This window comes from Pan troglodytes, chromosome 10 (assembly GCF_028858775.2).
Source record: "Pan troglodytes isolate AG18354 chromosome 10, NHGRI_mPanTro3-v2.0_pri, whole genome shotgun sequence".
NCBI lineage: Eukaryota > Metazoa > Chordata > Mammalia > Primates > Hominidae > Pan > Pan troglodytes.
The window spans coordinates 47,499,137-47,571,225 of NC_072408.2; the positions used below are offsets into that span (position 1 = coordinate 47,499,137).

The window sequence follows — 72,089 nt, forward strand, 5'->3', positions numbered from 1 at the left end:
TCCAGAATCTACAACGAACTCAAACAAATTTACAAGAAAAAAACAAACAACTCCATCAAAAAGTGGGCGAAGGACATGAACAGACACTTCTCAAAAGAAGACATTTATGCAGCCAAAAAACACATGAAGAAATGCTCACCATCACCAGCCATCAGAGAAATGCAAATCGAAACCACAATGAGATACCATCTCACACCAGTTAGAATGGGAATCATTAAAAAGTCAGGAAACAACAGGTCCTGGAGAGGATGTGGAGAAATAGGAACACTTTTACACTGTTGGTGGGACTGTAAACTAGTTCAACCCTTGCGGAAGTCAGGGTGGCGATTCCTCAGGGATCTAGAACTAGAAATACCATTTGACCCAGCCATCCCATTACTGGGTATATACCCAAAGGACTATAAATCATGCTGCTATAAAGACACATGCACACGTATGTTTATTGCGACATTATTCACAATAGCAAAGACTTGGAACCAACCCAAATGTCCAACAATGATAGACTGGATTAAGAAAATGTGGCACATATACACCATGGAATACTATGCAGCCACAAAAAATGATGAGTTCATGTTCTTTGTAGGGACATGCATGAAATTGGAAATCATCATTCTCAGTAAACTATCGCAAGAACAAAAAACCAAACACCACATATTCTCACTCATAGGTGGGAACTGAACAATGAGAACACATGGACACAGGAAGGGGAACATCACACGCTGGGGACTGTTGTGGGGTGGGGGGAGGGGGGAGGGATAGCTGTAGGAGACATACCTAATGCTAAATGATGAGTTAATGGGTGCAGCACACCAGCATGGCACATGTATACATATGTAAGTAACCTGCACATTGTGCACATGTACCCTAAAACTTAAAGTATAATAATAATAAAATAAAAAAAAATTACTACCACAGCTATATAGTAAGAAAATAATCCTAAACGGATGTGGAAAACAACTTTGAGACTATCATTCCAACCGTTATATGCAATAAGTATTTATAATCTCATAATTTTAACCCAGCTTCTAACTCTTTCTGCCACTGGGTCCTAGATGGTGCCAGGTATTTGTCTACAATGATTCAACAATATGGCCTACTTAAAATATTTTTAAGTCATAGATGACAGAATTAAAGAGTACCTTTTCTGCAGCACACTAAAATGTAGTGTTCAACAAAATGCTTACATGAAAATATAAGATGAAGCAAATAAGTTTGCTTAGAGCAAGTTTTTGTGCTATTTAAAAAAATGACAGTTTGAAATTACACCACTTAGAAGCTGTCCTAGTATAATATATTTCACAAGTGCTGTCTTGACCCAGTCTTGATGTCATGAACTCTCAGTTACTCTTGAGAACAGTGTAGCAAGCTCCTAGCCCAACTACTTCCCTTATCAGGCTCTAACACTCCTAAGTTAAAATATACAATACCCATCTGCCAGAGGTCCCCAGATCCTTAACACCCAAGGCCAGCCCCCTCTTTCTTTAGGCCACAGAATTATTCAAAATACCCAATCCCTAGGAAACCCAAGAAACCTTGCTAATGCCATCCTGTTTGCCATACATAAGCCTCCTGCAGCTCCAGCATGCCATTTCTTTGTCCTTGGGTGCAACCCTCTATATGGCCCTGCATGGCAACCTTCTCTGCTCTGGAGCTATAAATAACAAAGAGATCTGCCTTTAATCTATCCAAGTGTCTTTGTGTGGTGTCCCACCATCAAAAGAATCTTTAAATCTTATAAAACATCTAGTCTTATCCTGACTGCAATATCACCTGTCACTGACAGCTGCCTAGGGTTCACTATCTACACTGACTACAAATTATTTCTACCAAGTAATGCCCATTGCCAACATCTTACATTTGAATTGGGCTTTATAAACTCATATCATGTGCCTATACTTTTTCTTTTTTCTTTTTTTTTTTGAGACAGAGTCTTGCTCTGTCACCCAGGCTGGAGTGCAGTGGCACCATCTCGGCTCACTGTAACATCTCACCTCCCAGGTTTAAGTGATTCTCCTGCCTCAGCTTCCAAGTAGCTGGGATTACAGGCACCTGCCACCAAGCCCAGATAATTTTTGTATTTTTAGCAGAGACGGGGTTTCGCCATGTTGGCCAGGCTGGTCTTGAACTCCTGACCTCAGGTGATCCGCCTGTCCCGGCCTCCCAAAGTGCTGGGATCATAGGTGTGAGCCACCATACCCGGCCTATTTTTTCTTAATTTAGTCATCATAACAGCTTTTAAGGAAAAGAAGAATGACATATTTATTTGATAGATGAGGTTAAGGATCTAATCTGTCACCCAGAGACATAGCCAAGACCAAAAAACAAAGCCTTTGGTTATTAACTTAGTGCTATTTCTTTTCTTTTTTTTTCTTTTCTTTTTCTTTTTTTTTTTTTTTTGAGACATTGTTTTGCTCTTGTTGCCCAGGCTGGCGTACAGTGGCACAATCTCGGCTCACCACAACCTCTGCCTCCCAGGTTCAAGCGATTCTTCTGCCTCAGCCTCCCAAGTAACTGGGATTACAGGCATGCACCACCATGCCCGGCTAATTTTGTATTTTCAGTAGAGACGGAGTTTCTCCACGTTGGTCAGGCTGGTCTCAAACTCCTGAACTTTCTACCACACCTCCTGCCTACTTCTTTAGTGCTGTTTTAATTAAAATTTTCCTACATAAAGAGTCCACAAGAAACTGTTACCCTCTGGTAAGGCCACTCATTCCCTCTCCCTCACTATCAAGAACAGTAGCAATTAAAAGGGTAGGCCACAGAACTTCTTAAGCCTTGATACCACTACCACTACCAACCCCATTGCCAAGTATGATGTAAGGTACCCTCAGAGCTCTGGTACTTCTGGAAATATACCCCTCCTGTAGCATTAACCTGTCCACAACAGGACTGAAAGAGGGCCGACAGAGCTCAGCACACTTGTAGTGACACCTTTATTCTATGACCCATACAACTTCTACTCAGCCCAATCAGCCATTGCACCTCACCTCACCACTGATTAGCTGACTGAGATACCGGTCCCCAAAAGCAGTCTATAATTAGAACTGATTATCCACCTCACTAGATGACTACTAATCCCATCATGCCCTAGATCCTTGCTTCCCATACTCACACAAGAAGCCTTGCCCTCCAGATCATTCCTCATCATAGAAATTCTTGCCCTATTAGAGTCACCCACATTGCCTAACTTGAATCAGGCTCCAACCCCAGCACAACCCCTAACTCCTTCCACTGTAACCTATGTAATTCAGGGTCTGTCATCAATAAAATCCCCTATATCCTTCAACTTCTATGATGGATGTTTCTTTTACCCCCTTTAACTGAAACCTGGCTCTCTCATGGAAATAGCATGCTTCCCTTGCAGCCCTGGAAAAAGGTGGCAATTTTAAAATTCTACAATCTACATACAAAGGCTTTTCAAACGGTGGATTGCAACCCACTAGTGAGTTGTGAAATCAGTTTAGTGGATAGTTAACAGAAAACTTTAAATAAAGTAACAATATAAAACTTCAGCACATACTGTATGTAGTTAAACATTGTTTTATGAAAATTTTGCTTCAATTAAATAAATGATGGGTGTGCTGGATCATAATCTAAATGTATTTCTTGGCTGGGCGCGGTGGCTCACACCTGTAATCCCAGCATTTTGGGAGGCTGAGGAGGGTGGATCATCTGAGGTCAGGAGTTTCAGAACAGCTCGACCAACATTGTGAACCCTGTCTCTACTAAAAATACAAAATTAGCTGGGCATGGTAGCACGTGCTTGTAATCCCAGCTACTTGGGAGGCTGAGGCAGGAGAATCACTTGAACCTGGGAGGCGGAGGTTAGTGAGCCAAGACGGCACCACTGCACTCCAGTCCAGCCTGGGCAACAAGAGTGAAACTCTGTCTTAAAAAAATAAAAATAAAAATAAATGTATTTCTTGCCATATATCACAATATATATTTCAAACACACATATATATATACACATATATTTGCGGGTTTTAAAAATTATTTATTTTTAGACACGAGGTCTTGCTCAGCTGCTCAGGCTGGAATGCAATGGTGCGATCATAGCTCATTATAGTCTTGAATTCCTGAGCTCAAGTGATCCTCCCACCTCAGCTGCCCAAGCAACTAGGACTGCAGGTGCACACCACTAAGTCCAGCTAATTTGCTTTAGAGGTGGAGTCTCGCTATGTTGCTCAGGCTGGTCTCAAGCTCCTAGCCCCAAGCTATCCTCCTGCCTCAGCCTTCCAAATAAGTAGGATTTCAGGCATGAACCACTGCACCCAGCTATATACATATATTTGAAAGCCATAGCTTTATATCACTGAGAGTTACAAGTAGAGTAAATGTTCTCTTTTCTCCTCATTGCTGCTTCAAGTACCATTTTCATCCTTCCTCTCTAAATAATGTCCAGCTGCATTGAAGCACATGTCATCCAACTATTCCACACACACTCCTCCTTGTTATTATTACCTACCACACTCCTGGTCACTCACCTTTCATTTAAGACTCCATCAACTGGCTTACTATCCCTCTCTCCATAATGCCTTCATTATTCCTAGTGACTTCAACATCCATGAGGACAATGCATCTCATGCATATGAATATGTGCAAGTATAATTGTATTCCTTGCTAAAATACTGAAATATTTTTATAGCCACTGTCAATCCTCTTCAATGTCATGCCTCAATGCTCTAGCCCCTCATCAGGATTCAACAGATCTCTTCACGATTCAGAAACAAAAAGTAATCATCTAACACAACAAGGTGCCTGCAGGACCCTGCACCAGCGTTATGGGCTACATCTATTTTGACGGGTCCATGCCATGCCAGCAGTAGTAGTTAAATATTTTGAACCCTATCCCTGCTAGCACTCTAGTCTCTCAGTTCCTTGGCTTTATTTTACCTTAAATGATTGTGTTCACCACTGCAGCCACTCATTCTCACAGTTCATACCCTGTATCTACTTATGACCAACAGCAGCAGGAAGAATGCTGCTATGTCCCAAGGAACTCTGTATTCCACACATTAGAATCCACCTGTGTGCCCAACTCATCCCAGTTACCAGAATTCCATCAACAGAGCAGCCCAGGACCACCAAGTCTCCTTACAATGATATAATTGGCACCATCAGGTGTATCACTTCCTTTTAAACACAAATATAATGACTCCCTATCACCTGATATAGCAAATAAAAAATTCTTCATCCACTACCTTCATCCACTATTCTATCAATTTCCCTGTTTCTTCTCTACTCTAGACTGACACCCCCACATATGTGTGTTCTTCATTCCACAACATGCCACAGCATGTCCATTTCTGCCTTCTGATTCTATATGGGATGCCCTTCCTACATTTCACCTTCAAAGCTGATCTTGAAACTCCTCCATCAGAAAGTCTGAAAAAGATGGAATCATCTGCCTGGTACTCAATGCATAGTTAATTAATCCCTGCTGTAACATTGCATAGGAGTTTGTACTTGTCCATTGTAAAAGGTAAAGTACCACTCTGGTTAAAGGTGCACCCAGTGAGAAGTCAGACCAGGGCTCAATTCCTGATTGTGCCTCTTGGCTCACTTAATGTCCCTGAACCCATGCAGATCTACACCTTGCAGGGTTTGTTAACTGATAACTAAAGAGATGGCACACCAAAGCATAATATAAAGACATTTTGCATTTATTCCTTGTGATGTTTAAGACAAGGTTCTGTACAAGTACGGACGACCAAAGCAAAAATGGACAAACGGGGTCACATCAAGTTAAAAAGCTTCTGCACAGCAAAAGAAGCAATCAACAAATTGAAGAGACAACACACAGAATGGGAGAAAATATTTGCAAACTACTTATCTGATAAGAGATTAATAACCAGAATATATAAGGATCTCAAGCAACTCTACAGGAAAAAATCTAATACTCTGGTTAAAAAATAGGCAAAAGATTTGAATAGACATTTCTCAAAAGAATACATACAAATGGCAAACAGACATATGAGAAGGTGCTCAATATTACTGATCATCAGAGAAATGCAAATCAAAACTCCAATGAGATATCATCTCACTCCTGTTAAATGGCTTATATTCAAAAAGCAGGCAATAACAAATGCTGGTAAGGATGTAGAGAAAGGGGAACCCTCATACACTGCTAGTGGGAATGTAAATTAGTATAACTACTAGGGAGAACAGTTTGGAGGTTCCTCAAAAAAACTAAAAATTGAGCTCCTATATGATCCAGCAATCCCACTGCTGGGTATAAACCTAAAAGAAAGGAAATCAGTTTATCAAAGAGATATCTGCATTCCCATGTTTGTTGCAGCTCTATTCACCATAGCCAAGATTTGGAAGCAATCTAAGTGTCCATTAACAGATGAATGAATAAAGAACAAATGGTACTTACACACAATGGAGCACTATTCAGCCATAAAAAAAGAATGAGATTTAGTCATTTGCAACAACATGGATGGAACTGGAAGTCATTATGTTAAGCGAAATAAGCCAGACACAGAAAGACAAACATCACATGTTCTCACTTATTTGGAGGATCTAAAAATCAAAACAATTCAACCCATGGAGATAAGAGAGTAGAAGGATGGTTACCAGAGGCTGGGAAGGGTAATGGGGGAATGGGGACAGTGAGGATGGTTAATGGGTACAAAAAATAGTTTGAATGCATGAATAAGACCTAGTATTTAATAGAACAACCTAGTATTTAATAGACCGAGTATTTAATAGTTATTATAGTCAATAATAACTGTACATTTTAAAGTAACTAAAAGAGTATAATTGGATTGTTTGTAACACAAAGGATAAATGCTTGAGGGGATGGATACCTGATTCCCATGATGTGATTATCATGCATTGCATACCTGCATCAAAATATCTCATGTACCCCATAAAGATATTCACCTATTATGTAACTACACAAATGTAAAATTATAAAAGTTATTTTTAAAAAGAAAAGGTTCTGGTATAAAGAAGATGATACCATTCAGCCTCTTTTTTTTTTTTTTTTGAGACGAAGTCTCATTCTGTTGCCCAAGCTGGAGTATTAGTGGCACGATCTCTGCTCACTGCAACTTCCACCTCCTGGTTTCAAGCGATTCTCCTGCCTCAGCCTCCCAAGTAGCTGGGACTACAGGCACGCACCACCATGCCCAGCTAGAGACAGGGTTTCACTATGTTGGCCAGGCTGGTTTTGAACTCCTGACCTTGTGATCCGCCCGCCTCTACCTCCCAAAGTGCTGGGATTACAGGCGTGAGACACTGCGCCTGGCTTTTTTTATTTTTTGGAAACAATCTCACACTGATTTGTTTCCCAAAACAGTCGAGGAGAGTTTGGGCTATTATAATATCTATCAGTTCTTTCCAAACATTCTTTTCAGGTAAAGTCAGGTTTACGTACTTGGTTATGTTCAATTTAACTCTGTGTGACGAGGCAATGCTGTGTCCAGCAGCCCCCATTTCCTTTTCCATGAGGCACACATTCTTTACTTCCCAGCCACCCTTCTGGGTGGGGCCATGTGACCATGCGCATGAATTCTGGTTAAGGGAATGGGGTGAAAATGATACACACCACTTCCAGGACTGGCCCCTAATATCTCTGACAAGTTAACCACGGCCAGCCTCCCTTATCTGAGGGCCACAGATTTGACTACATTACCAAGGCCTCAGCATGGGAGAACCACCAAATGCAGGAAGCCTGGTCCTTCAATGAATTCAAGAAGTACAGACCCCACCCTCTGGCCCCAACCAACTTGTTACCACACTGTGACTTGTATGAACATAAGCCTTTATGGAGTTAAGCCCCGAGATACTGGTTTTGCTAGCCTACTCCAATTAACGCACCTTATATTTACCACCAGTGGTAGCATAAGTGAAAAGAACCCCTGGACTTAGTTCCACGACCCGGGATAAAAATTCTGGCTCTACTACTACCCCGACATATCCCATGATCTGCTCCTAGAATATGCTCTATACTCTTCCCAACTGCGTGTCTACTGCATTTTCCTCTTTCATTAGACAGCCCTCCCGACTCTTCTCTGCCGCACGATTTCTATCAGAGTGGGGGGCCTTCTCTGACCTCCGTCCCATACGTGGTCACTTCTCTTTGCTTCAAGTGCAGCGTACATTCCTCTGTTTTAGAATCTACGTTTTTATTGCAAATATTTGTTGACATGTGCTTCCCCAGACTGTGAATCCTTTAACCCAGCATTTAGTTACAGTGTCTGGCACACGTAGAAAATAAATATGCATTAAACGAATGATTGTCACATATGACCTTAAGTGAGTCAATTATTTTTTAAGTCTACTAAATAAAATTTTTGAAAATTGTTGTAATGATGAAATAAGGAATGTGAATGTGACTTGTAGGTTATAAACAGATTCTAACAGCAATGGGTTTACTCACTGTTTGTAGGCCCTTCTCATCTTTTCCAGTCAAATCCATCTTAATGCTGCAAGGTAGCACTATCCAATAGAAATATAATGCAAGCCATATTTGTAATTTTAAAACTATTTGTAGCCACATTTAAAAAGTTAAAACCAGGTGAAATTAATTTTAATATATTTAACCCAATATACCCAAAATATCACTTTTTAAATTAAATCTTCTAAATCTTAGAACACATCTCTATTCAGACCAGCCACATTTCGAGAGCTCAGGTGTCACCTGCGGCTACGGCTCCCTCAAATGGGACAGCAGCCGCAAGGCCTACTTCAGATAGCAACCTGACTTCCCCTCAGGCAGAATGAGTGACTCCTCCTCAGTGCTCTCTCAAGCCCTTTATCCTATCGTGAAAACTAGAGGGTACGCTCCTTGAGGAATTCCAGACTGTTGTCTGGAGAAATCGCTCTCGGCCTCGGTCTGGCCTGTAACGGGCGGTTACGCAATTCCAGGTCATTGATGAACCCTGAGGACAGAACTCCGTGGGAGGCCCAGTAGCCAGAGCGGAAAATGGTCAGTCAGGCAAGAGTGCGGGCAAGTGGCCAGAGCAGGCTGCGATTCCGGCGCCCGCCGCCCTCCAAGCGTCTCGGGCCGCACCCTCCCCACGGCGGCGGGCGCGGAGGTCCCGGGTTCGCGTTTGGGGGCGCCTGAGCCGCAGCCCCGCCCCCTCCCGTCCCTCCCTCCCACTCCTCTCCCTCCCACTCCTCTCCCTCCCACTCCCCGCGCCTCCGCCGCCGCCGAGCCCCGGAAGCGGGCGGGGATTTCCTGTGCCCGCCCCGCCCCGCCCCGCCCGCGCCCGCCGGGCCGCCGTCTCCGCCTGTCGCTGGCTCCGCCGGCCGCCGGCTCCCAGACGCAAGCGGAGGGCGGAGGGGAGGGGCAGGCGGCGCCCGGGAGGGAGGCACCGGGCCGCGGGCCAAGCCGACCAGGGGTGAGTGGAGCCGGGCCGGAGGGAGCTGCGGCTGGAGGGAGGGACGCCTGGCTTCCCGGGGCGGCTGGTGGGGGCTCGGTCACCCATAGGGGCTGGGAGCAGGATCGGCGCGTCTTCCGGGTTGCTGCCTTTCCCGGGGGTCTGCCCCGCTGACATTCTGTGCCCGCCTCTCGCCCTGTCTCCCCGTGCCCATCGCAACTGTCAGGCCCTGCGGGCTCCCGCCGCTGTCACTCGCGCACAGGTTACCCCGTGGCTCCCTTTCTCTTCACTTGCTCATGCCCCAGCTCATGGGAAACCTGTTTTCTGACCTCACTTCCCCTGCTCCAGTTCTGCCTTGCTCGGATTCTCTGAAATCTGACCCTTTCCAGGGGCACTGTGACAAGAAGAAGGGAAGAAGCAACCTTACCCCTGAGCAGGCTCCCGTCCCGCCCATGCCCTACCCGTGGCAGGGGCCAGGGTTCTCTGATGGACGGAGCCAACTCGTCCGTGTGCCCTTGGGCTACTCATTTTTATAACATGGCCCCTTTTCTGTTCATCAGCACTGGCTGCAAAAACTTCCTTTTGCAGGTCCCTTGCTACCCATATGTGTGAAGAAAAGGGGGAAATGAAAGCCCTAGAACCCACACTGCAGTGGGCATGGGATCATCCTGGAACCAGGAGAAACGAGGTTAGGGCTACCACCTTAACCGCCCAGGTGCTGGCTCTGCGTGAATATCTTAGGAAATGCAAGCTGAGGACAGGTACCCATCCCATCCTTTGCTGAGATTTTTGCTAGCACTTCCACGGATTTCTATCAGTGGTATAGAAAAACTTACAGCTGGCCCAATGGGCTCTGCACAAAGAGGCTTCCCATTAAGAGACTCTGCTACCTGGGGGAGATGGAGAAAGGGTTTGAGACAAGTGTCCAGATATGTAGCTAGAGGTAAAGCCTTCAGGGAGGATTTGCACAGGAGCTAGAGAACCAGAAAGATGGGACGAAGAGGGAGAATTAGTGCCCTGTGTGTTAAAAGTGGATACAGAGCTGGAATTCAGAGAAGAGGGCTAAAATGGAAGTTTCCCTTTATTGCTTTAGCAAGAATTTTCCTTTCTCATGAAAAGTCTCTGAAAAGGAAACCTCCTAGGCTGGGAATCAGTCCAGGGTGCTCCCATGAGGCCCTGAGCCATCTTTGGACTTCTGAGATAAAAGGGGAATTTGTTTTTCCTGTGCATTGGGCTTAGGGTTCCCACCTACCTCTTTTGTCAAAGACAAATAGGCAAGAAAATAGACGACTTGACATCTGTGATTACCTACCCTGGCCTTCAAGGTTCTTGCAAGTGTTATTGAAAGGATGTAAGTAAGCCAGGATAGTTACCAAGTTTCTGACTGCTCTTGGAAGCCTTTCACTGACTCTGACTGTTTGGATATTGAATAAGAATACCCAAAATATGTTGCCAAACAGAAAGAGATTCTGAGTCTCAGATTATTTCTCTGCCATAAAGCCCTATCACAACAGAAGTGTGACCCATCCTGCTCTTAAGTTGTCTAAAGAAAAAGAAGAGCCCACTATCTGGTATTGTACACTGCAGGATTATTAAGAATTTAAAAAAAATAACCTAAATCTCTTCTCTTGCAATCAAGACCCATTTTTTTCTGTTTGACCTATATAGAGATAGAAGGGACCTCTGTTTTTATTCATTAGTAGCATCATTCATCAGCCTTCTTCTCCAGACAGAGAAAACTACATCTGACATTTTTAACTTTCCCAGTGGCTGTATTTCCCATCCCTTTCTTGACTTTGATGTTTTCTGATGAACACACACTGGCTTCACCATACGCTTCTTTCAAACTGAATATATTTTTCTAATGAGATCTGACTGGTGCCTGACAAATAAACAGGTTTGTTCTTCTGGGTCATGTTAGCAGCAGTTCTTCCCCCCTTTTCCAGCTCTGGTTCAAACTCTTTCTGTTCCTTTTTACTTTTCCTGATTAAACTTCAGCTCCTCACAGACCAACAATTTCTCTTACCTCTTAGGATTACTTTGGAGTCTTAACACCTGCTTTCCAAGTTATCAGTTTTTCTACCATCTTTACTACCAGTTCTCATTGGATGGTAGACCAAGTGCCTTTTTATTGAGGCTTGTCCCAAGTGAGGTACCTTTTGGCCCAGCCTCATGATACAAATACGCCCCTTGGTTGGGACTTTTACCTATAGTAATCATTTCATTCTAAACTGATGAGACTGTGATTTGTGGCAGAAAATCTTCTGTGTGATTACATCCATCTTGTTGAGTGCAAGTCTATGTGTATTTCTTCCTGTATGTTTCCAAATTGCTTACTTTCCTGTACTTCATGTGCTTGAAATTAAATGGATAGCCTTTGAATTTCCAGGACAGTTCTTTTTTTTAAATGAACTTCTTCTAACCTTCAGGTATATTCTGTTTCTATAATGAGGTCCACAAAATACCAGTTAGTGGCTTTGCTACGTAGCACCTGCCAATTTCTTAGTTCCTCCAAGAAGCTTGGTGCAGGCTCAGTTGATCGGAACACATCAAGCTTTTAAAGTTCATCTTCCAGCAAGCTCCTCCTATCTAGTTTCGTCTATTATCCCTGGGCCTGTTCTTCATAACTCCCTTAGAAATATCACTCCTTTCCCATTTTCATGGGCATTGCTGATATGAATTTGTTCCAGGTCACAATTTGGGTCTGCAGCAGAAATGCTTTCAGAACAGACAGCAGCTCTGGGGACAGGATGGGAATCAATGAATGTACAGCTGGATGGAGCAGAGCCCCAGGTGGAAAGGGGAAGCCAGGAAGAGCGGCCATGGAGAACAGTACCAGGACCTCTGGAGCACCTGTGCTGTGACCTTGAAGAGGAGCCACAGTCCCTTCAGGAGAAGGGTGAGAACTCACAGAGTGTGTGGGAAGCACAGTGCATAGTCTCCTAATATTTGTTCTAAAAGTAGGGTTAAAAATCTCCAAATTGCCATGGACTAAATAGCATAACCTGTACCAGGACCAGCCCATTCTTTCTGAGCCCTGGTCACAGGTACAGAATAGGCTCCTGAATTCAGCAAACCATGCAACTGGGCTTCTCTTGTTTCTTCATAATTACTCCCTCCACATGCAAATGCATAATTAGTGATACTGAATGAGGGAGATGAAGGAAGTGACAGCAACCTGATTACTGTTGGATAACCCACTCAGTAAGATGTAATTTACTAGATGAAAATTACATTCAAGTACTGTAAATTCAAACTATAGCTAGTCTAACTAAAAGCCATCTGATACGCTTTCAGAACATTTTGAGTGATGGCCTTCTCATCTACATTTATGCATTTGAGTTTTACCAATGGGCATAGATACAGAAGATGTGACCCTTAAGCCTCTCTAAAATGGGGCCCGGGCCCCATTGAGAAAGGGTAGATCGTTATTCTCTAATGTTTCTTCTCTCTCCTTATCAGCTCAGTCTGCTCCCTGGGTTCCTGCAATTCCCCAGGAGGGGAACACTGGAGACTGGGAGATGGCAGCTGCACTTCTTGCGGCGGGATCACAGGTGAGCTCTGCTTCCCTTGGCGTCTCCTGTGGTCCCATCACTGCTGCCTTTGTATTGCTTTCGCATCAGCCCATTGATGAGTTGGCTCACATGATCATCAATGGTATGTTCATCTTCTAACTGAATAGATTCTATCCCTTTCCAAGGGGTCATAAGACCCTTGGAAAATTAAATGGACCCACAAGAAAGGGAATTCCTTGAGGTTAGGGTTTTTTGGGGTTTTGTTTTGTTTTTTGTTTTTGAGACAGAATCTCACTGTGTTGCCCTGGCTGGAGTGCAGTGGTACGATCTTGGCTCCCTGCAACCTCCACCTTCTGGGTTCAAGCGATTCTCGTGCTTCAGCCTCCCAAGTAGCTGGGACTACTGGCACACGCCACCACACCTGGCTAATTTTTGTGTTTTTAGTAGAGACAAGGTTTTGCCACGTTGGCCAGGCTGGTCTTGAACTGCTGACCTCAGGTGATCTGCCCACCTCAGCCTCCCAAAGTGCTGGGATCACAGGTATGAGCCACCGTGCCTGGCCAAGGTTAGGGTTTTTAATGGATGGCTGTGTTTGTTATCCACAGGAGGATTTTAAGAATAATTAATTACCTTCCTTTAAGAAATAAATCTGGAAAGATTAGGAAAAGAGGACCTGAAGAAAGCTTAGAAGAACCTAAAGTGGAAGGATTGGGTAGATGAGGGAGCATTTATGGAAAAGAAGAGGAAGAAGGTTATAAAGAGGGGCAGAGCTAGAAAGGAAATTAGGTTTAGATTCAGAAGGCAATAGGAGAGCTGTGGAAAGCTAATACTAATAGTGTTAGTACTAATAGAGTACACCCCCAGAGTGCTTATCATGTATGCCATTTTCTGGGTGCTTTATGTATATTAACTCATTTAATTCTGAGAACAACTCAGTTATCCAATTTTACAGATGAGGAAATGGGGCAGGGAGAGATTAAGGCACTTGTGTAGGTCATGCTGCGAGAAAGTGGCAAAGCTGAGTCACTTGGCTCCAGATTCTGAGCTCCTAACCACCATACTGTGCTGCCTAAAAATAGAAAGATATGGCCAGGCACGGTGGCTCATGCCTGTAATCCCAGCACTTTGGGAGGCCAAGGTGGGCAAATCACAAGGTGAGGAGTTCGAGACCAGCCTGGCCAACATGGTGAAACCCCGTCTCTACTAACAACACAAAAAAATAGCTGGGTGTAGTGGTGGGTGCCTGTAATTCCAGCTACTTGGGAGGCTGAGACAGGAGAATCGCTTGAACCTGGGAGGTGGAGGTTGCAGTGAGCCAAGATTGTGCTACTGCACTCCAGCCTGGGCGACAGTGAGACTCCGTCTCAAAAAAAAAAAAAAAATGCTGTGGCAAGGGAGGCAAGAAAGAATGTTTTATCTGTAGCATTTTGTGCTGATAGAAAAGGCAAGGTCCAGTGGAAGAAGGAGGAAATGGTACATAATTTCTTCATAAAAAGAGTAAGGCCAGGGAGAAGTGACTGAGTAGACACCTGTAGCTAAACAGAGGTGGTGATGAGTTTATGGTGCCTCCAGCTTCTCATGGCCCCACTTGGGAAATTCCTCCAGTAACATTACACTCACTCACTCCTTGACCATCTACCTTTACTCCTCTCCTCATTTCCCTGTTACCAAAACTATGTGCCCTACCCAGGGACTTCTGGGCAGCTCTTTTCTCAGATCATTTCTCACCCTCTCTCCTCTACTAACTTAGCCTTTCATACTGAATCACATTTTCCTTAAAAAACAGCTGCTGACAGAAGATGCTACATTTTGTTTCAGGGCCTGGTAACCATCAAGGATGTGTCACTGTGCTTCTCTCAGGAGGAGTGGCGGAGCCTGGACCCCTCTCAGACAGACTTTTATGGAGAATATGTCATGCAGGAAAACTGTGGGATAGTAGTCTCTCTGAGTAAGCATGACCTTCTCCAGCCACTAGAAGATTGTACTCTGGGAGGACGGAGCCATCTGCTTCAGGGCTATTGGATAGTGTCTGTCTAGGACTCTTTATGTGGCAGGGAATCTGTCTATGCTTCTGCTGGAGAAAGAACACTAGGGCCAATCCCAAGAGAATGAGAGTAAATATCATTAAAAAAAAAAAAAAGTAAAAAAGCAAATGATGCTTAATTGTGGAGTAGAACTTGAGGTTCTTCTTGGTTGGGAATTAGGAGGTTCTCATAAAGCAGAGAGAACTGGAACTGGGTCCTTGTAAACTTGGGAACCATGTAGAGGAAGATAGGGATGCAGGGGGTAGGACTGTCGTAGTAGGACTAAAGTGAAGTTACGCCCAGAAAGGCCAGCTGGGCTGGAAGTATCTGAGTGGAAGAAAACAGGTTCATTGGGAAGGAGAGTGATTTTCTAGGCAGAGAAGAGGGACTTAACAGAAATGAGTGGGGGAAGAGGTTGGGGTGGGGATATGTTTCTTTCTTGACCTTCTTTTGTCTAGAGTTCCAAACAATAGGAAACAGTTTTTTGTATTTTTTTTCAGAAATATAGAATTGCTGTTGAACGAATTGACAGCTCTATTTTCCTTTCCCACGAGTAGGATTTCCAATTCCCAAACTGGACATGCTTTCTCAACTAGAAGGAGGAGAAGAACAATGGGTCCCTGACCCCCAGGACTTAGAGGAGAGGGACATTCTGAGGGTCACATATACAGGTAAGAACCTAGAATAGGCTTTCAGCCACTTCCTTCACAGTTCGGGACATCATCATTCCATGTTCGTTTAATCCCTCCTCTGCCTCAGAGAGTTCCAGAGACAAAAGGTTTAGAGATTTTTTTCTTCAAAAGCAAGGGAGTGTAACAGAATGATGTAGCAGGCACTTTGTGGATTTGAATTCTGGGCTGTAGTTGTGGGACCTTGGAAAAGTAATAAAACTCCCTTTGGTTTCTTCATCTGTAAATTATTGTGAAAATTAAATATATGAATATATTAGAATATTAGAATAGAACAGTGCCAAGCACATAATAAGCACTCAATAAATGTTAGTTGTTGTTATTGTTGATATTGTTGTCAACCTCCCACCCATTTCAGGAATGCCTTGAGGACTGCCGACAGGTGTCATTCAGCCAGTGACAATTGCGGCACATTCTGTAATTCTCTCCATCTATGCTTAGATAGAAAGATGCTGATTAATAGTAATATACAGTAGTAAATAAATAATGGTAATAAATAATAACAATAACATATACAATTTACTAAGTACTTAAACTATGTGCAGGTTCTGTGCTATCTTATAACCGCCTGAGAGAGAGGTATTATTCCAATTTTACAGAAGAAATGAAGGTTTAGGGAAGTTAAGTGGGAAAGCTGAGATTCCATCTTAGGTAATCTGCCTCCCAAGCCTAGGCTTTTAACCTCTATATCTATTGCACTGTCTTGTACGACATTAGACTATGTTCTCTCAGCCCTTCTGGGGTCAAGTCTGGGCCCTGGCAGGTATCAGACAACCTCATTTGTGACTTAGGCCTCAAGCACTCTCTTGTGACTCTTCTCTTGGGGTTGGTATTTCCCCTTCTCCGCAGGAGATGGAAGTGAACATGAGGGGGATACCCCTGAACTAGAAGCAGAACCTCCCAGAATGTTATCCAGCGTGTCTGAAGATACTGTTCTCTGGAACCCGGAGCATGATGAGAGCTGGGATTCCATGCCCAGGAGCTCCAGAGGAATGCTCCTGGGGCCCCCTTTTCTTCAGGAAGATAGTTTCTCAAACCTGCTGTGTAGCACAGAGATGGATTCCCTGTTAAGACCCCACACATGCCCCCAGTGTGGGAAACAGTTTGTATGGGGCTCCCACCTTGCCAGGCATCAACAAACACACACTGGGGAGAGACCCTACAGCTGCCTCAAGTGTGAGAAGAGCTTTGGGCGAAGACATCACCTCATCAGGCACCAGAAAACCCACCTACATGACAAGACCAGCAGGTGCTCTGAGTGTGGTAAGAATTTCCGATGCAACTCCCATCTGGCCAGCCACCAGAGAGTGCATGCAGAAGGCAAATCCTGCAAAGGCCAAGAGGTTGGAGAGAGCCCTGGCACAAGGAAACGGCAGCGTGCCCCACCAGTGCCAAAGTGTCACGTGTGCACTGAATGTGGGAAGAGCTTTGGCCGAAGGCACCACCTTGTGAGACACTGGCTGACCCACACTGGGGAGAAGCCCTTCCAGTGCCCTCGCTGTGAGAAGAGCTTTGGCCGAAAACATCACCTGGACAGGCACCTGCTCACCCACCAGGGACAAAGTCCCCGGAACAGCTGGGACAGAGGAACATCTGTCTTTTGAAATCTGTTTCCACTACAGCTATGGTCAAGTCTATCAGCCGGTGCTACCAGGAGTCACTGCCAGGGCTGCCGTTCTCCTGAACCCCAGTGGCCAGAATCATAAGCCCTGACCCCATCCCTAGAAAGATGAGGTCCCAGCAATGGCCAGAGCATTTCTCACCAGTTCTGTGAGATAGCACATAAAAATAGAGTTCTTTGGGCAAAACTTTTGGGAAGCAATGCATCCTACATGGGCTGATATTCAGCCTGAGCTGTTCTCAAGAGGAGAGTGGTACTGGCAGTTTATGGCTGAAATCCATTCTGATTGGTTGGAGTCTATGCTATACCAGTTGTTAAACATTTTGAGTATCACTCTTGCATACTGTTACTATTATATTTTCTCTATATATAGACAGAAAGGCCATTTTAGAATATTAAAGGCTCTGAAAATTTCTGCAGTAGACCAAACTGAAGTTTCTATTAAGGCAGTGTTTCCTAAATGTATTTGACCTAAGTATCCTTTCTATTTACATCCCACAGAACTGGTGACTATGAAACACTCTGGTGAACACTGGGTTAGAGAGTAACAAGGAAACAAGAGATAGTGATCAGGCATCCAGAGCCCCCTTTTTTATCCATATGAAAGCCAGGGGGGCCAGACCTTGTTCCTGTGTGGGTCTGTCTTCCTTATGCCAATCAGCAGTATATACATCACCTCTCACCCTCACCTGCTGAAAAAATAACCTTTTTACCCATTATTCCTACTCCCTTCATCCTGCACATACATATATCCAGCTGAGAGATCACACTACAAGGCTAAGAGATGATCTAATACCCCCAAATAGCCCTGGCCCACACAGAAAAACAGAAAAACAAAACTTTATCCCCTTGAACAGACCCCTCTCTCCTCTTGACTGTCTTTATGTGTCTGTGTATTTGTGTGCAGGGTCTTTGAAGACAGCATGCTATGTGCAAACTGTACAAGCTAGGTTTTCTAGGGGCTGTGTTCTGGGGATGAGGGTAGTGGGGATTATATGGGGTTTTTTCTTTGTTTCAAGACAGGAAGCAGTCTGATTAAGGGAGAACTAGTGGAAAGGGTTAAATGACAGGTTAAGTTGAGTACAAAGCTTTCCCAGTACTGCTGAGATTAAGACAATTGTGGATGTGTATGTCTAGGTTTGAATCTCTGGGCTGCAGATTGCTTTTGCCCTGGCAGAGAAAGAGGAGTCTTTGGGGAGGTGAGCTGTTTCTTGTTGATTTCAGGCAAGAGGCACATAGAAACTTTGTATTGAGTGGGGATTTTGTTTTAAGTGCTGGAAAATTAGGGCAGGAATTACGTGTTTGCAAGTTGTTGCCATCACTGGTTTGAATTTGACTGCCTCATCAAGGGGCAAGAGTTATCCTTGAAGATCTCATTCTCCCAGAAACAGAACTTTAGGGAAAATGGCTGTGGCTTAGCTTTTCAGCTGATGCACGGTAATAAGCTTTCTGGTTGGTTTTCCTTCCAATTCTGGAAAGGTGTCCACACTAAGACCCTTAACTCTAGGGCTTGCATAAGTATTCTAGCATCGTTAGTTGATGAGTTGGTCATTGTTTCTCTTTATCAATAATCGTGTTAATACCAATCTTATAATTTAAAAATTATCTTGTATGTAAGAGCAGTTCGGGGTTAGGGAGGAAGAGGAGCAAAGTGGGATATTTTCTCTTTAATGCTTAGATACTGTTTCTTCCCTAAGATGTGTTTCTCAACCACAATTGGTGGAATGAACCAGAGAGGCAAGAGGAAGTGAATTGCACCAATTTAGTTTAGCGACTGTGCCTTTTGCAGGAAAAACTGGGTGAATCACAGCTCCTCAGAGTCCTGGACTCAACTAGAATTGAAGATAGACTTATTTTGCTGACTGGGCTTCTTAGAGTTTATGTGACTTGAACAGCTTGGCCCCTGCCTCCCTTCTGCTACTGTGAGCAGCCTTCCTTCTTCCTTCATTCTTCCTGGAATGCAGTTCTCTTGCTTATGATCCTATGAATAAGGCAAAATGGCTGGTCTTTGTAAGGCAGGTCTTGCCCTAGCTTCTCAGAAACAGGAGCATTTTAGGATCAGTATTAGGAGATGCCCCAGGGAGTAAGAAAGTATTGGGTTCAGTGATAAATCTGGACTCTGACACTTCTTTTACTCTCCCTCTTTAATACTAAAAGCTCTGCATAAGCAATGGTTCAGAACCTGTCTTGGGTACAGACCTGTTGAATCTGACAGAAACCAGAAACGCACTTTTGAGAAAAAGACATTTGTAATTCACTCAGTTTTCCATACACATTTAGCAGGTTCAAAGCCCATCTGTGGAATCCCTAAACTGCCTTCAAAGAAAGGGAGTTCCCCAATCTAAAATGGTCATTATATATTTGTGTCAAGAATTAGAAGGCAAGGGTCACTAAATATTTTAAGAATTAAGGTACCAGAGGCATCAGTGTATAAGGATGGAGTCTGGTCTTTAATTACGACAGGGTATTGCTTACATTCTACTCTCTGGTTTTCAAAAAGATCTGACATGCTGACAAATCCAGCTCCTCACAAATCTTGTTTGAAGGACTTGTGGGAAGTGATATTCCTTACTATTAGATCACGCCCCTTATAACTACATGTTAACATCCAGCCTTTTATCTGTTTGAGTAATTGTAGGGATAGAAAGTGAAGCCCCCAGAGTTAGGTGCAAGTATAGCATCCAGCTGAAAGGCATCATGGAGTCTAAGGGCCTTCTACAGAAGGGGCAATCCTTTGGGTTATTTCTGGTGTACCACTGTCTTCTCTACCTCGGTCCAACACCACCTCTCTTGGACAAAAAATAAAACAAGCAACAGCCATCAGATGAGTGAATAGATTTGAATGATTTTTCCCACAGGGAATCAGCCTCAAATGTTCATGTTTCACCCCGTCCCCTTTAAATAAAAAGTGTCTCTGTGTTCTCTTTGGGCAAAATGTAAAACAGGGATATCATCTTCAGGAACCTGTCACATTTTTCCATCTGGTGCCTCCACCCTATTCTGAGTATCCTCCCCTTTCCACCCCAACATAGTATCTTTCAAAGAATCCCTTGCATAGGAGACTGTAACCGAAAGTGTTAGCTTTTCACCAGGCTATTTACACTTTACGCCTTAGTTCTAATTGTGGAAGGAAAAACTTTTCCCTTGTCAAAGTAATGTTATGGCTTCAGAGAACCAAAGAGGTGATAATTTGGGACAAAATTCCTCCCTTTCCAACATTCCTGCAATCAAATCACTGTTTCCTATTTCCATCAAGGGCAGGTCCTGACTCAGACCTACAAAGGCCAGAAGACCAGTTCTTTCCATCTCTGAATTAGGATGCATGCACTGAATGGGAGTGGGTAGGGCTGGGCAATATCAGAAAAGTGAAATCCATTCCTTTAGATCCTTAGAGAGCCTGAGCCAGCAAAATTTTCCTCTTTTCCCTTGTGAGCCATACCAAACTGTGGCTCTCAAAATTTGGTCTTTGGGCCAGCAGCATAAATATCACCTGGAAACTTGTTTGAAATGCAAATTCTTAGCCCCCGCCCCAGGAGAACTACTGAATCAGAAACTCGGGAAGGAGCTCAACATTCAGTCTTTTAACTAAATGCCCTCCTGGATGTGTGATACAAGCTAAAGTTTGAGAACCACTGGCTAGGGGATTCATATTTCAAGCAGTGGTACCTCACCCTTTTCGGATGGATCTTCACACTCCTGTTGTCAGGTTTATTCTCTGTAGCCTCACTAGGCTAGACCTCAGTTCCATTCCCCTTAGTTGCAAGGTCTTCTTCCACTCTTAACTCAGTGAAAGAACTGGGGCTAGTCACCAATATCAGAAACTATGGTGGGGCAACTACCAAGCTCCTATGATTCATTGGGGCTGGGGCTTCCAATATGGGCACTGAGGATACTTGGGTCCAGAAATCTGAAAGGACAGAAAGGAATAAACAACTCAAAGGTGGAAAATCCAATGTAAAACTGAAAAACTGACATCCAAGGAAATGATTCTCCTTTGCCTTGTCCTTTTCACTGGCTCTTCTAATAAGAGGCAGGTGGAGTGGGCATCTAGCACAAAGGTAGAGTAAGGCCTACCATGCCAAGCCCTTAAGAACCCAAGTTTTCCAACATAAAAATTGGATTAGAGACCAACGAGGGGCCATGGAAGGGATTTCTAACCATGATTTGGCATACCCTATGGGCAAGGGCAGCAGGAACATCAGAGTCCCCAGGGCATAAGAGAGAACTAGGTTTTTCTAGTAAGATTTGACACAAGCAAGATTTAAATCCAGACTCTGCTTACTAGGTAGAGGTTGTAACCAATGAAGCCATGGTGCCCAAAATGCATTCTGCTGCTTAGAAGATTCTGACAGATTCAGGCTGTGGGGAGGAATCTGCCTTGCAGTCTCTGACCCTGCTACCTCCTCCAGTTCCTCTCCCAGGCGCACCTATGAGGACAGACTGAACTGACAGTTATAAATCTGCCCACAGGTCTTCTCCAAGGTCAAAAGATTAGACCCCAAGGCTGAGACTTTCTTCAACTCCAGGCCTCATGCTGTCTCCCTCTTTCCTGCCACCACCTCCTTTTTCCCAACAGGCAGCATTCTTCCTCTACTTTTTGTTCATACTCTTTTTCAGATTTTTTTGTTTGTTTGAGTTTTGCTTTGTTCTGACTGAGCAATAACATGCCCTTCCAAGGGCATTTGTTCTCTCCAACCCCCATTCCTTCTTCCATTCTAGTTTATCTCTTCAAGCTTCTGGCCAATTCTATTCCATCATGAGTCCACTTACTACCTATTCCTCTGCCTACTGTCCAGTTTCTTTTCTATCAGCTTTAAGCCTACTAAGCAGGGGTCAATTCATACTTCCCACTCTCATCCTCCAAATTCTTGGCTTGGCTATAGCAGTTCATCAGCCACCTCACCACTCTGCCCCTTTCTCATACACACTCCCACAGGACACCACCACTACTCCACCCCCTGCCTAGTACTGCCAAATCTGGCCCCTCTACTCCATTCCCTAGAGGTTCTTCTTCCGATCAGGTAACTTCCAAAGTTGTTTTCCACTTTTCACCATTTTTAATTTACTTCCTTCCAGTCTCCTGTGACTCCTGAGAATCAAACTCTCAATTCTCTTTTTTTTTTTTTTTTTTTTTGAGATGGAGTCTTGCTCTGTCACCCAGGCTGGAGTGCAGTGACGCGATCTCGGCTCACTGCAAGCTCCGCCTCCCAGGTTTACGCCATTTTCCTGCCTCAGCCTCCTGAGTAGCTGGGACTACAAGCGCCCACCACCACGCCTATTTTTTTTTTTTTGTATTTTTTTTAGTAGAGACGGGGTTTCACGGTGTTAGCCAGGATGGTCTCAATCTCTTGACCTCGTGATCCACCCACCTTGGCCTCCCAAAGTGCTGGGATTACAGGCCTGAGCCACCGCGCCCAGCCCAAACTCTCAATTCTACAAGCAATTTTTTGTGTCCTTATTATGTGCCAGGCACTGGCAATTTCAGGCCTGGGAGATCAAATGTGACCCTTGCTCCTGCTCTCAGTGTGTTCTTCAGCCAAGCCCTCCCCCACCACCACTTTCCTGCCTTGTCTCTTGCCACCAGGCACCTGGGCATCCTCTTCCAGGAAACTCTGGGGATGAATGCCCACTTGCCATGCAGCCCAACTGCTCCGTGCCTATCAGATTTCTAGCTATTATCTTAATTGGTTCCTTCTGATGAACTGTGAACTTCCTTGGGTTACCCAACAGGGGACTTATGGTCCCTGTCAGTTGAATAAAATATGTATTGGCTGTGTCACTTATTTGTTCTCTAGGTCTTCTTCACTTTTCCCTCCATTCCTGCTCTTTGCTCCTGACAAAAAAGACTACCACAGAACGGGAGAAGATAAGTCGCAGAATCTTCTGAGAACCAACTCGTCTCACTGCCTGAAACATAAGCCTCCAGAAGCAACAGGTTGGGCCTCGCCACCTCCCTCTGGCATCCTGGTCCCCATGTGATGCTCCTGAGTCAGCCAGATACTCAATCCAACCTGGAGAGGCTGGAGGATTGGGCTGGTGGTCTGCTCCCAGGGAGCACTTCAGCGGCAGACTGCTGAGCAGGGCCAGGACTAGGGAGATCACCCAGCACGAGTTTAAGGAGGCCCTCAGTTTCAAGGCCCTGCAAGGGCTGACCCTGCTCTTGAAGATCTGTTGAGTGCTGAACTGTTGAGTGAAGATCTGTTGAGTGGAGCCACCAAGTGGTGGCGGTAGTGAGTGTGACTTGACCCCTTAGAGGCATGTTTGCAATAACTGGATATTCCTGGGATTGAGAGGATAGGGTAGGAAATGGTTGGAGGAGAAAACATGGAAAAGCAGGTGTGGAGGTAGGGTCGGAAGCCACTGTCCATTAACTCAGTGACAAAGCCTCCCCTCTTGGACAGGAAGGGCCTGTGTTGAGTGAAAGTCAAAGGCGTGGCTCTTCCTCTACAGGAGTTGCCTTAAAAAGCCTCAAGCCTATTGCTTAGGGGATGATCTTCAGATGCCTTGCAGCTTTCCTTACCCCAGCCAGATTGTTTTGTTGCCCTTGGGCCTCATAAGTTTCCTTATTTTCTTGTGTTCACTCTCACTTCCCCTCAGCCACTTGGAGTCTGGTCTTTTCCATCACCAAAAAGGGAAGGAGGTAAGGGAATTGAGAAAAGGGAAAAGAGAAACACAGCCACTATGACTGCCCACTAGCTAGAAATCTGGCAGGCACGGGGATGGTATAAACTCCCACCAACACTGTATATGAGTGCCTGTTTCCCCACAGCCTTACCAGTAGAGTAGGCTCTTGAACATTTGGATTTTTGCCCATCTGATTAAAAATACTATTTTTTTGGTATTTATGTGTAGTATAGTTTAAACATGCATTTCTAAATTGGACCTTTTCATGTTTTTAAAAGGACATTTTTGTTTCTGTTAAGTGTTTTTCAAACAACCATTGAATATTTGTTCTAGAGGACATTGAACATTCGTTACAACTCAAATCCAACAATGATGTGATCAGCATTACACTAAGCAGTTGAGGTAAAAGAAAAGCAAAGAATTGAGGTCAGGGTCATTCAGTTTGCTTTGACTAAAGTTAAATACCCAAATGTCTCACTCAAATGTGAGCTCAGAAAAGTGGAGATTATGTTTTATCCATTTTAGTATTCTCAGCACAGGGCCTAGAATCTTGCAGGCACTTAGTCATTAAGGAATGAATACTAGGGATGAGATTAGCTGTTCTTGGGAATGCCTCTGGCTGAGTACCCAGCCAACATTATGATCTTCACAATCTGTGTGGCTTGCTAATGAGATATGGTCATTTCTTATATTTCATCGGAGTACAGCCACCCTAAAGCTTATCAATGAAAAATAATCTGAAATGAGCATCGTTAGCTATATAAGGTCAAGGTCTGGGTCTCTCATGTCTGCTACTGTTCTTGCATATGGTGGGCACTTAATAAATTGGATACATTTTGCTGAATGAATGAAAGTTTGAAATGAAGAAACCATCATAAAACAAATATAAGTGTGATGATTTTTAGGAAATCTAGAAAACAAATTGTTCCCAGTATCATTCCCATCCTACCTTAGAGGAAAAAGGCTAATACTAGACCACCTAGTATTGCAGCCTTCTTACTCCTTCGTTTAGCGAGGTCTGAGTTCTTGTCCCATGACCAAGAAGAAGGCAAGCAGACACCAGAGAGTAAGTAAGGCAGAGTAGAATTTACTAAGCAACAGAAAAGCTCTTAGCAGCAAGAGGGGACTCAAAAGTGGGTTGTCAGAAATGAGGCTGAGTTCTGGGTTTTTTATGTGGCAAAAGAAGTCTTCTGTGGGTTCTGTCATAATGGGAGGGGTAAAGTTCCCCCAGGGGTGTTGCACCATAGTGATTCCATCTTGGTTATTACCCAAGCACCTTAGCGAAACCCATGGTGGGGGGGAGGTGCCCAAACCACAGTGCTAATGATATTACAATTAGCTCTGGGTCATGTTCAGGACATTTAGTTGATTTATGGTGCCTGTGCCTAAGTTGGGACAGTCCCTTCTGAGCAGACATCCTGGTATGAGAGGAAATTCTTAACTACATTTCCATCTGCTAGTTACACCATAGGGAGGGTACAGGTGCGGTCCCACCGGCACTGTCTCTCTCCCGAGAACCTCCCTCTCTATCTACCTAGCCAGCCTCTAATTGCCTACTCTCTCACTGGTTCTTTAGGTAAAAACATCCTAAGACTATAAAGGGGGTAATACATCTGGCTATCATCAGGGCACTTGATTAACTTTATTCTAATTGTGTTCAATAGACAATGTTTGATTTTCTCATTGCCTCTTTTCAGAGGCATTCTTCCACTCGCATTCATGTGCATAATAAACTTAATTACAACATGGGGAAATATCAAGTTCTGATCATCTATAGATGAGATAATGCTGCAAGAATTCTGCGGTTACTAGGCTTTGCATAGGCTTAAAGCAGTGATTCTCAAGGGTGTGAAAGGGTAAATATTAGCATCACTTAAGGGTGGTTTTTTGGTGTTTTTTTTTTTTTTGGTCTGTTTTAAATACACATACCCTGTTGCCGCTTGTAGGAGATATAAGACTCTCCTGAGGAAAAGCTTGGTCAGGTGTACCTGGAGAAAGCTCCCAGGAGGTTCTAATACCTTCCCACTGCCACTTTTACCTCTTTAAGAATACAAAGTACTTCCCAGCCGCTTCCATGTCCCCATTCCTTTGACTTCGGCTGAAAACAGCTACTCTTTCCTTCAATCAGCTAATTTGACGTTTTACTTCCCCAGGAATCATTTGTGTCCTGTCAGCCTATGGCATGAGAACTACTCCTGCACTTTTCTTAACCCCTGCATTCAGAACTAAAATCATACATTTGTTTCATACTTGTTACACAGTGCTCAATACATGTTGTTATTGTTAAGAAAAGCAAAAGTCCTATTCATTATCTAGCCTTCTCCATCTCCTTGTATTTGTGCTATGCAATCTGTCAATCTTCATAATTTCCTCTTTAGGAGTTGGCACTTTCTCAGAAGATAATTTCCTTATTGCTGAATTTTGTCAAGCAAACCATTATGCCATGATGTTTAAGTCCCCTTTTCATTTTACTGACATTTAAATCACCTAGAAATCATCTTAGCTCAATCCCAACATTTTACTGAGAAGAAAACCAAGACCATGAATGGTTAAGAAATAACTCAGCAAAGGTCAGACTAGCAGAACTTTGACTAGAATCTTGGTCTTACTACATAGTGGTCCAGCAGTTTTCTGCTATAGCACATTACCACCCCATCGGGAATTAATTATACACATATTTAACTCTCAGTGATGAGTACCTATCCTATGCCAGGCCCTATGCTGGATGCTTTCATACACTTATTTAACTGAGGATTGACATAAGAATATCTTTTAAATTAAAATAGGTTATCAATTCAAGGCAAAAACTACAAACTCATTATAATCAATTTTGGGAGGACTTTGTCCTAAAAGGAATTTCAGGTAAGAACACTTTGAATCAGTGGGACCACTCAACTTAAAGACTGTCTACTCTTTTCCCAACATGCCTTCCTCCCCAGAACTCAATTTGGATTTGCTAGAGTATCTAACAATACTTCAACACTTGTTAAGCTGCTGGTTTTCCTCTGTTTTCTCTCCTTCTAAAAGACATTTCTCTGAGTTCTGCAGCAGGAACAGAATCTCAGCTAATTTACTGTCTTCACTGAACGTTACCACCACCCACCCCTTCCCTTCCAGGTGCGGCAAAGAGGAAACAGACACAAGGTGGTCTAGAGGTCCATTTCATTTCAATGAGTGTGACAGCCGCTCTTCTTGGGGCCTATGGGGGAAAGGCATTGGTCCGTGGTGGGAGTGAAGCTGCTCCCACAAGATGCATTCCCAACTGGATCAGGAAGACCTTCAGATTTAGGGGAGGTCTTTGTGGAAGTCTTTAGTGGAGTCTTCCCCTGCCCGCTAGATGTCCGGTCGGTTTTAGCCGGCGTTGGCTACTGGATGGTCCGCTGTGCGGGCTTCTTGGGCTGCTGCTTCTCTTCCCTGGGCTTGGAGCTTCGCCTCTTGTCCTTCCCTGACCTCGGCGTGGTGTCTTCCTTCGCGGCCTGTCCTCGCCCCTCGTCTGCCGCTGTCGCTCCCGCTTCCTCCTTGGCTCTGGCACACGGCGGCTCCTTGGCTCTCGGCCTTGCCCTCCTGGTCCTCCTCGCCCTGGCATTGGCCTTGGCTTTCGCCCTCGCGTTCCGTCTCCACACTTCTCTGGCCTTCCTGGCCGCCTTGCGAAGGGGCTGGCGGCGCCTCCGTGAGCTCCAGGGCGCGGCTGGGGTCCTCCAGGGAGCGCGCGTGCCCTCCTCTTGCCTCGCGCGTCCCGGCTTTCTCCTGGGCTTGGGAACCTTCCAGACCCTGAAGTAGCCGGCGGCGTCGCTGCCGCTGACCCGGAGGAGCGTGGCCTTGGCCTGCCCCCTGGGCGCTTCGTGGCTGCCGCTCTTCCTGCGCACTTCGTAGCCGGCGTTTCCGAGCTCCTTCTTGAGAGCTGCCAGAGTCAGCCCTTTGTGAGTGGAGATGGCCTGGAGCACCAACTGGGACACTCTGAGCACGGAGCTTGAGCAGCCCCTCGATGGTCCCCCGACAGTTTTTTCCGCTGGCAGCTGAGTGGCTGAGTGTCCTCGGGATTCGCCACTGGGCCCAGGCGCCTCAGCCATGGCCCCACTCCCGCCTCTGCGGGGCCACCGGCTTTGGGCCTCACCAGTCAAGGCCTGTTCCATAGCTGAGGTAGACTGGGCCACGTCACAAAGGCAGGCCTGGCAGAGATTTTCAGGTCCTAATTATGGGGCTGGCATATCTCACCCGGGGAGGGGCCCTTTTCACTTATAATAACCAATCAAATGCCACTTCCTTCTAGGTCTAAACCAATCCAAGTCTTCAGCGCCTGTCCACCCCCAACAGTCACCTACCTATAGAGTCTCCAGGGTTTTGTTCCCAAATCAAACTTACTGATCTCGATCTCCACCGCTTTCTTTAGTCGGCTATTTTGTGTGTGTATGTGGTCCTGCAAATCACCTACCCACAGTTCCTTAAGGTGAGCGAAGCTGCTCCCAACTATCCAAAACAAGCAACACACTGCCTGTAGAAAGTACACGGGGTAGTCCATGAAACACAACCCAGATTAGAAACTCCCACCTTTAATTCCACCAGTCAGGTATCTGAAGTCATGTCTCCCTAATTCTACACAGTGGATTCTGTGCAAGAGCATGAAGTAAAAAAGGAACCAATTGTGTGATCCCTCTACCCTAAACACTGATTCCCACACCTGGGAAATTTAGATGACGCATTCAACTGTACTGGAACAATCTAGATTTCACATCGCCTGAGGATACTGGTCTAATCATTATTCTTTGAACATACTGTGTTTTTTTCCGTCTCATCCCCTCTCTTGGATTTCTCATCCTCTTTGTCTGCCCAGATAAGTCCTGCTCATCTTTCAAGGTACTGCTACATTATCCTTCTTCACTGAAGACTCCCCAAACTCTTTCAAATGATTTCTTGCCTCTTAACTACCACAACCACCAAAATTACTTCTGCAATCTTATATGGCTTTTTCTTTATTTTAAATGAATTTGGCATTAGAGGGTATAATGTGACACAATATTTTTTAAAAAGAAAAAAACTCATACTTGGAGCTGGAAGATTTGGATGCATATCCTAGCTCTTTAGGAGCCATATGACATTAACAAATCCTTAATATCAGTGGTGTGGCTGTCGGATGGATGTGCCGGCCATCTGACTTCTTATCTAACATCACATTCCCTTCCTACCAACATCACAGAATTATTGCAAAATTTCAGAAGAGGTAGATGAACAAGGGCTACCTAAATATAAGGAATAAATTTACTTTACTTTGAATGTTTCTGTCTTGTCTTTCCAACTAAATAAAGATATCCTCAAGAGCTATAGTCTTTGAACTTCTATGTCCCATGCTCCACCTAACAATATGCTTCATTATACATAGTGGCCATTTAATTGAGCCTGCTTACATCATTCCTCTCTGGTGAGGAGAGTTTTCTAGATTCAGAAAGAAACTTCCAGAAGATCAGGAGAAAGGAGCAGAGTGAATTTCAAAGGGTTGGAAATGAAGGGGGCCAAGTAAGGATTAGCTTATCAAGACCTATTTTGGACACAGTTTAGTTGGGAATAATTTAAAGAATTATTCTAAGAATACTTCAAATTGCCAAGCATATCATACTTTTCCAGAGGGCAATCACATACATTCATCAGTCACAGGCTAGACAGTGACAGTTTCTTTTAAAAATCAAAGCTCCAGGAAGTAGCTTAGACCAGTGCTTTTTTTTTTTTTTTTTTTTTGAGACAGAGTCTTGCTCAGCCCAGGCTGGAGTGTAATGGCACAATCTTGGCTCACTGTAACCTCCACCTCCTGGGTTCAAGCAATTCCTGTGTCTCACCCTCCCAAGAAGCTGGGATTACAAGCATGTGCCACCACATCCAGCTAATTTTTTTTTTTTTTTTTTTTTGAGACAAAGTCTCACTCTGTTGCCCAGGCTGGAGTGCAGTGGTGAAATCTCGGCTCACTGCAACCTCCGCCTCCTGGGTTCAAGTGATTCTCGTGCCTCAGCCTCCCAAGTAGCTAGGATTACAGGTGCCTGCTACCATGCCCAGCTAATCTTAGTATTTTTAGTGGAGATGGGGTTTCACCAGGCTGGTTGGCCAAGCGGGTCTCAGACTCCTGACCTCAGGTGATCCACCCACCTTGGCCTCCCAAAGTGCTGGGATTACAGGCGTGAGCCACTGCGCCTGGCCCTTATTTATTTATATATTGGTAGAGACGAGGTTTTGCCATGTTGGCCAGGCTGGTCTCGAACTCCTGGCCTCAAGCAATCCACCCACCTCAGCCTCACAAACTGTTGGGATTATAGGCATGAGCCATTGCACCCAGCCAGACCAGTGCTTCTTAAACTTCAATGTGAATATTTAATACCCTGGGATACTCATAAAGTGCAATTCATAGGTCTGAAGATAGGGCTAGAGGTTTTACCTTCTAAGAAGCTTCCAGGTACTTCTATCTGGTTAAAACACAGGTGTGTGTTGAGGGGCAGGGAGAGGGTAGACAATGAGAAGGGGAGTAGCAGGAGATATGACTGAAAATGTAGTTAAGGGACATTGGGAAGGACAACTAGTGATAATGACAGAGCTGTAAGTGGTGACACAGTAGCAAGTGGTAGAGTTTGGAACCAAACCTAAGTCTACTTAATCCTAAGGCCTAAGTTCTTAAGTACTGTGTTAGGTTTCCTTTTCTCTAAGGTTGACCTTTTCCCTATTATATATATCTCCACCATAAAGCAGGGGCTAGTTTATCTCCATAATCACACTTCAGAGCTGCTCAGATTCAAGAGTATCTAAAGGCACTCACTGTACCTTTTCCCATCTTTAAAATCAGGGCACAGTAATGTGACCCTGAGGATTTACATGGGCGGGGGACTACTGCATCAGCACAGGGACAGTGCACCCAGGAAGGACTGCCAGATGGAAAGGCAGGACCACATTAAGCAGGATTTCTCCCATTTGTATAGTCTCTTGGTCTAGCTACCCTTCCTGGTTGCAGAGACCAGTGGCCACAGGATGGGGCAAACACCAGATAAAAAAGAGGCATAACTGCTTGCTTTGAGAATAAGGAAGAAAATGAGTGAAGTCAGACCCTTGAAGTCAGCTGATCCAGAGAAAAATAGACTGACTGTACATAATGGTGTAATCATGAAAGACAAGAACAAAATCAACCAACCATGTTTACTGATGCCCCTGTGATCAGAAGGGAGGCCAAGTTGAAACCTTTGGGAGAGGCGAAATCAAAGGAAAACAAATAAATGAAAAAAAAATCGAGGAACAGCTCCGGTCTAAGCTCCCAGCGTGAGCAACGCAGAAGATGGGTGATTTCTGCATTTCCACCTGAGGTACCGGGTTCATCTCACTAGGGAGTGCCAGACAGTGGGCGCAGGTCAGTGGGTGCAGCGCACCGTGGGCAAGCCGAAGCAGGGCGAGGCATTGCCTCACTCAGGAAGCGCAAGGGGTCAGGGAGTTCCCTTTCCTAGTCAAAGAAAGGGGAGACAGACGGCACCTGGAAAATCAGGTCACTCCCACCCGAATACTGCGCTTTTCTGACGGGCTTAAAAACCGGCACACCAGGAGATTATATCCTACACCTGGCTCAGAGGGTCCTACGTCCACGGAGTCTCGCTGATTGCTAGCACAGCAGTCTGAGATCAAACTGCAAGGCGGCAGCAAGGCTGGGGGAGGGGCACCCGCCATTGCCCAGGCTTGCATAGGTAAACAAAGCAGCTGGGAAGCTCGAACTGGGTGGAGCCCACCACAGCTCAAGGAGGCCTGCCTGTCTGCCTCTGTAGGCTCCACCTCTGGGGGCAGGGCACAGACAAACAAAAAGACAGCACTAACCTCTGCAGACTTAAATGTCCCTGTCTGACAGCTTTGAAGAGAGCAGTGGTTCTCCTAGCATGCAACTGGAGATCTGAGAACAGGCAGACAGCCTCCTCAAGTGGGTCCCTGACCCCTGAGCAGCCTAACTGGGAGGCACCCCCAAGTAGGGGCAAACTGACACCTCACACGGCCGGGTACTCCTCTGAGACAAAACTTCCAGAGGAACGATCAGACAGCAGCATTCACCGTTCATGAAAAACCACTGTTCTGCAGACGCCGCTGCTGATACCCAGGCAAACAGGGTCTGGAGTGGACCTCTAGCAAACTCCAACAGACCTGCAGCTGAGGGTCCTGTCTGTTAGAAGGAAAACTAACAAACAGAAAGGATATCCACACCAAAAACGCATCTGTACATCACCATCATCAAAGACCAAAAGTAGACAAAACCACAAAGATGGGGAAAAAACAGAGCAGAAAAACTGGAAACTCTAAAAAGCAGAGAACCTCTCCTCCTCCAAAGGAACGCAGTTCCTCACCAGCAATGGAACAAAGCTGGACAGAGAATGACTTTGACGAGCTGAGAGAAGGCTTCAGACGATCAAACTATGAGCTACAGGAGGAAATTCAAACCAAAGGCAAAGAAGTTAAAAACTTTGAAAAAAATTTAGACGAATGTATAACTAGAATAACCAATACAGAGAAGTGCCTAAAGGAGCTGATGGAGCTGAGGGCCAAGGCTGGAGAACTACGGGAAGAATGCAGAAGCCTCAGGAGCTGATGCAATCAATTGGAAGAAAGGGTATCAGTGATGGAAGATGAAATGAATGAAATGAAGTGAGAAGGGAAGTTTAGAGAAAAAAGAATAAAAAGAAACGAACAAAGCCTCCAAGAAATATAGGACTATGTGAAAAGACCAAATCTACTTCTGATTGGTGTACCTGAAAGTGATGGGGGAATGGAACCAAGTTGGAAAACACTCTGCAGGATATTATCCAGGAGAACTTCCCCAATCTAGCAAGGCAGGCCAACATTCAGATTCAGGAAATACAGAGAATGCCACAAAGATACTCCTCGAGAAGAGCAACTACAAGACACATAATTGTCAGATTCACCAAAGTTGAAATGAAGGAAAAAATGTTAAGGGCAGCCAGAGAGAAAGGTCGGGTTACCCACAAAGGGAAGCCCATCAGACTAACATCTGATCTCTCAGCAGAAACTCTACAAGCCAGAAGAGAGTGGGGGCCAATATTCAACATTCTTAAAGAAAAGAATTTTCAACCCAGAATTTCATATCCAGCCAAACTAAGCTTCATAAGTGAAGGAGAAATAAAATCCTTTACAGACAAGCAAATGCTGAGAGATTTTGTCACCACCAGGCCTGCCCTAAAAGAGCTCCTGAAGGAAGCACTAAACATAGAAAGGAACAACCAGTACCAGCCATTGCAAAATCATGCCAAAATGTAAAGACCATCGAGACTAGGAAGAAACTGCATCAACTAACGAGCAAAATAACCAGCTAACATCATAATGACAGGTTCAAATTCACACATAACAATATTAACTTTAAATGTAAATGGAGTAAATGCTCCAATTAAAAGACACAGACTGGCAAATTGGATAAAGAGTCAAGACCCATCAGTGTGCTGTATTCAGGAAACCCATCTCACCTGCAGAGACACACATAGGCTCAAAATAAAAGGGTGAAGGAAGATCTACCAAGCAAATGGAAAACAAAAAAAGGCAGGGGTTGCAATCCTAGTCTCTGATAAAACAGACTTTAAACCAACAAAAATCAAAAGAGACAAAGAAGGCCATTACATAATGGTAAAGGGATCAATTCAACGAGAAGAGCTAACTATCCTAAATATATATGCACCCAATACAGGAGCACCCAGATTCATAAAGCAAGTCCTGAGTGACCTACAAAGAGACTTAGACTCCCACACATTAATAATGGGACACTGTAACACCCCACTGTCAATTAGACAGATCAACGACACAGAAAGTCAACAAGGATACCCAGGAATTGAACTCAGCTCTGCCAAGCGGACCTAATAGACACCTACAGAACTCTCCACCCCAAATCAACACAATATACATTTTTTTCAGCACCACACCACACCTATTCCAAAATTGACCACATAGTTGGAAGTAAAGCTCTCCTCAGCAAATGTAAAAGAAGAGAAATTATAACAAACTATCTCTCAGACCACAGTGCAATCAAAGTAGAACTCAGGATTAAGAAACTCACTCAAAAACCGCTCAACTACATGGAAACTGAACAACCTGCTCCTGAATGACTACTGGGTACATAACGAAATGAAGGCAGAAATAAAGATGTTCTTTGAAACCAACAAGAAGAAAGACACAACATACCAGAATCTCTGGGACACATTCAAAGCAGTGTGTAGAGGGAAATTTATAGCACAAATGCCCACAAGAGAAAGCAGGAAAGATCCAAAATTGACACCCTAACATCACAATTAAAAGAACTAGAAAAGCAAGAGCAAACACATTCAAAAGCTAACAGAAGGCAAGAAATAACTAAAATCAGAGCAGAATTAAAGGAAATAGAGACACAAAAAACCCTTCAAAAAATTAATGAATCCAAGAGCTGGTTTTTTGAAAGGATCAACAAAATTGATAGACCGCTAGCAAGACTAATAAAGAAAAAAAGAGAGAAGAATCAAGTAGATGCAATAAAAAATGGTAAAGGGGATATCACCACCGATCCCACAGAAACACAAACTACCATCAGAGAATACTACAAACACCTCTACGCAAATAAACTAGAAAATCTAGAAGAAATGGATAAATTCCTTGACAAATACACCCTCCCAAGACTAAACCAGGAAGAAGTTGAATCTCTGAATAGACCAATAACAGGAGCTGAAATTGTGGCAATTATCAATAGCTTACCAACAAAAAAGAGTCCAGGACCAGATGGATTCACAGCCGAATTCTACCAGAGGTACAAGGAGGAATTGGTACCATTCCTTCTGAAACTATTCCAATCAACAGAAAAAGAGGGAATCCTCCCTAACTCATTTTATGAGGCCAGCATCATCCTGATACCAAAGCCGGGCAGAGACACAACCAAAAAAGACAATTTTAGACCAATATCCTTGATGAACATTGATGCAAAAATCCTCAATAAAATACTGGCAAAACGAATCCAGCAGCACATCAAAAAGCTTATCCACCATGATCAAGTGGGCTTCATCCCTGGGATGCAAGGCTGGTTCAATATACGCAAATCAATAAATGTAATCCAGCACATAAACAGAACCAAAGACAAAAACCACATGATTATTTCAATAGATGCAGAAAAGGCCTTTGACAAAATTCAACAACCCTTCATGCTAAAAACTCTCAATAAATTAGGTATTGATGGGACATATCTCAAAATAATAAGAGCTATCTATGACAAACCCACAGCCAATATCATACTGAATGGGCAAAGACTGGAAGCATTCCCTTTGAAAACTGGCACAAGACAGGGATGCCCTCTCTCACCACTCCTATTCAACATAGTGTTGGAAGTTCTGGCCAGGGCAATTAGGCAGGAGAAGGAAATAAAGGGTATTCAATTAGGAAAAGAGGAAGTCAAATTGTCCCTGTTTGCAGACGACATGATTGTATATCTAGAAAACCCCATTGTCTCAGCCCAAAATCTCCTTAAGCTGATCAGCAACTTCAGCAAAGTCTCAGGATACAAAATCAATGTACAAAAATCACAAGCATTCTTATACACCAATAGCGGACAAACAGAGAGCCAAATCATGAGTGAACTCCCATTCACAATTGCTTCAAATAGAATAAAATACCTAGGAATCCAACTTACAAGGGATGTGAAGGACCTCTTCAAGGAGAACTACAAACCACTGCTCTATGAAATAAAAGAGGATACAAACAAATGGAAGAATATTCCATGCTCATGGCTAGGAAGAATCAATATCGTGAAAATGGCCATACTGCACAAGGTAATTTATAGATTCAATGCCATCCCCATCAAGCTACCAATGACTTTCTTCACAGAATTGGAAAAAACTACTTTAAAGTTCATATGGAACCAAAAAAGAGCCCGCATCGCCAAGTCAATCCTAAGCCAAACAAACAAAGCTGGAGGCATCACACTACCTGACTTCAAACTATACTACAAGGCTACAGTAACCAAAATAGCATGGTACTGGTACCAAAACAGAGATATAGATCAATGGAACAGAACAGAGCCCTCAGAAATAATGCCTCTTATCTACAACTATCTGATCTTTGACAAACCTGAGAAAAACAAGCAATGGGGAAAGGATTCCCTATTTAATAAATGGTGCTGGGAAAACTGGCTAGCCATATGTAGAAAGCTGAAACTGGATCCCTTCCTTACGCCTTATACAAAAATCAATTCAAGATGGATTAAAGACTTTAACATTAGACCTAAAACCATAAAAACCCTAGAAGAAAACCTAGGCATTACCATTCAGGACGTAGGCATGGGCAAGGACTTCATGTCTAAAACACCAAAAGCAATGGCAACCAAAGCCAAAATTGACAAATGGGATCTAATTAAACTAAAGAGCTTCTGCACAGCAAAAGAAACTACCATCAGAGTGAACAGGCAACCCACAAAATGGGAGAAAATTTTCGCAACCTACTCATCTGACAAAGGGCTAATATCCAGAATCTACAATGAACTCAAACAAATTTACAAGAAAAAAACAAACAACCCCATCAAAAAGTGGGTGAAGGACATGAACAGACACTTCTCAAAAGAAGACATTTATGCAGCCAAAAAACACATGAAAAAATGCTCACTATCACTGGCCATAAGAGAAATGCAAATCAAAACCACAATGAGATATCATCTCACACCAGTTAGAATGGCAATCATTAAAAAGTCAGGAAACAACAGGTGCTGGAGAGGATGTGGAGAAATAGGAACACTTTTGCACTGTTGGTGGGACTGTAAACTAATTCAACCATTGTGGGAGACAGTGTGGCGATTCCTCACGGATCTAGAACTAGAAATACCATTTGACCCAGCCATCCCATTACTGGGTATATACCCAAAGGACTATAAATCATGCTGCTATAAAGACACATGCACACGTATGTTTATTGCGGCACTATTCACAATAGCAAAGACTTGGAACCAACCCAAATGTCCAACAATGATAGACTGGATTAAGAAAATGTGGCACATATACACCATGGAATACTATGCAGCCATAAAAAATGATGAGTTCATGTCCTTTGTAGGGACATGGATGAAATTGGAAATCATCATTCTCAGTAAACTATCGCAAGAACAAAAAACCAAACACCACATATTCTCACTCATAGGTGGGAACTGAACAATGAGAACACATGGACACAGGAAGGGGAACATCACACTCTGGGGACTGTTGTGGGGTGGGGGGAGACAACTGTTATTGTCTGCTCAGCTTATCTCTACCATTCCTCTAATAACTGAACTCCATGGTTCAATATGCTTCCAAGAGACACTGTTAATCATGGAATCCCCAAATCCTCTCCACCCTCACCTCCCCACCCCCAACCCCTGTCATTATTCACTCATTCTTCCTGGCACAGTGACTGGTCCAGAAATGGGCACATGGTCAATGTCAGATCATTTACTCTCTTAGGATTTTTTTTTTCTTTTAAGACAGCCTCTTTTGGTCACCCAGGCTGGAGTGCAGTGGCACGGTCTCGATTCACTGCAACCTCCGCCTCCCAGCTTCAAACGATTCCCCTGCCTCAGCCTCCCAAGTAGCTGGGATTACTGTCTTAGGAATTTTAGTCTCATGGATGAAATTGGAAATCATCATTCTCAGTAAACTATCGCAAGAACAAAAAACCAAACACCGCATATTCTCACTCATAGGTGGGAATTGAACAATGAGATCACATGGACACAGGAAGGGGAATATCACACTCTGGGGACTGTGGTGGGGTGGGGGGAGGGGGGAGGGATAGCGTTGGGAGATATACCTAATGCTAGATGACGAGTTAGTGGGTGCAGCGCACCAGCATGTCACATGTATACATATGTAACTAACCTGCACATTGTGCACATGTACCCTAAACTTAAAGTATAATAATAAAAGAAAAAAAAAGAAAAAAAATCAAAAACATCAACAGCAAAAAAGCAAACATTTTCATTTATCTATATAACCATTCATTTTTTTATAGATCTCTGTATAAATATGCTGTAAGTAGTAGATGAATACTTTTTTTAAATAAGAGCAGGAAACAAATGCCCCACTTGCCACTCAGCTGGCTCAGAGGTCAAGAAAGCTAGCTGACAGATATTTTCCAAATCACCAATCCCTTAAGAGTTCTTTCCTTCCTCTTTGGAAGAAATCTACTGCCAGCTCTCTTCTTCTGACATCCCAAAAGGAAAAGATACTTCAGAAAAGTGATTTCTTTAGGAAAAAAGTCAGTAAAAACCAGCACCACACCACTAATCCAGAGATACCAACTCCAGCTCCACAAAGACAAGCCTGAAGTATCTCTTTGAATTTTAATGGTCTATGATTATAAATCAGAAGTTATCACTTAAAGAGGATAGCACCAACCTTTTGTGAGAAAGAGCAATAGCTCTTAATTTCATGAAGTTTTGTGGGTCAGGGGTGAGAGGGTTGTAGGGAGGAAGGACACTTGGGAATGATGTCTAACCTATATCCTTCTGCTTTGAATTCCAGAGCAAGATAGTTTTTGTTCTTGGAGGTCTCTAGAGGAACTTGGTTGATTTAAAGAGTAAGCAACCTTTAAATGCTAAATCCCAAGAACATCAGACAGAGGTTTCATTAATCTCACTCACTCATACGGAGTTATACTGATTTAATTTCACCAAGGATAACTCCATGCCAGAGCACAGCAGAATTCAGCAGTATACTGACCTAACCTCATTCTATCTCACTGTCCCTCCCTGGATCCACAGGCCTGGGATTCCAAGGTCCTGCATCTTTCTGACTCAATTATCTTGCATTTATTTAATTTATCTCACCCCAAGATGAATGACAGAAACCTGTTCAGCAGTGTACTAAGACTCCCCCATTGATCTGAACCTGCTACTACTTTTTTTTCCAAAAGTCATTTTCTGACTCATCTTGTTTTATATTCTAAGACCCTGTCTTCCCCCTGCACTACTATGTGGCTTCTACTTTAATACAAATGACCCCAACAACAGTCATTTGAACAAATGATCCCACCAGTCCCAGTCATAGCTTTGGAGAAGACTAATGTGGCTTATAAAAATGAATGCAAAAATAAAATAACAATGTTTCTTAAAAGCATGGGGATAGTTTGGCAATTGTGCATTCATCCTTTTAATCCTCAGCACAATTGTTTGGAAGTGAGTCCGGGGAGCCTAGACCCAAGGGATCTCACTAGAGGAGCAGGAAAATCTCTCAGCAATTAGCCTGAAAATATGAAGATCTGGTCTCCCTGGCCCTTTCCATTGAAGAATACTAAGGATCTCTAAATACCCCACATAACATAAACATACATAAAATCTATACCTGTACCCCCACCCCCAAATGACAGCAAGGGAGAAGTGTTGGCTTTTAGTGTTATCAAATTCTTACCCAAGTTCTTTTTCTTACCCAAACACAAGTGTGCTACATAAATTAAGCCCCTCATCCAAGCATTACTAATAGTTAGGTCTTTGCACGAGCCTACAATATGAGGTCTCTAAGAACCATTCTACTATGATCAGTTAATCTCAAACTGAAAACCCATTTCTCTGAGGATTCATACTTTCAATATGAGGTTTGAGGCATCCCAAGGCACAGTCAAGCTGCAGCCTCACAATAATACTACATTCTAGGCATCATTCAATTCTGTTATAGTAATCCCCAGACATCCACCCTTGTCAGAATCCCAGAATACTGCACAAATGAAGCCAAAGCAGAAACACAGAAAATCATTTACCATATATATAGGCAACTGCTGTTATAGTCTGAGAACTAAAACATCTCAGACCTACATGCCTAATTTTATGTTGTATGGTACTACATCCCCACCTCAGAGAACCTTATTTCTATCCAATCTCTAAAAACCTGAAAGTTCACAAAATCCAAATTCATTAATTAAAATTTGTTCTCCACCAAATTAAGTAACCATGAAAATACATGTCCATGCTAAAGAATATAACCAATAGCAAACCTTATTTTCATTCCCAGTTCACAATACATTCCATAATTACACTGCATAATAACATAATTTCCTCCATTTTTCCTTCAAAATTCCAATTCTAAATATTTCCATTCAAAAGACACTAAATTCTCCATTTCCTAGGGAAATCATACTGATTTTCTGTTTTAACCCAGCTCCGGCTTCTACGGTTTTTTTCAGCTTTTGATCCATATAGGGAAGAATAGCTACCATTTACTGAAGGCCTATTCATCAGGCATTGTGTTTAAATTATCACTACTTCTTTCAACACCACTGGCAGGTGAATAGTGTTATTCACATTTTACAGAAGAGAACATGAACACCTCACCTAGGGAAAAGTTCAGAATGATCATTCTCATACCTCACAGGTAAACCCAACAAGGACACTCCTTTTCTATCTTCCATCCAGAAAAGAAAAGTTGCCATATCAGCTCTTTTCTCACATCTTCTCATTAATCAAAGCTTTGCTCAAGCAACCATCCTTCCCCTACCATAATTTCTACCACACCAGCTATGCCAGTTTCCAACGTATTGTCTCTCAGCATCAAATTCACACTTTGTTGCCTGATACGTGAAAACAGATCTGGGCCTTTTAAATATTTTACATTTCCTAGGTGGCAAGCTGTTAAAATTTGTCAGTAAAGCCCATTGTAGAGATGCTGCAGGAAGAAGGGGTTTTCCTCGCTAGTTCTCTCTGGTCTCTCCATCACCAGGTTCCTAGAACAGAGTGTGGAAAACTGTGGCCTATAGGCTAAATCCAGCCTGCTGCCTGTTTTTGTATGGCTTGAGGGAATCCCTCAAGTGGTCTAGTATTTTGAGCTATAGAGAACAAGACAGAACATCCTGCCTCTATTTCCCCCTCCACTCCCAGCAAATGCCTCTCTGGCCCAGGTTGCTGTTTCCCACACCCTTTCCCCAGTTTTGAGTACACACCAACCAGGGTCATTACAGGGCTTGCTGCCCTGCCTTTGTTCCACATAGCTGCTCTTAGACATCCTGGTCCAAGTCGTATACAAACGTACACTAGATTCCCGCAAAGAGTGGTCTCTCGAGCTCCTGGTTCCAGGAATGCCTAAAGTAGCACATCTGACACTCTCTCCAGGCCTACTTATCAGCCTGTTTTGTCAGTACCCCAGGAGGTTATTCCTGCCTGCCCGGTGAATAGGGATCAGCTGTAGCCTGGGCAAACCAGCAAACCTCTCCTCCATCCAGTGGGCTGCAACTATATATTCTTCAACAAGGTCTAAACTCCCATCCCAACTTTGTTCTTGCTTGTTACTCTTCTATCATTGCTTAAAAATTCTTTATATTACCTTTCCCTATTTAACCTACTGTGTGGTTTCTGTCTCCTGAGGACCAGACTGAAAAAGTAACCCTATTACCCTGATTTGATCATCACACATTATATACATGTATCAAAATATCATATCATACCTCATAAATAGAATTATTAAAAATAAAAATAAAGGCAAAAGAGTAGCCCTCTTGTTGCAGAAGTGGGCTGTTTATTAAATTCAATCTGAAAAGCAAATGTACATCTTTAAATTGAAGCCCAGTCTTTAAAACCATTTTATATTTTTAAAAAAGACCATGGAGCTTTTATCTGTTTGTCATTAGAACTTTTAACATGTTAAGAATAACTTTTGCCGGGCGCGGTGGCTCACGCCTGTAATCCCAGCACTTTGGGAGGCTGAGGCAGGCGGATCATGAGGTCAGGAGATAGAGACCATCCTGGCTAACACGGTGAAACCCCATCTCTACTAAAAATAGAAACAAAATTAGCCGGGCATGGTGGTACGCGCCTGTAGTCCCAGTTACTTGGGAGGCTGAGGCAGGAGAATGGTGTGAACCTGGGAGGCAGAGCTTGCAGTGAGCCGAGATCGTGCCACTACACTCCAGCCTGCTGACAGAGTGAGACTCTGTCACCGAAAAAAAAAGAATAATTTTTAATAAGAAATATATAAGATCTGATAGCTTACAACTTGAAAAATTTTAAAGTAAATACTCATGTTTCACCACACATCAATAAATTTAAGATGGATCAAAGACTTAAACATAGAAAATGAAAGCAGAGAAAAGTTTGTATGAATATTTATTTGACTTCAGGAAGAAGAAGGATTTTCTAAGCTTAAAAGTAATGGAAAAAATAACAGTGGAAATTACTGATAGAAGATTATATAAAAATCTTAAAATTTGTACATTAAAAAATTTTAAAACAAGTGTACAAAGGCAAACTAGAGAATATTCTCCCAAAAAGAAGTCTAAGCATTAATCCCAAAATTAAGAGTAAATCTCAAAATTAACCAGTGGATAAATGAAAACTATGGTTAATATATGAAAAACAATCTCATTCTTCAGCTATAATTAACATACAAAATAAGCAATAATTTTTGCCTATTGTAGTGACGAAGACCATGTTTTAATAAAAAGATAGACAGATGAGACTTCCATTTTCAGATAAGACGGATTAATCACCTCCCACCTCTCCCATTAACTACAACTAAAAACCTAGAACTAAAACACATAGAACAACTACCAGAAGACTCTGAAAGGCAGATAAAAGCAAGATGACTGGATAAGGATTTCAGGACATAAGGAAAATGGAGCAGCAAGTTCCCCAGGGTTTGTTTTGCCTCACATATCCCAGCCTGGGCAGCAGTGCAACCTGAAAACCTAAAAACCAGAACTGCCGATGGTTGTCAATGGGCCTAGAAAGAAAAAGTCCCAAGAAAAATCGACTCCTCTAGTTTTAAGAATGGAAAACTGGGATGGTGACGGGGGGAGGGATGGAATCTTTTATTTTATCCTACTCCAGGGGATTGCCAGCAAACAACCAGCACACACACCTTCCCCTTCCCACCAGCCAACTGATGGTCAACATGTGGGTAAAAGCCCTATAGACTCTCCCTGCTGTACACCAAAGAAGTACAAGCAACTAATCTGTGCCCTCCCTCTCCTCACCAGCAATGAGATGGCCCCTGAGAGGCAAAGCCTGTTGCCTCCTACCCTAGGACAGGCAAGTGTGGCAGTGGCAGATCCGGCAGAGAACCCTGTCAACAGCGCAGGGAAGCTAATGCTCTGGTCAGAAACCCAGGAGTGGGGAACCCCAGGAACCAAAGAGTGAGTAGACAACCAAGAAAATGAGGGGGCTGGAGAAAGGGCACATTAAAGTTTGTGTATGGAGGTCCTTATCTCACCCCTAGTTGTACGTGCTAAGATTGATGAGAATCAGGGCTGGGCGCGGTGGCTCACGCCTGTAATCCCAGGACTTTGGGAGGCTGAGGCGGGCGGATCACAAGGCCAGGAGATCCAGACCATCCTGGCCAACATGGTGAAACCCTGTCTCTACTAAGACACAAAAAATTAGCCAGCTGTGGTGGCGCAGGCCTGTAGTCCCAGCTACTCAGGAGGCTGAGGCAGGGGAATCGCTTGAACCCAGGAGGCGGAGGTTGCAGTGAGCCGAGATAGCGCCACTACACTCCAGCCTGGTGACAGAGTGAGACTCTGTCTCAAAAAAAAAATAAATAAATAACAAGAGATCCAAATAAATTTCATAATTAGAAATTTCAGTAACAGAAATAGTAAAATCACTTTAGGGGCTCATAGCAGAATAGAGATGACAGAAGAAAGAGTTGCTGAACTTGGAGATAGAAAGTATCCAATCTGAAAAACAGAAGAAAGGCCAGGCACTGTGGCTCACGCCTGTAATCCCAGCACTCTGGGAAGCCAAGGTGGGCAGATCACTTTAGGTCAGGCATTCAAGACCAGCCTGGCCAACACAGTGAAACCCCATCTCTACTAAAAATACAAAAACTGGCCAGGCATGGTGGCACGCACCTGTAGTCCCAGCTACTTGGGAGGCTGAGGCAGGAGAATCACTTGAACCCGGGAGGTGGAGATTGCAGTGAGCCAAGAGCTGAGATCGAACTACTGCACTCCAGCCTGGGAGACAGAGCAAGACCCTGTCTCAAAAAATTAGAAAATTAAAAAATAAGTAACAGAAGAAAAAAGTGAAAAAAATAATTCTTTTAGAATCAGATTTGACCCAGCAATCCCATTACTGGGTATATACCCAAAGGATTATAAATCATTCTACTATAAAGACACATGCATACATATGTTTATTGCACACTATTCACAATAGCAAAGACTTGGAACCAACCCAAATGTCCATCAGTAATAGACTGGATAAAGAAAATATGGCACATAATACCATGGAATACTATGCAGCCATAAAAAGGATGAGTTCGTGTCCTTTGCAGGGACATGGATGAAGCTGGAAACCATCATTCTCAGCAAACTATCACAAGAACAGAAAACCAAACACCACATGTTCTCACTCATAACTGGGAGTTGAACAATGAGAACACGTGGACATAGAGAGGGGAACATCACATACCGGGGCCTGTCAGGGGACTGGGGATTAGAGGAGGGATAATATTAGGAGAAATACCTAATGTAGGTGATGAGTTGATGGGTGCAGCAAACCACCATAGCACGTGTATACCTATGTAACAAAACTGCACGTTCTGCACATGTACTCCAGAACTTAAAGTATAATTAAAAAAAATCAGAGACCTCTGAGATATTATTTTTTAAAAAACATGTTTGTGTTACAAAAGTTCCAGAAGGAGAGGAGAAAGACATTGGAATAGAAGAAAATATGTATTTTAATAAATAATGGTTGAAAACTTCCCTAATTTGGTAAAAGGCATAAACTGACAGATCCATGAAGTACAGCAAAACCCAAATGTATCAACTTAAAGAAAACCACAGTCAGACAACATAATCAAACTGTGTAAGATAACTGGGAAAAGATATGGAAAAAAAAACTTGGAAGCAGACAAATAAATATGATAAGATTCAAATGATTGCATTGAGGCCAGAAATAAGAGGAACATTTAAAAATGACTAGTAATTGGTCTACATGGCTTGTAAAATCTCTTCTATGGGTTGTAATTTGAATACGATATTTCCATACAACTGGATAAGCGATTGTACACACACAAAAAAGGAGATACTGAATAATTCACTAAAGCTTAATGCCTTCTCTGCATGAAAAAGATTAGAAAGCAAAAGAAAAGGCCTTACAATTCTCTAGGGCAGCGATTCTCAGAATACTGTCCTTATACTCGTCAGGAAACCAAACACTTTGGAGGAAATGCCACAAAGTCAAAACTATTTTCATAATAATTCTAAGACATTACCCACCTATGTTGACATTTACACTGATGGCACAAAACCAATAGTGGGCAAAATTCTGGCCTCCTAGCATAAATCACTGTATTCTTCATCACCACACACTCACAGGGAAGAAGAGAAAAAAAGCAAGTTTAATTTTCAATATCTTTGATGAAGCAATAAAAATTATTAATTGTACTAAATTTCAACTTTTGAGTACTGTCTTCATCTGAAAAATCACAGTTCAGTGGGAAGATGCCACCTAAAAAGTCTAAGATCCTTGCCCCAAATGGACTGTGAGAACAAAAAGAGGGTATGTTTGAGTTCCCACTGCTCTGAATTTCAAGATTTACAGTCAAATTCACAGGATGGCAGTTGTTTATCTGCCCTTAACTAGCATTTGGTCTGCTCAGGACCCTCCCTGTCACTAAACAGGAAACGCAAGAAAGGAAGTGTTGGCTGCCTGGCTGCTGACAAGCTAATCACAGGACTCAGTGACCTTCAATGAAGAGGGCTTTACTGGACTCATCTCAGTGAAACCTGCACAGGAATGAGATACAGGAGAACTACCAACGTGGTATCACTTAGGCATCATATGGGCAAACTCCGTTTGATCTCTTGGTTAGAGAAAGAAGATGAGTTGATGACAGAAGATGAAATTCCCCAAGTATTTGTATGTTCTACTTAAAAATCAAAAGGTCAAATCTTAAGTAGGACATTTTTAGGTAAAATGTAAAAGTCAACACAATTGTGCAAAAATGGAGATAAGTCATCTTAGAGAAACACTCAATGAATATCATCAGTGCAAGGTCTAACCTTATTCAACACAAGAAAATTCAAACTGGTGAATTTTCTGCTCTGCATATAACTAATATGAAAAATGTTTCAGTAGTAACTCTTAATTTCTGAGGTACATGTGAATACAAAATGGAGATAAACCTTATGAATGTAAGGACTGCAGAAGGCCTTCAGTTATCACTCATCCCTTTGGATACATATTATAATTCACATTAGAATAAAGCACAATGACTGTAAGCAGCATTTTCAAGTCTTTAGCATTAGATCTGTCCTTAGAGGAGAGAAGAGAATACTGAGGAGAATCTCTATAAATGTGATTGATACAGAAAAGTTTTCAGTGTAAGTTCTACTCCCATTGTGTTCATGAGAATTCACACTGGGGAAAAACCCTGTAACTGTCATGATTATACTGGAAAAATATTCAGGAAGCACTCACGTTTGATGTACACGAGAGCTCAAACTGGGGAGCTCAAACTGGGGACATATTGATTACAGCTTTTCCCTTACAGTGTACAAGAGAATACAAAATAGAATGCAAAGATGGTGGGAAAGCCTTTAGTATTACTTCATCCCTTAGAAAACACGAGAAACCACACTAGTGAAAAGCCCTGTGAATGTAATCAGTACAAAAAAATCCTTCCAATATAATCCTTCATTTACCACACCTAAGAGTATATAATGGGGAGAATCCCTATGAATGTGGAAAAGCACGTATTGATCTTTCATCTGTTAGGCACATGAGACAATTTATATTAGACATCTTATGAATGTAACCAATGAGTACGGGACAATTTCTCTATCCTTAGGTAATCAATGAGCAGTTGCAGCAAAGAGAAACACTTCGAATGTCATCAGTGTGAATGAGCCTTTCATTTTGCACAAGACAAATCACACAACAGGAATATATAAGCAATGGGTATCCTTCATCCATTGGAGAAGAATCTTTTAATATAATCAGCAAGGCTGGCTTCATGGGCATGTTACTACACAGGGCTTCAAGCTTGGGTTTTAATGCTGAAGTTACCGTCTTACAATTCTTAATTTAGTTTTGAATTTGGGTTTTGTAAGTGAAGTCTTATGGAACCATGTAACATGTACTAGAAGCCCTAAAGCTCATGCAAAGACCTCCCGCCACCTCCTCCATTACTGGGGAAAGATTCTATATAACCATATACACAAGACCTCTAAAATTATTTTTACAGATAAATAGTATACAAAAATGTTTTTTTCACACTAATATATACAAGTATGCCAAAAAGAGACACAGCCTTCTTTACAAATCCCAAAATAAATAAACTCATGGATCCATGGACTTAGGCTAGAAATATGAATCATGTAACAATACTGCGACCACAAGCCTGCTACAAAACTTAACAGATAAAAGAGCTAACTTTACAAAGCACCTAAATTGGTTCAGAAGTTATACTCTTTAAAACAGAGAATTCTATTAATACACTATGCTAGATAAACATTGATCTAGCACTAATTGCCACAGGATGACAGCAAGTCCTAGAAACAAATCCCACATATTTCAACCCCCACCTCCATCACCACCAGAAGCAATTTGTCCCTCAAAAACCAGACAGCTCTGCTATAATAGCAGCTTTGATGGGCCAATACTTCAAAGGACAACTCCAACTTAAAATCAACCCAACATTTTTGCTATATGGAAATATTTGGTAAGTTTTTCCTCTAACACTGGATTCCTGTTCACTTATCAGCTTCCATATTTCTCAGATTTCAGAAATATTGAGATGTTCTTTCTCCACCACTCACTTCTAATTTCCCTTATTGGATGCTTGGGAAATACTCGCCTTCATCATACTTGTCCCACTGTCTTATATGCTGCTTTCTTCAACCATCAAAAGAATAAATAAAATTTACAGTTTATAATTATGTTTTAAACTATTTTTAAAAACCAATGGGGAAAAAGTCTCTAGGGCTTCTATGAAGCTTTTGGAGAGAAAAATGTATTTTTAAACCTTAGCAAAAAAGTTGAATTTCAGGACTAGTATCTGAAGGCCTTAATTAACCAGAAGAGGGTAAAATATCCTTCATCTCATGTCTTAGAACTCTAAAATATGACTTTCTAGAAGACAAGGATCAGGCTACATGTGATTTACATTACAAAGTGTTTGTTTTGTTGAGTTATTATGTTGACACTTAAAAACTTTCAGATACGGTTGCTACTTTCTCCTAGTCCACTAGTTGCTTACATATAGCCATTCTTCATAAGCCCGTCACCTAAATGGGTCTCTTCTCCATGATTCATTTGCCTTAAAATCCCTAAGACACAAGTACCAAGTCTCTTCATCATGCACCAATAATAACAGCAATGCCTACAGTTGGATAAAACTGAAGAAGGTATCCCTAGTCCTAAAAACTTCGAAATAATATGTTAAACTAATTCTGTCCTGTCTGCAGCTCCTGAACTTCAACAGTTATTTTTCTTTTTAAATAATAGTTATATCCTACTTTTCTGACTCATTAATATAAGTGCATTGCATAGAATGTAGAAAATACAAAAAGTACTACAGACCAGGGGTCCCCAACCTCCAGGCCACCAACCGGTACCTGTCAGAAACCAGGCAGCACACCAGGTGGTGGGCAGCCAGCATTACCTCCTGAGCTCTGCCTCCTGTCAGATCAGTGGCGACATTAGATTCTCACAGGATCAGCACCCTATCGTGAACTGCTCATGTGAGGAATCTAGGCTGCCCACTCTTTATGAGACTCTAATGCCTGATGATGAGTTTCATCCCGAAACCATCTCCCCAACCCCCGTTCTCCCCAACGCCCCCGTCCATGGAAGAATTGTCTTCCACAAAAGTGGTCCCTGATGCCAAAAAGGTTGGGGACCGCTGCTACAGACTAAAGAAAACAAAGTGTGCATATTCCTAAGGCCTTATCAATGAAATCACCTACTCTGAAGAAACTAAAGCAGACCTTTTTTAGAAAGAGAAAAAAAGTGAGGGAAGGGAGAGAGCCCCCAAATAAGTTAAGATTCCAAGGAGGATTGCTCCTCTAATAGTCACCAAAAAGTAGGGGCTTTTCACTTCCTAAAAGAAACGGAAATTTTCCCAAAGAAAATGGAATACGCAACACATCCTCTGCTTATTCCATCTTCCTTCCGTTCACTTTACCTGCACTGATGGTATAATGGGTCTTTTTCTGCCTCTTCCATTTTTAGGAAAACGTTTGTCTTCAGAAAACCTCCATTCCCGGTTCTTCTGAAAACAAAAATTAAGATTAAGAATTATTTAAAAGATTAAGAATTTTCAAAAATTCTTAATCTTTCCCACCCTAGACGTGTGGGCTCATAACAGGAAGACTTCATAGTGACATGGGCAGAAGGCACCAGGGGAGCTGGAGGGGCCCTCAGGAGGCCAGGGGAGTCCCAAATTCACACGGTAGCTCACAGTACTGGGGAATCTCCTTTTCAGAGATGGGTGAGACACTCTTCTACTCTCCCAGAGCTGCCTGGACAGAGAAAGGTAGGCCATGGGCCTTGAGATCCAGGAAAGCACATGCTAAACGGCACAGAAGCCCAGGGATTAGGGTGCTACTTCTATCCAAGAAGGAAAACAAAACAAAACAAAACCAAAAGCCAAAAAACTGAAATTCTCCTCCCAGGAGTCTCAGCGCGGTGGGAAGCAAGTCCGTTGGCCGAGAGAGCCGCCGTTCTCCTGGCTCCGCCCCACCGCAGTCCGCTCTTATCTCCAGAGGTGGAAGAGAAATGGCTCCTTAGACCCTTGCTGGGGATAGTTACTGAAAGGGGCACTTTTTTCTTTTACAGCCCATAAAGAGCGCTTTCCCGTAAGGAGAAGCAGAATAACAAAAAAGACAAATTGTCAAAGGGCAAAATGTACTCATTTGGATAAGGCCCCAGAGCGAAGGGAACACAAGGGGGATGACTTCTGCGAGGTTGAGGATTGAAAGATACTGGCCAAATGGATGCCTGAGACTTTTGGAGTTGAGGAGGAGATGCTAACCAAAGGGCTAGGCTGGGTAGAGAACAGGAAACAAGACGTTTAGTTAGAAGGAATGGCATAGGCAGAGACAGCCTTTCTCCACCGTACAATGCAGACTTTTTATTTTGAGACAGGATCTCGCTCCGTTACCAAGGCTGGAGTGCAGTGGTGCCATCACGACTTACTGCAGCAGCCTTGACCTCCCCGAGATCAGGCGATTCTTCCACCTCAGCTACCCCAGTAGCTGGGACTACGGGCGCGCGCCACTACAGCTGGCTATTTTTTTGTTTGTTTTTTAATGTAGAGATGTGGTCTCCCTGTGTTGCCCAGGCTGCTCTGGAACTCCTGGGGGAAAGTGATCCTCCTGCCTAGGCCTTCCAAAGTGTTGTGATTACAAACGTGAGCTACCTGCCTGGCCAAGGATCTGGAATTTTTGTTGTTAACACTCCAGGTAATTGGATAGATAGATAGATGATAGATAGATAGATAGATAGATAGATAGATAGATAGATAGATAGATATTATGTATGTATTTATTTATTTTGCTGCTGAGACCAGGATTTTGCCTCATTGCCCCAGGGTGGTCTCAAATTCCTGGCCTCAGCAGTCCTCCCACTTGGCCCCCCAAAGTGCTGGGATTACAGGTGTGAGCCACCAGGCCCAGCCCAGATTTCTGAATAATTAAGGAAGAATTATTTTTCCCTCTGTCCATCCACACGCAAGTGCTTCCTCTCTAACAATCTTTCTTGCTACAGGCTCTCTGTTTGGCATGCCTAGGGAGTGGCACTGAGTGTTCAGGCTTTCTCTTGACTTTATTCTCCTGCCCATCATCAAGTTTTTAGCTAGCCATATTATTAAAATTAATTCCCAATATTACTGCTAGTTTATGCCTTAAAATGTGCGAATGATAAACATAACAAAATGCTTGTAAGTACAAATATATCCTCAGGGGAATTTCAGTTTTGTTTTGTCATGGTAGGACCTAATTCTCAAAGTTTGACTGTGCGTCAGAAACATCTGAAAGGTTTAAAAAACACATTGGGCTGGGCACGGTGGTTCATGCCTGTAATCCCAACACTTTCGGAGGCTGAGGCAGGCAGATCGCTTGAGCTCAGGAGTTTGAGACCAGCCTGGGCAACATGGTGAAACCTCATCTCTACAACAACAACAACAAAATACAAAAAATTAGCTGCTTGTGATGGCACGTGGTCCCAGCCACTTGGAGGCTGAGGTGGGAAGATCACTTGAGCTGGGAGGTGGAGGTTGCAGTGAGCAGAGATCATACCACTGCACTCTGGCCTGGGTGACAGAGTGAGACCCCATCTCAAAATAAACAAAACAAAACAAAACAAAACAAAAACAGATTGCTGGGCCCTACCTGAAGTTTCTGATTTAGTAGGTTTAGGGTGAGGCTCAATAGTTTGCATTTTTAACAAATTTCCAGATGATGCTGCTGTTCTGATGACCACACTTTGAGAACTACTGGTCTAGCATATCTAATTATAATAGGTAGCATTTACTGAAGTTTCTGCAGTGTGTTAAAGGAGTGGTTGACTTACCATGCAATTCTTATCAATACCATAAGAGATAGGGGTTAATATTTCTATCTTATAGGAGGAAACCTGGCTGAGGATAATGACTGAGATTACTTATTGTAAGAGAAGGCTGCTGAAGTTTAGAAAAACACACCTATCCACCATCAGGCGGGCCACTGGCTTCACATTCTTCTTTTATCTAAAAAGTAAGCAGGCATAGAATGTTATGTGCTATGGTTTAAAAATACCTTTGCTGAACTGAGTGTTCTCTTGGGTAGTGGTTTTGGGCAAATAATTTCACCTCTGCAAGTCTTAGTGTCCTCAAAATGGGGGACAGATTGGACTACTGGAGTTAGGCCATCAAGACCCCTAACCTGTTACTATTTTCCCCTGTTGGGTCCCATGTTTTGAACAATTTTTATTTTTATTTTATTTATTTATTTATTTATTATGTATGTATTTATGTATTTTTTCGGATGGAGTCTCGCTGTGTTGCCCAGGCTGGAGTGCAGTGGCGTGATCTCGGCTCACTGCAAGCTCCGCCTCCTGGGTTCACGCCATTCTCCTGCCTCAGCCTCCCCAGTAGCTGGGACTACAGGCGCCCGCCACCACGCCCGGCTAGTTTTTTGTATTTTTTAGTAGAGACGGGGTTTCACTGTGTTAGCCAGGATGGTCTGGATCTCCTGACCTTGTGATCCGCCCGCCTCAGCCTCCCAAAGTGGAACAATTTTTATTATATTAGCCAAAGACATTTTCGTTAGCATAAGATAACCATGGTTGCCACCCTGAGTTGGTATTTCAGCCAAAAACAAATAAACAAGATTTTATTTAGCATGCACAAACTTAGGTAGCTATGTGATTTCTCTTAGAACACTGAAATATTGAGAGTTGCTTATGAATGCCTAGAGGTTTGTAGACCATGGGCTCAACACAATAGAAATGGTTTGTTTTCAAGGTTCTTTCTTGTAATACTAAATGAATCTGTAAGGCTCAGTGCTGATGTAATCATCATTGCCTTGACCAGTGCTTGAGTATGTGGGATAACACCTTCGATGCCTCTGTTTCTATACTTTTGCCAAGAGATGAAATAGGAATGAGAAGTTGAAATGGAGTTCAGGAAAATGAGGTTGTGTTTATACCAACACACTGCTGTCCCTTTCATTGTTAATGTCTGTTAATTGTGTGGGGCTCTTTCTATGATATTATGTTCTCTCTGTTTTTATATTTTCAAATATTTCACTGTGGATAGATTTAACTTTCTCTCTTTTAAGATAGATAATGCTCTGTTCGCCATTGGAGATGGCCTGTTGTTATTGCCAGCGGTAGTAGCATAAGTATTGGTATTCCCATTTCATTCCTCGGCAAAAGTATAAAAAGAGAAGCATTGAAGTTGTTATCCCACTGACTCAATACAAAATCCATACATTTTTCCATGTAAAATAATTCTTGCACTATCCTCAAAATCTAAGAGGAGTTGAGAAAACAGACATATTTTTAAGGAAGAAATTGACTGTACTGCATATCACATATTTGAGATAACCATTTGCCCAAATAAGCATAATGGCCACATTAAACAGGAAAACTGTGTTAGGCTATTATAAAACAATCAAGGGCAGGGACCACCCATTTGTTCTTTTTTGCCCTCAAGACTTTAAAAGGCTAGTAGACTACGAATGATAATATTACCTCATATTATTGAGCCATTGTGTATAATGTTATTCATAGATTGAGGCCTCCATCCCAGAGAGATCTGTGCTACCATATCACTAACTCCAACACAGTGACTGGGTCCTAATCAAGAACCATTTATGAAATTCCTTATTGGCTCTTTTTTGGATCAGACCATAGCAAGTATCCTTGATAGTTCACACCATTCAAAAGTGCTGGATGAGAAGTCTAAATACAATGCATCTCACTGTTGGAAATTTTCTATTCTAACTATTAATGTAGCAGACTACCTTCTTTTGATTATCAAGCAGACATAAAATGCCATCAACAAAACAGAATGCTTTTATGTGTTATCACTATCAATTGATATGCAAAGAAATTATTGAGATAAGGGTGTTACATCTTCTTGGGAACCCACTATGTAAAGGATATACCCTGTGACAGTGCTATGGACAGATTAATACTTTCACAGACTAAATGCAAATACTTTTACAAATGAAATGAAATCTTAATTATCTGCAGAAAAACATAGGCAAAATCTATATAGGTTGTAGAATAAATGGCGGGGTAACCAAATTGGTATTGTTGCTACCATTTTTAATATCCTTAATTGATTCACCTTGAGTAGCCTTTCCCTTGTTCCCTCTTGTATTCCATTGGCCCCTGAAACCACCTTCTCCTTAACCCCTGCTCGATGAAACACCAGCTAATTTGCTAGAAACCCTTCCATTCTAAATAAAAGAATACGTTTTATCATTCAGGGATAGAATTAGTCACTTCTCAAGACTCCCTCTTTATTTGGATTCCCAAACTTAATTCAGCTACTGATTGGTGTTTTAATTGATTGAACAAAAGAATTAAGAGCATACTCACCAAAATCTAATTATACCATTTATTATTAGACTATGTTATAATAAATTTCTTTTTTTATTTACTTAAGTATTGAAAAAGTTATATTAGGCAAAAAAAAGATCTAATAAATAATTCTACTAAATTATTTATCTACTCCACTCTACACTGCTAGTGGAGGGTGTCCAGGTTCTTGGCATTTTGAACAAAGAATTGCACAAAATGCACAAATAAAGCAACAAAAGAAAAGCACAGATTTATTGAAAAGAAAGTACATGCCACAGAGTGGGAGCAGTCTTGAGCAAACAGCTCATGAGCACTAGTTACAGAATTTTCTGAGGTTTAAATACCCTCTAGAGGTTTCTCATTGGTTACTTGGTGTATGCCCTATGCAAATGAAGAGGGTGAAGTAAAATTACAAGGTTAGTTACTTGGTGTACACCCTGTACAAATGAAGAGGAAGTTTCCTGTCATAGCTGAAGTGAAGTTACAAAGTTATTTACTTGGGCATAGAAAGTTGGGGTTTTTCTGTTGGATTTAGTTCTAGGAAGTCCTTAGGCTCCCTGCCTCCAGACCCTATTCTCCTGCCTCAATAGGACAACAGAGGAAAATTGCTAAATCAAAGAAATATTTACTGGTGGGAAACACACAGGATGTGAAATCTTATTATGTGACCTTCCTTGTTAGTGCAACAAACATTTCCATATATAGATGTTCCCTGACCTTGGCTTCCACTAGTCCTTGGTCACAACAACGTCTTCATCATTTAGGAAATGTTTGGGAATGAAAAGTACAAGGATGTGTGTCGCTGTTACCTCTAAGGTTGCTGTGAGGGTAGATGAGAAAATGTGTGTCAAGCGTTTAGTGTAGTGCCTGGAATATAGTAAACCAATGAATAAATGTCAGATGTATTAACTATGCAGCACATGACAAGTTACTCAGCTTTCTTATCTATAAAATTGAGGTACCAATACCACCCTGGCAGGGTTGTCATGACATTAGTAATGATTTATAATAAACTGTCAAACACTGGGCCTGGTACTTAATATGTATCTAATAATCAATTTAAAATAATTTAATAATACATCTTATTTACTATCTAAAAAGTAAGGTGATTAGATGGGTTAGCATTTCCAACTTTATAGCTGAATAACCATGAAGCTTTGCAATACCTAATAAACACAGTACAGTCTTTTCCACAACAAAGTGTTGTCATGTGTCACAAGGCTGGCCAAAGCCTGAATCTCTGATGGGCCATTTAGTGACTAATGAATAAGAGGTTAGAAAATGTAATGAATAAGCAAGTTCAAGCAGGCCTACATGTTAAAGAAGAGTCAGAACAGGACTTACACACAAATCAAGGTTATCGTCTGATAAGGGTCAGGCTCCAAGTGAAATCACCACATAGACTTTGAAGTGATTTTATAGAGAAGGGTAAGAATGAGGGCTTCTGTGGGTCCACTGTAGGGGTTTAGTGTATAACACTGTGATGACATGTAATATTGATGTTAGAAAGTATTGAATATACTCAAGAGTTTAGAACCAATTAGAAGATATAAGCAAAGCACAGCTGCTATAATGTGATTGGATCCAGACAGTGTTATAACTAGATTGGTGGTATATCTCTAGAAGAGTGAGAAAATGGTGCAGAGTTTTACTTTTAACCCTTATGAGAAAATAATGATGATAATAATAACTATAATAATATTCTTGAGTGATTAATATGTCCAAAGGTCATTTATTTTACATTTATTCATTTAACTGATCTTTCTTAAGCACCAAGTGTGTGTTAATAGGCATTACTTTAATGGAGAATAGGATAGTTAACAAGTCGGACAAGATTCCTGCTGTTATTTGGCATATTGTCTATTGGATTTCGTAGATTATCATATATAAGTCTTCCAACAATGTCTTACAAGTATTATTAAAATTGTTTTATAGATAAGGAAACCTGAGGAACAGACAAGTTAAATAACTTTCTGAAACTCACAAAGCCAGCAAGTCAGGAAATAAATCCAGGTGGTCTAAGGTCACTGTTTTAGTCAGTCTGGGTACTAAAACAAAGTACCATAGCCTAGGTGGCTTATAAACAACAGATATTTATTTAATATTTTATTTAATGAATTTAATATTTATTTATTAAATATTAATATAATATTTATGGAGGCTGGAAGTTTGAGATCAGAATGTCAGCATGGTGGAGTTCTGATGAGGGCCCTCTTGCAGGTTGCAAACTGCCAACTTCTTATTGTAGCCTCACATGGAAGAAAGAGAGGGAGCTAGTTCCCTGGCCTCTTCTTACAAGGGCACTAATTCCATTCACGAGAGCTCCACCTTCATTACTTAATTACCTCCCAAAGATCCCACCTCCAAATATCATCACACTGTGGATTAGATTTCCACATATGACTTTTAGGGGTATATAACATGTAGATCATTGCAAAGGCCTTTGGATATTAACCAATAATATAACCAATAACTGGATATTATCCAATAACATGGATATTATTTCAGTGCTGCAATAGTCCAACTTTTATAAACCCAATTAAGGATATCAATAAATGTAACCAAGTTAATATTATAAGTCAGAGATTTTTACAACTTTCCATAAATTTCAAGTGAAAGAATTTTTAGAGCCCAATTTTCACAACGTCGTCTGAGTTCCACAAGAACCAACTAATAAAATACCCTAGCACACATTCATCATAACAAATGTCGGTTGTAACTGGAAATCCACATTAAATTTGAATATTCCCCAATAGTTTAAAAAGTAATTATAAATATTCTTTTCTAGCTACATGTATTTATTTATGTATTAGCCCATTCCCAGCAGATTTTATTTCATTCTTTCACAGTAAACAAATTCAGGGAATTTTTACTGTAAGTTTTACTGTAGTTCAAATCCAGTAAGTTTTACTGTAGTTTTCATGTTAATAATTTATATGGGTTAAAATAAGTTTTACTGTAGTTTTCATGTTAATGGTTTATATGGGTTAAAACTTGTACCCTCATTCTTAATTTTGTGGTACTCTATAGTCACCATATGAAAGAAATAAAGTTACTTTTGGGGAAATTACTTGAATAAGGTCAAATGAGATCTGCAACTGTGGGATACACTTTTGTCAACATTTTAAAAGGCCAACCAGGCTTTGGTCATTGTACATTGATATGGTATAGGCCTATGCTTTCATTATATTCATTTCAAAGCTCTGTATTAATTAGGAAATAATGGCTCATTCTGAGAGGAAATGATTATATTTGATTTTGAGAATTTTGCATTTGAGCTGATAAAATGAGATACACCAGAAAAAAGTGAAAACATGAAAATTAAGCTTCAGCGAAAGTGAAGTATAGGAAAGTTTTAAATATTTTGATAATTAATAGATTATATATCATATCAATATATTATATATTCCTCCCTGACCTCATTCTTGAAATCTCACCCAATCCTTGACCTTCCCTGGCAAAGATCAAAATTGAGAAAAAGATCGGGAGTGGGGTAAGTCTCAGGAATAAAATAAGAGGGCACCTGATGTTCACATTGCTTGGTAATGAAAAATAATAAAGGCTTTTTAAAGCAGTGTTAATGTGTCACCAAGGTCATTAAATCAGTTTGGAACCTGGCAGCATTTGTGCACACGAGTAACCAGACTCCCTATTGCAAGCCCTCATGTAATTTTAAAGTGGGTCATAGAGTCTAGGTAGCTTTGGAAAAACTTTTTTCCAATGTGAGCTCTTTTCTCTATAGGTACTATTCTTTGACAAGCCAGGCCAGATAGTCTGGATTAGTCCCTGCTTATGCAATGCAGGCTGCTACGTTTAAAACACACTTTTATTCATTTTTAAAAGAAATGCATGCTTATTAATCACAGTTTGGAAAACCGGAAATTAGAACGAAGAAAAAATAACCCATAGCTTCACCATCCAATACCTTATGCAAATTTAGAAGTATTTTCTAAATCTTGTTTTATTTGTATAGTTAAAAAAACACTTGAAATCATATTGATGTATAATTATGAATGCTGGATTTTTTACTAAACATTGTAAGTATTTTACTATGTTGTTAGACATATAAATATTAACTTTCATGTATTTAAAAAATTAAAGAAATTTTTTAAAGATCAAACTTAAGCTACTGCATAGTATTCCAGAGTTTATTTAATTATTGCCCTTTGACAGTTACTTATTTTTTTTCTGTTTTTAATACTGCAAACATGCTACACTGGATATCCTTTTATATTCTTCTTTGTGTATATATGTATATAATTCTCTGGGAGAGTTCTAGAAATGGAATTCCTAGTTGAAGGGTATATACATTTATATTTTGGTATATATTGCCAAATTGCCCTCCAAAAAGGCTGGGCTAATTTAAATTACTCCCAACAGTGTTTTATTGTTTGTTTGTTTGTTTGTTTGTTTTGAGACAGGGTCTCATTCTGTTGCCCAGGCTACAGTGTAGTGGCACAATCATAGCTCACTGTAACCTGGAACTCCTGGGCTCAAACAGTCCTCTCAGTGGGATCTTGCTACATTGTTCAGGCTGGTCTGGAACTCCTGGCCTCAATGGATCCTCCTGCCTCAGCCTCGGTGGGATTACAGGCATGAGCCACCATGCCTGGCTGTGTTTTATTGTTTTAATTTGCATTTCCTTATCGGTGCAACTGAGCATCTTTTCATCTGTTTATTTTTACTTCTTCTTTCGTGAATTGTTCTTCCTATCCTTCTCTAGTTTTTCACTGGTCTATTTATTGACTTGTAGGAGCTCTTTATATTCTGGGAGACAGAGAAATGACAGTGTCAGATAGGAGCTGGTCCAGTTGTTCTCTACTTAAACGGTAACAGAGAACACCAACATCAGACAAGGTTATTCTGTATCTGTGATAAAATAAGACAAAAAATATGACCACTCTGTAATTATGTCTGAGCAAAGATAAAAACAAGAACACTGTGCAAATCACAAAAATGACCACAAAAGTGAGGGCCTGCTGCTGTTTTACCCATTTACAACTTTAGCTCCATTGGATACCTCCTACCTCCTAGATGATAATTAAGATATGCAATCATGGAATTGCTTCACTTTCTGAAAGACTCACCCCAATATTTGACACAAGCCCAAACCACAAAACAATCCCCTCTTAACTGCCTCTTACTGAGATATCTCACAGGTTCCCCAGCACACAATCTCTTTTTGCAACAAGTAATAGATCCAATTCTGTTTGCCTACAAGTATGTTTTCTGGTATCTTTGGACCTCTGGATGTTAATCCTTTGCTCTGATGCTTGATACAGATAATTTCTCCTGGCCTTTCTTTTGTCTCCTAACTTTGTTTATGGTATCTCTGTTACTGATACGTTTCTAATTTTATGTTTTCAATTTTATCAATCTTCTCCTTTATGGCTTCTTTAGCTTTGTGACTTGTTTCCCTACCTTAGACTATAAATAGTATTATACCATATTTTCTTTTAATATTTTTACAATTAAAAAATGTTTAGCTCTTTAATTCATCTGGACTTTACTTTTGTGTGCAGGTAACGAAGATCGAAGTTTTTTCTAAATCTAGGACACTTCAGGACTTAATTCACACCCATGGCTTTCTCTGGGTGGCTTTCCTTGACTCTCTCCCACCACCTCAACAATCTGGGTTAGATGTCCTTGCGTTTTATTCCCATAGCACACATCGCAACAATCATCACTTAGAATAGTTTGCTTGAGAGCAAGAGCAGTGTTTTATTTATAATTGTATCTCCGTGTCCAGTAGGTTGCCTGCACAGTAGGAGTTTAACCAATATTTATCGATTGACTGTCCTCCTTACTTCTCCTTGAGAGCAGGGGCTGGATCGTATTTGGTGGGCCTCTACCGGGTAGATATGAAATTGAAATAAACCAGAGATTCAGTCCCTGTACTGTTGCCATGGCAATGCCGCGGCTTCTTCAGGTCTGCAACTTCAGTTGTGCACTACAATTGGCTAAGTAATCGAACGCTTGTCTCACTCCCCTTCACAATTTTCTCCCCGGCTGCTACACTTAAAACTAAAATTACGTAAACGGAAGGAATGATTTCCGTACAGTTTCGCCAAAGCCCCTTTCCTGGATTCTGGCTCCTTCTTCTTGCCCCAAGGCTGAGGGGATGCAAGCAGTGACTCCTGTCCTCGGGTACCTTGCAGAGTCCTGGGGCTAGCTTAAGAGGTGCTGGAGAAAGACTGGGCGCCTGGAGTGGGTGGAAGCAGAAAGCTTCTATCTCATGGCGCACCCGTTTCCCGCACCCTGAAGCCTGGCTGGATCGGCCCTGTCCAGGGCTCCGATAGCCTGCACCGAGCGCACCAGCCGTGTGCTAATGGTCGGAACATGCGCACCTTTCTAGGAAGACTGTTAGAAGACGGGAGGCTGGGCTGTGGCCTGTGGGAAATGTAGTCTCAAGGCGTCCTGTGTCCTGGAGCCTGAGAGGCGGCGCTGCCTCAAAATGCTGACTCAGTCATTGACTGCTGAGGGAAAAGACTGTCGTGCTTCTTATTACTGAGACATAAACGAATGAGAAATGGGTGGGAGACTATAGATAATCTGGGGTAGAATTTGGTAGCCTCCTAATTTTCACCCTCCTGAAGAACTGACCCTACTGTCCTTCCGTCTCTTTCCTTAAAAGTGTTCCAGAATCTAGCTCGGCCTTTCATTCTGCTCACCTAAGCATTTTGGGTGTGTAGGTGGGAAAGTGGGTGGGGGGGGGGGGGTGAAGGGGGTCGTGTCAGGTTTTTCTTTCTTTTTGTTTGTTTCCTTGAGAGTGCAAACTGGAAAGCCCAAATATGTAAAGGTGCCCAGAACAGTGCTCGGCGCAAAATAGCCAGGAGGTATATGATGTTTGTTGAATTTAATATGATAAAGGGCTTTGAGAGGAAAATGATTGCCCACTGTGGGATAAGGACTTGGGAGGCAGAATATATGGCGTGAGTCAAAGGATCTGTGGTCCTGGCACATGGCTTGACCCTCCACAGTACATCTTGGTCAGCTGCTTCATTTCACAGAACACTGGGATAAAAGGGCCCTGCCTGCCCAAGGTCCACCACTACACAGCAACAGCATTGAAACTAGAACCCAGGGCTCCCCTCCCATGGTTTACCTCCAGGTCAGACAATGAAGTGTGGAGATCAGCTTCTCACACCTCTGAGGGTAAATAAAGGCTAGGAAGGCAGTGTCAAGGAAAGACGATGCCAGAATCTGGCCTTTCTTCTAAGACAGATTGAGGTCTCCTGCTCTTCAGTAATGTGTTCTGTAGGTTAGCTAAACAAAGAGAGTTTACCCTTCCTGTGAGTCTCAGAAAGGAATGAATAACTATTTGAATTGCCAATGACAAGGAGCATGGAACCCAGGAAATTTAAAGTAAACTTTCAACTGTATCCTAAAATCCATATGATTCCTCCCATTTCTCCCCTCCTCCCTCCTCTTCTTCTTCTTCTTCTTCTTCTTTCTTCTTCTTCCTTCTTCTTCCAAATCCATGGAGTAAAGTGATAGCAAGTTTATTAAGAAAGTAAAGGGAGGCCGGGCGCCGTAGCTCACGCCTGTAATCCCACTTTGGGAGGCCGAGGCGGGCGGATCACGAGGTCAGGAGATCGAGACCATCCTGGCTAACACGGTGAAACCCCGTCTCTACTAAAAATAGAAGAAATTAGCCGGGCTTGGTGACAGGCGCCTGTAGTCTTGGCTACTCGGGAGGCTGAAGCAGGAGAATGGCGTGAACCTGGGAGGCGGAGCTTGCAGTGAGCTGAGATTGCCCCACTGTACTCCAGCCTGGGCGACTGAGTGAGACTCCGTCTCCAAAAAAAAAAAAAAAAAAAAAGAAAGAAAGAAAGAAAGAAAAGTAAAGGGAAAAAAGAATGGATACTCCATAGGCAGAGCAGCCTTCCTCTTCTTAATGATAATTATCATCAGATCTATAGTAGCCTCTGGAATGATGGAGTTAGAAGATTTCATTCTTTCTTTCCTGGGTCCCTTTAGAAATTGAATTCCTAATTGAGTGATGACCAGCCGCATGGCAAATGGAAAGAGCAGAGGCCTTGGCCTTAGAAAAGCCTAGATTCAAGTCCTAATTCTATAATTAAAACTAAATGATCAAATTACTTCTCTAAGTATTCTCATCTGTTAAAAGGGGTAATAGTACTTACTTCTTAAGGCTGTGGTAGAAAACAAATGAAATTTTTACTGGAGTTAAGCACCTACCACAAGGTAAAAGGGACATTGGTTTCACTCAGTTCCCCAAAAGTACCTGAATTGTAATTCAGGAACTAAAAAAGTAAGAAGCACAAATAGACACTTTTAGAGGAAGTTCTGGGCAACGTCTTTCTCCCTGACAGGATAGTCTGCAGGAGTATATGATAGGAATTTGGAATGCTAGCACCTAGAATGAGATGGTATTTAATTTCCACAGAGCTCCTGTGTGTACAAGGGTATACTTCGAAAATCTGTATCTCTTTTCTTAGAAGCTGGCTCTTTCCTGGCCTACAGTTATAATCTGACCTACATAATGCCTTCAGGGCCAGACATTGGAGTCAGAAGGGTACCCTGTGGTAAAACTCAGGAATATTCCCCCGGAATCAGGAGTTCAACCTGTGGGAACTCTTTTGGCTCTAAGATTTCCTACCGTAGCTTTTTTGAATGAACTGTGACTCAATTCTAGAAGCTGTACCTTAAGGGTACAGCTTGAGGCCAGAACCACACTCAGAAACAGATCCTGGAGTTCTAAGAATTTGATCCTGTAAGAGTCTTGGGAGTTCACAAAGTAGGTGAGATGGGGCACTTGGGTGATCAGAGAGATAGGGAGTTTAGAAGGGCAGAGTTGGAGAGAAGGAACAGGGCTCATTGCCTCTGTTTATAAGGAAACACACACAAATTCAATATACAGAATACTGGTAGGTGGTTTTTGAGAATTATCTGGCAGAAAACAAAGTAGTGAACAGTGAGGAAGGAGTTTATGATGGGGCTAGCATCCCTTCTTTGTCTTTGGAAGATTTATATTTCCTTTGGGCCCCTAATCCTTTGCGAGACAGGTTAGTGATTCTTTCCTGAGGTTCCATAGCTCCCAATATTTATCTGCCTCTTTGCTTGAAGTTATAAACTATGGTAGGACAGCAGAGGTCACGATAGTAAAGGATGAAACTGGAAGTAGAAGCCAGGGCAACAAATTCGAGTAGAGATTGCAAGGTCCTTCAGCTAACTCTCTGTACTCTCTATCTCAATGGATCTTAGGCTTTAGGCCAGAATCTTTCAGAAATTTCTTTAATGTCACTAACAACGTCTGAAAACAGGTCTTTTCCCTCTTCCCCTTCCTCTTGTTTCTTAGGGTTATGCAAAATTTAACTCAATATAACAAGAAGTCTTAATCCTGAATGCTATAGGAACAAGAAATGGTCTTCTGGTTACAATCTAGAAACAGGAACAGGAAGTCCTTCTGATGGGGTTGGCTGGCATCATTGAGTCCACAGTAGAGAAAACTGATACCTAACCTGAAGAACTGCCCTAAAAAGAGGGGTTACAACATCTGCATCCCAGATTGTGGGAACAGAGATGGCCCAGGTAAACGAAGGGAAATGTTTCAGTAGGTTAATCCCAAAATAGATGAATGGGGCAGAGAATAGTTTATCACTTCTATCCCTCTGCATCCACCCAAAACTTCTTAATCTCACCTGAGGCAAATTCAGATTGGGACAACCCTAAGTCTCAATGTTCTCAAGGCCCACCAAGAGAAGCTCTCAAAAGCAAAATACCTTTCTAACTAAATTTTATGGAAAATAGATCCAGATTTCAAGTTAATGATGAAAAAATACATTTTAGCTTTCATTTTTCTAGGGTTGTTAGTAGTACTACCTTTGGGAAGATAGAATAGTAGTGAGGAAAATCAAGATATTACTAGTTTTTAGTGATTTTCTTCTTTTCTGGATCATCCACCTTCCTAGTTTTCCACTCTTCCCACTGACAGTGATTCTAGAGACTGGAACATGACATCCCCAGATGGCATTTTCTTATAGTCAAATCCTAAGTAAGTTTTAATTATCTTTGTGTCTATTGAGAAAAACAATAGGCTATAAGTTTATGATTCAGAAATCATAAGGCTGAAGAATGGGGACTACCATGAAATGTCATGATAAAATTTGACAAAAAGCTTTGATGGTGTGAGGCTATAGGAGGTGATTTTCTGAGAGTTTGGAGTGTGTGTTTGCTTGTAAATGTGTATTTCTGGAGTATGATCTCAAAAGGGTGCTAAAAGAGGAGATATGCTCAGACATATACCCATCCTGTGATGCTGAGTTTTTAAGTCTCATTACACTGAAAAGGTTTTACAGTAAACTTTTTCTTTAAAAGGCCGGTTAGTAAATATTCATTACTTTGCTGGCCACCTGGTCACTGTCACAACTACTCAAACCTGCCATTGTAGCACAAAAACAGCCAGAGACCAAATGTAAACAATTGAGCAGGGATATTGAAATATGAATTTCATACAATTTTATGTATCATAAAATGTTATTATTTTGATTTTTTCAACCATTAAAAAATGTAAAACTATTCTTATACAAAAATAGGCTGCAGGCTGAGTTAGCTTAAGAGTTTTTCTAAGTCTACAAAATTTCATTGTGCATTTTGGGAAGAAACAGGGCGTGGGTTGTAGTGTCAACTGTGAGCGTTTACAAGGGGAGAGCAAGCTGGATATTCCAAGTGAATATCCAACTTAAATATAGGACAAAATCAGACATTATGGCCCCTCTTGATTAACAGAATATGTGCACACTAAGAATAAAGACAAATAGTACTAAAAGACGTTGTAAATACTAAAAGACGTGGTAAGTATACTCTATGACATTTGCATAATGACAACATTAGCTAATGACACATTTCTCAAAACTTTTCCCCATTGTTAAGCAACACATGGCTATATTGTGGTGATAGTTTCCTCCCACATGATAGTCTCTTTGGCTCTTTTTCTTACTTCCTAGGAGATATACTTAACTTTATTTTCCAACTATTCTATTGAGATTTCCATTTCTCTTATCATGTTTAATTCTAAGAACTCTTGTTTGTTTTATAATATCATTTGTATAGCATCCTGTACTTGTTTTGTGGATGCAGTTTATCTCTCTGAGTATCTTTCGGTTTTGACTTTTGTTTTCTTCTCTCTGCATATTCTCTGTTTCCTCCAAAGTGCTTTTTTTTCTATTAGTTTGGTTTGGTCTTTATCTTTTATATTGGAAGCTTTCCTCATTTGTCTGGTGATACTTGGTTGTCTGTTTACAATTAGAGTGGAAGACTGTAATATGAATTGGAATTCTGAGTGCTTTGGCGAAACTTATCAACTTTGAGCTGTTTTATTGGTTAATCAGGTAGATTCTTTTATTGAGAAGCCCTAATATAAATATATTTAGGTCTTCCCTCTTGAGCTGCTCTGATTCATCAGTTAAGACTTTTTCAGTCCTTTACCTGGAGGGTAAATACCTGGTTACCAACATTCTGCAATTCAAATGGGAGAAGAGATCTGGAAATCTTAGCACTCAAAAGGCATATATTTCTTTCGTCTCTCTATTTTGCACATAGTATTAATATCTTCAAGTAGACCTGGTGTATCTGCAACAAAATTACTCTGTTTCTCCAAAGAATAAATTTTCAATTTTCTGTTAGGGTGGATAACAGATTGTTCTCACAGCTATGTGCAATGGGTGAAGGGATAAAGTAATTTAAATGTTTTTAAATTTTTTTTCAACCAATTCTTCTTTCTTAACTTTCACCCCCCACCCTTCATTCCTAATTTCCAGAGGATTTTACAATGTACATCACAGTTGGTTCTTGGTCCCATTCCCCTACCTAGCTGCTGTACTGGAATTTTTCTTTCTTAGCTTTGCAAAATCAAATATTACACATCTATCTGTTTATCTGTTTGCAAAATTTCATTGCTCAGGATTATTTCCCCTTCTACTCAGAAATGCTGTCTTTTTATTTTCAGTTGACATGTAATAATTATACATATTTATGGGGTATAGAATGATATATCAATACATGTATACAATGTGTAAAAGTCAACTCAGGCTAATTAGTATATCACCTCAAATATTTATCATTTCTTTGTATTATGGACATTCGAAATTCTCTCTTCTAGATTTTTGAAAATATACAATAAATTATAGTTAACCATATTTACCCTACAATGATGCATAACACCGGAACTAATTCCTCCTATGTATCTATAATTTTGAATTTGGTTTTGTTTGTTTGTTTGTTTGTTTTTGAGACGGAGTCTCACTCTGTCACCCAGGCTGGAGTGCAGTGGCGCGATCTCAGCTCACTGCAACCTCCAACTCCCAGGTTCAAGCAATTCTCCTGTCTCAACCTCTGGAGTAGCTGGGACTATAGGCACACACCACCACACCTGGCGAGTTTTTGTATTTTTAGTAGAGACGGGGTTTCACCATATTGGCCAGGCTGGTCTCAAACTCCTGACCTTGTGATCCACCCGCCTTGGCCTCCCAAAGTGCTGGGATTGCAGGCGTGAGCCACCGTGCCCTGCCAATTTTGAATTTGTTAACCAACCTCTCCTCCTCTCCTCTTGCATTCCCAGCCCCTAATATCCGAATTATACCCTCTACTTCCATATGCTAAAAATTTTTTTAGCTCACACATATGAATGAGAACATGCAGTATTTACCTACCTGGGCCTGTTTTGCTTAACATGTCCTCCAGGCTCATCTATGTTGCTGCAAATGACAGGATTTCATTATTTCTTACGGCTGGATGATATTGCATTGTTTATGCGTACCACATTTTCTTTATCATCTACTCATGGACATTTGATTTGATTCCATATCTTGGCTACTGTGAATGGTGCTGCAATAATCATGGAGATGTGGGAATCCCTTTGCTATATTGATTTCCCTTCCTTTGGATAAATACCCAGCAGTGAAATTGCTGGATCATATGGTAGTTCTACTTTTGGTTTTTTGAGAAACCTCCATACTGTTTTTCATAATGGCTATGCTAATTTATATTCCCATCACCACTGTATAAGAATTCTCTTTTCCCCACATCTTCACCAGCATTTGTTATTTTTGTCTTTTTGATAATAGACATTCTAACTGGGGTGACATGATATTTCGATTTTGATTTGCATTTCTCTGGCAATTAGTGTTGTCAAGCATTTTTTTATGTTTTTTGACCATTTGTGTGTCTTCTTTTGAGAACTATCTACTGAGATCCATTGCCTGCTTTTTAGTGGAGATTTTTTTTTCTTTCCTTTTCCTTCTCTCTCTCTCTCTCTTTTTTTTTTTTTTTTTTTTTTTTTGCTGTTGAGATATTTGAATTCCTTGTATATTCTGGATGTTCATTCCTTATTGAATGAATAGTTTGCAAATATTTTCTCCCATTCTACAGGTTGTCTCTTCACTCTGCTGATTATTTCCTTTGCTGTGCAGAAGGATCTTCAGTTTAATGTAGTCCCATTTATCTATTTTTGTTTAAAAGGGAGCAGAGTTAGATGTTAGTGTTCAAACCACAATTTTCAGGTTCCCAAGAATTTTGACATCTCTCAACAGCCCTCAGTGAATTCACTAACAATATGTAGAATGCCAATTCAACAAAAACAAATGTCCAGAGAAGATTCTGGGAAGATAGCAGAATAGGTAGCACCAACAATCTGTCTCCCTACCTAGACAAAAATTGCACTGGCAGAATCAGTCTGATGTAACTATTTTGGAACTCTGGAGCCTCTTGAAGGATTATACCTTCCATAGGGGAAAGCTTGGACAATAAAGTGTGATTAACTTAAACCAATTTCAGTACTTTGCACAGTAGCAGCTACCTATTCCCCATTGTCAGCTATGTGGCAAGTAGCTGTGCGTATGTTCCTGGAACAGCTCACACACAACTTGCAGGGTCCAAAAGGGACCTTTTTCTCTAAATATCGGGGATTATGGTTCAAGGTCTGAGCTAAAAAGTAATTAACTAAATAAATAAAATATTAGGGATCATTGCTGCTTCTGAACACACAGGTGCAGACAAAGAGGCAGGCAGCCATTATTGTTTTAGTTCTCTCATCTTCCCTCAGCTGAGTGACTTCCAGTGTATTTAAAGGGCAAGTCTTCTTTTTCTCCCTTCATTTTTCTCTGTCTCTTATTTTTGAAGCAAAACATTAAAGACTAGGACTTTTAAAAAAACAACTGCATATATGGGAAAAAATAGAAAGTGACCACACATAACTAGGGAAAGATGCAGGGAATGCTAAACACATACAATCATGAAAAGCTAAGCACATGTCAAGAGGACACAGGCGCCAACTCAAAGAGCTCCCAGTTGCCAAGGCTGGAGCAATTTGAGCAAGAAAATAGTGCAGTACTGAATTATAACCCCAAACATAAAATATCCATGAGTTCCTACTGATGTAAATGATTGGAAAAATACATAAATGAGGATGAACAGACAAATCTCTCATGCAGAAGAATTTAAAATAATTTATGTAGCCACTCCCCCATCAAGGAAGTGAAGCATAACTCCTGACTCCTTTATGTGTTGGCTATACCTAGTGATTTGCTTCCAAAGTAAACAGCATGAGGGGAGGGTCAAAAAAGTAACTTTACAGGAGAAACCTCACAAACACTGCTTCATTCAGGTGATCAAGGTTAACAAAAGTGATAATTCATCTGGATATAACGAACCTTTGATATGATGTGATGAAAATGACACTTTACCTCTGTGGTCTTCCTCCCAAAAACCCACAACCTTGAGAAAAAAAAAAAAAAAACTTCTTAAAAAACACAGCTGAGGAACATTATGCAAAATACCTAGCTAGTAATCCTCAAAACTTTCAAGGTCTAAGAAAATGCCACAGCCGAGAGGAGTCTAAGGAGACATGACAACTAAATGTAACTTATCTTGAATGGGCTCCTAGAACAGAAAAAGGACATTCAGTAAAAATGAAGGAAATGTGAATAAAGTATGGACTTCAGTTAATAACAATGTACCAATATATGATACAACATATCAATACATTAACTGTTCATTAATTGTGAGAAATGTACCATACTAATAATATTAATAATAGAGGAGTTTGCTGTGTGGTATATGGGAACTCTGTATTATCTTTGCTACTTTTCCATAATTTAAAAGTATTCTTAAATAAAAAGTTCATTAAACATACAACTAGAATTTTTTTTTTTTTTTGAGACAGAGTCTCTCTCTGTCACCCAGGCTGGAGTGCAGTGGCGCAATCTCAGCTCACCCCAACCTCTGCCTCCCGGGTTCAAGCAATTCTCCTGCCTCAGCCTCCTGAGTAGCTTACAGGCATGTGCCACCATGCCTGGCTAATTTTTTTGTATTTTTAGTAGAGATAGGGTTTTGCTGTGTTGGCCAGGCTGGTCTTGAACTCCTGGCCTCAAGTGATCCATCTGCCTTGGCCTCCCAAAGTACTGGGATTACAGACGTGAGTCACCATGCCTGGCCACAACTAGAATCTAATATCTCTATTAGATTAATATAGTATTATTAATTAAAATAGATTACATATATTATATAACTAATATATAATTAATATTATATTAATATAGTATTATATAGAATGTTACATTAAAAATATCTATGGAGTTTATTATATCATATGTATATGTAACTATTTTATTGAACAATTTCATACAGTGAGGCACAAGTACGAATCGTGAAATGGTTTTATGTTTCTCTAGTTACTGGCACCAACCTGTGATATGCCAAATAATCCCTTCTATTGGATAACAGATCTTTTGATGAATATTCCATAACTGCCTGGTTACTTTCAGAGACTTACAGTCTATTCCTATCTTACAGTCAATTCAAAGCTGACTTCTGAGGCTGAATGCAGTGATCATGCCTGTAATCCCAGCACTTGGTGGGAGGATCATTTGAGGCCAGGAGTTTGAGACCAGTCTGGGCAACATAGTGAAATCCAATCCCTACAAAAAATTAAAAGATTAGCCAAGAGTAGTGGTCCATGCCTGTAGTCCCAGCTACTCAGGAAGCTGATGGTGGAGGATCAGTTGAGCCCAGGAGCTCAAGGAGTGAGTCATGATCATACCACTGCACTCTAGCCTGGGCCACAGAGCAAGACCCTATCTTTAAAAAATAAAAATGAAAAATAAAAACAGCTGGTTCCTCTCCTATCCTCCAATGCTTATCAGGCTTGTAATAGCTTAGAGAAGAGGGAAGGCATGATCTGTTCATTCACTCTCTCCCACTCTAGCACCTTCTAGTGGGCCCTTTGGATGGAGAGTGGTCTGTCTCTGAGACGTTGCTTTTCCCTTCATTTTCAACACCCTAACACGTCTGGCATCAGGCACTAGAAGGGGAAATTGAAGGGAAGCAGGAGTTTATTATGCAGTAATGTACCTGCTAAAGATAGAAAAGTATTCCTAGTTATTCTTGGACTCAATTTGGTTTTGTTTCCTACTGGTGGCCACCATGGATGTGGTGATTTCCATATAGATGCTATATATATTTTTCTGGGGTGATACTTGGCTTTAAACTGGTATCCTCCTTTGCTAAAGTCACCCCAACCCAGAGATATGCATTGAAGCCTCTATTTGGCATCTGCCTTCATGACCCAACTCCCTCTCTAGACAGGATGTTTCCTCTCTATGTGGCTGCCTAGACAACCCTGTTTCCTGTCCTTTTCTTCATCTCATCTTTATGTGAAGGTGAGCTAGGAGACTGGCAGAACTTGTTTTCTGGTCACAATTCTGCTGACCAAAACAGGATTTAGTCCAGACAGGATAAAGTTAAGAAACTAGCCAAAAACCAGCAGATGGTGACTGAAAGCAATCCCTAGCTGCTCTCATTGCTCGATAGCATAAGACACTCCCACCAGTCCCATGACAGCTTACAAATGCCATGGCAGTGACTGGAAGTTACCACCCCTTTCCATGGCAATGACCTGGAAGTTACCACCCCTTTGGTAGAGAGTTCTAAATAATCTACTCCTCAATTTGCATTAAACCACCCCTTAATTTGCATGTAATTGAAAGTGAGTATAAGTGAGTAAAAGTATAGTTGCCAGGAGCCCATGCATTGCTGATTCTGGGCACATGGCCTATGAGTTAGCCCTGCTTTGCTAGAAGTAGTACCATTTAATAAAATATTGTTGTCTAACACCACCAGCTCATCCTTGAATTCTTCCCTGGGTGAAGCCAAGAACCCTCCTGGGCTAAACTGCAATTTTAGGGCTCCCCTGTCCTGCCTCAAAGCCACTGGCACCACTGAATTCCTCTTTCTTGATCTACTAGGACCTTGGGGATTTGGTGGAATGCTCCCATAATTTCATCCAAAGCTCATTACCTCATTGCCCCTATTTTCCCATGGGGTCAGGTAACTCCAGCAAGCCTCTCACATTCAGACATTTCAAGACAAAAGCAAGCACACATTTTTAGGTTCAGTTTTGGGGTCACTCTAGTCACCTCAGTAAAATAAAAGTAGTGATGTCTACCTGCAGAAAAAAATGCTGTATAAGTAGCCTCACTTAATGTCTGACGTAAGTAATAAGAATACCTCACATTTATTACACCCTTGTAATGTTTCGTTTGGTGGGACAAAACAGGCTGGAAGGGCCAGGTGCGGTGGCTCACACCTGTAGTCCCAGCAATTTGGGAGGTCGAGGCGGGCGGATTGCCTGAGCTCAGGAGTTCGCCACCAGCCTGGGCAACACAATGAAACCTTGTCTGTACTAAAATACAAAAAAAAGTTAGCTGGGTTGTGTGGTGGTGTGCACCTGTAATCCCAGCTACTCGGGAGGCTGAGACAGGAGAATCACTTGAACCCGGGAGGTGGAAGTTGCAGTGAGCCAAGATCGCACCACTGTATTCCAGCCTGGGTGACAGAGTGAGACTCCATCTACAAAAGAAAAATGGGAAGTGGGTGCTGGAAGAACAGATCTGCTCCTAATTTGTATGTCCAAGTCTAATTTAGAACATACACAAAAATCTGTCTCCTGTACAGCTCAAATGGTTTACCCTAGGTCATGTTAAAAACTTTTATTAATTTTTTATCTTTGCTCCACTGATTATGCAAGGCATTCTTGAGTAACAAAAAGCAGACCCTCTTCCACCTTTAGGAATTTATCATACAGAAATAGTTGTTCATCTGTCCCAAGCATATGTGTACAAGATGTTCATTTACTTATAACAGTGAAAGTTTCAAAACCTAATTGTTCATCAGTAAGAGAATAGTTTAATAAATTATAATGCACCTACGGAGGCAGTACATGCAATAGTGGTTAAAAGCATGAGATCTGGAACTAGAACATCTG

The 72,089-nt window shown here is 41.8% G+C and overlaps 2 protein-coding genes across 9 annotated transcripts; one reads left to right on the forward strand and one right to left on the reverse strand.

The window, feature by feature from the left end:
* Window positions 1–9,225: 9,225 nt before the first annotated feature.
* On the forward strand, window positions 9,226–25,553 carry ZNF641 (zinc finger protein 641). Of its 8 annotated transcripts, none has more exons than XM_054664314.2 (6): window positions 9,226–9,359; window positions 12,029–12,237; window positions 12,801–12,892; window positions 14,672–14,801; window positions 15,435–15,548; window positions 22,983–25,553. In XM_054664314.2, exons 2-6 carry the CDS (start codon window positions 12,054–12,056, stop codon window positions 23,072–23,074), a joined length of 612 nt encoding a protein of 203 aa, XP_054520289.1. In that variant the 5' UTR covers window positions 9,226–9,359; window positions 12,029–12,053; the 3' UTR covers window positions 23,075–25,553. The 8 variants fall into 8 exon arrangements, with proteins under 8 accessions (XP_054520289.1, XP_509030.3, XP_054520285.1 ...); XM_509030.9 differs by lacking the exon at window positions 22,983–25,553 and adding an exon at window positions 16,416–22,966; XM_009425508.5 differs by lacking the exon at window positions 22,983–25,553 and adding an exon at window positions 16,416–22,966 and having other exon boundaries at window positions 9,359–10,099.
* A 1,403-nt stretch (window positions 25,554–26,956) lies between these two features.
* Window positions 26,957–49,465, reverse strand: H1-7 (H1.7 linker histone). The gene is made up of 3 exons (XM_001160555.7): window positions 49,197–49,465; window positions 48,921–49,007; window positions 26,957–27,980 (listed from the first exon to the last, which is right to left on the reverse strand). The coding sequence occupies exons 1-3, from the start codon at window positions 49,278–49,280 to the stop codon at window positions 27,177–27,179; spliced, it is 975 nt and encodes a 324-aa protein (XP_001160555.5). The 5' UTR covers window positions 49,281–49,465; the 3' UTR covers window positions 26,957–27,176.
* Window positions 49,466–72,089: the final 22,624 nt, after the last annotated feature.

Bases quoted from the DNA above. Each gene is read 5' to 3' on its own strand.
- ZNF641 (XM_009425508.5), top strand. The intron at 12,238-12,800 runs GTGAGAACTCAC...TCTCCTTATCAG, and splicing joins ACAGTCCCTTCAGGAGAAGG to CTCAGTCTGCTCCCTGGGTT. The intron at 12,893-14,671 runs GTGAGCTCTGCT...ATTTTGTTTCAG, and splicing joins TTCTTGCGGCGGGATCACAG to GGCCTGGTAACCATCAAGGA.
- H1-7 (XM_001160555.7), bottom strand. From the start codon at position 49,280: ATGGCCTACCTTTCTCTGTCCAGGCAGCTCTGGGAGAGTAGAAGAGTG. The intron at 49,008-49,196 runs GTGAGCTACCGT...TTTTGTTTTCAG, and splicing joins AAAGGAGATTCCCCAGTACT to AAGAACCGGGAATGGAGGTT. The intron at 27,981-48,920 runs GTAAAGTGAACG...AATCTCTGCCAG, and splicing joins CCATTATACCATCAGTGCAG to GCCTGCCTTTGTGACGTGGC.